The sequence below is a fragment of the Diplotaxodon limnothrissa genome, linkage group LG7 (assembly GCF_057381915.1).
Source record: "Diplotaxodon limnothrissa isolate DT_005_m linkage group LG7, D_limnothrissa_male_GT1.1, whole genome shotgun sequence".
NCBI classification, from domain to species: domain Eukaryota; kingdom Metazoa; phylum Chordata; class Actinopteri; order Cichliformes; family Cichlidae; genus Diplotaxodon; species Diplotaxodon limnothrissa.
The window spans coordinates 14,203,100-14,264,047 of record NC_140602.1 but is presented as its reverse complement, the minus strand read 5'-3'; the positions used below and the strand labels follow the sequence as shown (position 1 = coordinate 14,264,047).

At 41.7% G+C, this 60,948-nt stretch overlaps 1 protein-coding gene across 1 annotated transcript; it reads right to left on the bottom strand.

The window, feature by feature from the left end:
• Positions 1–16,549: 16,549 nt before the first annotated feature.
• smad6b (SMAD family member 6b) lies at positions 16,550–40,285 on the bottom strand. Its single transcript, XM_085359246.1, has 4 exons — positions 38,778–40,285; positions 35,825–35,881; positions 33,856–33,933; positions 16,550–17,251 (listed from the first exon to the last, which is right to left on the bottom strand). Exons 1-4 carry the CDS (start codon positions 39,565–39,567, stop codon positions 16,710–16,712), a joined length of 1,467 nt encoding a protein of 488 aa, XP_085215372.1. The 5' UTR covers positions 39,568–40,285; the 3' UTR covers positions 16,550–16,709.
• Between the last annotated feature and the right edge of the window lie 20,663 nt (positions 40,286–60,948).

The following is a 60,948-nucleotide window of genomic DNA, read 5'->3' as shown; positions in this document are numbered from 1 at the left end:
ATGGAAACAGCTGATTTCTTTGTGGTTAAATATATTTTTGCGTCAGTCTTTTAAAGGCCCTTCATAATGCCAGCTATTTAATTTACATGATTAGACACACATTCCTAAAACACAGATCTGGTTACTTTATTTAAATTCATCCTAACTAATCTTCCGGAAAAATAAATATTTCAAGATACACTCTGTTCCTCATAAACTCACATTCGGCACATGAGGTTAAGAACAGGAGACAGAGGGTGAAATTTGCACAGGGATTTTAGAGAGGTGAGTTTCTATAATTTTATATAATATTCTATACACGGTGGAGAATTATTACAGATACATTCCTGTGTACAAGTTTAGTTAAAGCTGCAGCACAGTATCACATCATCACAGATTAACTGGTAAATATTCCAACTTTCTGGTGACACAGTGTTAACTACACAAGAGTAATAATGTATAGTCATGCTGTTGTTAAAGAGTTATGGAATCCAAAGTATGCTGAAGTTGGCACGGAGCGTAGGTCAGCTGGCTACCCGTCTTCTGAGTTTGAGAAGGAGAGTGAGGTCAACTAGCTGCAGGACAGAGTGATACTGCAAACACAGACACAGAAAACATAAACAGGAGACTGACAGTTTTGCCTAAGGTAGGGGGGGAAAGTAAGTCTGAGTGTGTTCAGATGCGCTTTGTTTCTGAGGGTGGAGGAGTATGTGTGCATATGGCTGTGTTTAGGGCCTTAAGGCTTGTTTAGCTGACCTCAGTGAAAGCAAACCTCATGACAGAAGGTCTGGCATTGTCTGTGTGCCCGGGCTGCGCTGGAGCCAGACGGTCTGCCGGCCACCAGCTTTGCTTGCTTATAACGGCTGAGAACATCCGATCCCCTTGGGGAGGACAGGAGGGGAGGAGGGAGAGGAGGAGGTGGTGGTGGTGGAGGTGGGGGGGGGGGGGTCTACTGCACCACTCGCCACTTCGCTCTCTGTCTTTATCTTTGCTCTTTAGACAAGGAACAAGCATTAGCCAGGTCCTCAACGTTTATTATGCATGTGCGTGAGTGTGCGTGAGTGTGCGTGCATGTGTGTGCAGGAAAAAGAAAACAGTAAGGGATGTAGAGTGAAAGGAGGAGAAGTTGGGATATATGGAATGGAAAATTGTGTCCATGAGAATAGCACGCATACACACACAGTCAGAAAAACTAGCTGAATTTTCTTCAACTTGATTTGGCCTTTCGTAGAAAAAAGTTTCCAACACAGGCAATCACAGTGTCAAAGTATTTAACTGATGAGTGTGTGTATGTGTGTGTCCCCTTTTATCCTGTCCAATTCACTTCCATTAATTCATCAATCACACACAGAGAAGGCTGGAGCCTTGTTCCCTGACAGAAACAAATGGTCTCTAATCACCTCCAGACGCCCATGTCCAACCATGACAGAACACTTCCACTCCTCCTGAGCTGCGTATTCACAGTGCCCGTCCAGCAAAACTTTTTAACGGACTCCCCACGTGGACCTGTTCTTGAAAAGCCCATGAAATAAATATGGAACATTTTTAATGTTTATAGATTGCATAACTTCTGGGTGGAGTATTTTCCCCTCTTAAGCGTCTCAAAATAGTAAGATGTCATTCTCCGTGTGCGCGGCACGGTCAAAAGCAAACATTTTGGTGGAAGGGTAGACGAATGTTACCTCTGCTGCTTCAACTTTCTGTTCATAAGTCAGCGTGGGAACAGGCAGCCAGCTCAGTGACTCCATGGAAAACTGAGGCAAGAGGAGGACATACTCTTCCAGAGCACAGATCCGTGTGGTGGGAAACGCCAACCTGAAAATAATGAAGGAGGAGATATATAAAGCAGAAAGGCTTTGGCTCAGTGTGATATATATATCACCTATACACCCACAATCACTGTTGATGCAGTGAGGATTTTTATAATAATGCGTTCTTAATGAGTTGGGTGGATATACAGAAAAAGAACAAGCATAACAATGACTACAAACGTATTACACAATTAGAGATTAATTTCTTTTTGATGAGAACAGAATGTGAAAGGTCTACACGCTGTTGGTTATTTGGAAAACTGCAGACAAGCATGTCTGTGTTGGTTGCATACTCAAAATCCTTCACTCTGAATAGCTAAGACATACACAAACTGATACAAACACAATATCAGGAAATATGTTCTGCAAAGTAGTGCATACTTTTTTTTTTAAGTCGCTGGATTTACTTTCACTTGGTTATGTTTTCAAATGGGAAATATTTCCTCATTCTCCTGGTCCGTTTGTTGTAACAAAATGTTTTTAAACCCCTGACATTTTTAGAGCATTTCCCCATCGCCCAACTCCTTACAGCACGGTGGAACATATCCAATAATATTACAGTGTCTGTGCCCACATAAAAAATGGAAAGTTGTTACATTGTTGAGCTATTGTTTTTTCAGGGTGATAATAAATGTCTGTGAGCTCTACTTCAGATGTTAAGCAAACACCTGCGAGATAAGCGCGGCAAGCTCCACCACACTGAGGCCCATCGAAGAGGAGAATGACCTTGATGCTGCAGCTCTGAAGCAGCAGTCACCAGCTTTTTGCTAAAGCTATCACTCCAGGAGAATAACAAGCTTGTTGCTGGTTATTTCTGGAGGAAATTCTACTAGTATCTACATATTTTGCAATTAGGTAATGTAAGCATGTTTAAATGTAAATGCAGACGAGGCATATCCAAATATTGCTAACCAAATAATGCTGGTACTGGTATCAAATCAATACTAATATACGTGATAGGATTGATATCCTTAAAGGTCATTATGTAGCTCACTGAATTGTGTTACTTATTTTTCTTGTTTGTTCTTGTATGAACTTTTTCGTGTTCACTGTTGCGTCTATTTTATTTAAAGCCTATTATGTTTAAACAACAGAAGCTGACCCCAAAGTGCTTTTCAGACAGACACATTTACCTTCCAGGTCTCCAGAAACACAAGTGCTTTGCTGTCTTAACTAATCACAGTAATTTAGCTGTCATTAAAATGGGTCCAGATCTTGCAAATTGATGATGATTCATCTCATAAATCAAAACACACTTCTCTCCCGTAGATGAGCTACCTTTGTAGGTTAAAACTATGGATGTCAGTATTGGCATTGGCAGTACTGACCCTGTAGTTACTTGGTATGGGATTGATGCCAAAATTTGCAGTATTGACTGTCACAAATTTCCCCAACTCTTGTTGCTGTGTTACTTCTTTCTGTGTCACTAACTGAAGATTTCTCTTTCATATTGTTTTTGTTTTAAACCCTAAATACCCTGCAGCTTATCTGCACTGGAAACAGCGAGCAGTCATCTGCTGCCCAGATCTCAGTGTGTGTGTGTCCGGTAGCCGGCTCCTCACTACACAATTACACCACAGAACAAGGCCCAAACAACTGCACATCTGGGGCCCGAGCTGGCTTCCAGCCACGAGTTCTCTTTTCTCCCTCTCCCCCATGTGTACATTACAGCTCGCTGTAAACGAACATTTTCATTCTAGCAGCCTGAAATGCTGCTTATAAGGACATTCTTTGTAGACTGATGTCAAACAAAGTTTAGCATGTTGGAGCATTTTTCTTCGGGGCAAATGCTGGGTTTTTTTGTTTGTCTTTTTTGGGGGGAGTGTGCTTTAAGCAAGAAAAGCAAGAATATCCAGCACGTCTCTGTCACAGCTACCATGCTGCTTACATGAACACAAAAAGTCAATTCAGGGGTGACATCATTGACCTGGCGTTTTCCAGGTCAGTGATGCATAAATGCATAAATGCATCACAGATATTTTTCTTAAAGTTCCAGATCTAATGCTTGCCCTTTCATCTCTGCCATTTAAAACTGTGAAACAAACTGAATATTGTGTCTCCAATCAGCATGGCAATCTTTCTGATTTCAGATCTCACATCAACGGTACAATTGTAAGCAGGCAAATACTTTGGTTTGTCACGAGAGATGAGGGCATGACGTGTTTTCTTTTTTCCAGTGACGTTTTCAAGTGAATTCCTAACATTTATGATGATAGTGGCTGACTTTATCACGCCAACATTACATCTGTAGGGATACGGTGAAGATTACTATTTTGTGATTATATTGGACTGTAGTAGAGTAGCTTTGCATGATTCAAAATTTAAAATTACTTATTACTTAATTATTTTACCCTTTACTTATATTATACTTATTATCATTCAGCCTGTATATGAAAATAAGTTGTTCTAGCTCAGCTTTCATCTGATTAGCTGTCCTTTGCAAACAGATACAGGGAGTGCAGAATTATTAGGCAAATGAGTATTTTGTCCACATCATCCTCTTCATGCATGTTGTCTTACTCCAAGCTGTATAGGCTCGAAAGCCTACTACCAATTAAGCATATTAGGTGATGTGCATCTCTGTAATGAGAAGGGGTGTGGTCTAATGACATCAACACCCTATATCAGGTGTGCATAATTATTAGGCAACGTCCTTTCCTTTGGCAAAATGGGTCAAAAGAAGGACTTGACAGGCTCAGAAAAGTCAAAAATAGTGAGATATCTTGCAGAGGGATGCAGCAGTCTCAAAATTGCAAAGCTTCTGAAGCGTGATCATCGAACAATCAAGCGTTTCATTCAAAATAGTCAACAGGGTCGCAAGAAGCGTGTGGAAAAACCAAGGCGCAAAATAACTGCCCATGAACTGAGAAAAGTCAAGCGTGCAGCTGCCAAGATGCCACTTGCCACCAGTTTGGCCATATTTCAGAGCTGCAACATCACTGGAGTGCCCAAAAGCACAATGTGTGCAATACTCAGAGACATGGCCAAGGTAAGAAAGGCTGAAAGACGACCACCACTGAACAAGACACACAAGCTGAAACGTCAAGACTGGGCCAAGAAATATCTCAAGACTGGTTTTTCTAAGGTTTTATGGACTGATGAAATGAGAGTGAGTCTTGATGGGCCAGATGGATGGGCCCGTGGCTGGATTGGTAAAGGGCAGAGAGCTCCAGTCCGACTCAGACGCCAGCAAGGTGGAGGTGGAGTACTGGTTTGGGCTGGTATCATCAAAGATGAGCTTGTGGGGCCTTTTCGGGTTGAGGATGGAGTCAAGCTCAACTCCCAGTCCTACTGCCAGTTTCTGGAAGACACCTTCTTCAAGCAGTGGTACAGGAAGAAGTCTGCATCCTTCAAGAAAAACATGATTTTCATGCAGGACAATGCTCCATCACACACGTCCAAGTACTCCACAGCGTGGCTGGCAAGAAAGGGTATAAAAGAAGAAAAACTAATGACATGGCCACCTTGTTCACCTGATCTGAACCCCATTGAGAACCTGTGGTCCATCATCAAATGTGAGATTTACAAGGAGGGAAAACAGTACACCTCTCTGAACAATGTCTGGGAGGCTGTGGTTGCTGCTGCACGCAATGTTGATGGTGAACAGATCAAAACACTGACAGAATCCATGGATGGCAGGCTTTTGAGTGTCCTTGCAAAGAAAGGTGGCTATATTGGTCGCTGATTTGTTTTTGTTTTGTTTTTGAATGTCAGAAATGTATATTTGTGAATGTGGAGATGTTATATTGGTTTCACTGGTAAAAATAAATAATTGAAATGGGTATATATTTGTTTTTTGTTAAGTTGCCTAATAATTATGCACAGTAATAGTCACCTGCACACACAGATATCCCCCTAAAATAGCTAAAACTAAAAACAAACTAAAAACTACTTCCAAAAACATTCAGCTTTGATATTAATGAGTTTTTTGGGTTCATTGAGAACATGGTTGTTGTTCAATAATAAAATTATCCCTCAAAAATACAACTTGCCTAATAATTCTGCACTCCCTGTAGTTTGAACAGTCAGATTTAGCTTTTGTGCTACACTGTGCACATGAAATGATAATATTTGCATACCAGCTCCCACTGACATCACAAAGATTAAAGAGCAGAAAAACACTGACCTCATTGTCTTACATTTTAGCCGCGTTTAATATGTGCAACTATCATTGTAACAGTATGTATTTAATGGAATGAGTGTAGATAAAAGGCAAACTGTACGTGTGTTATTTTTTCCCCTGGCTGTGGTCGTGTTTCTATTTTCTGGCAAAGTCATAACAGTCTTCCCATTCTCCCACAGACAGAAACAGAGACACTGTTGTCCATGTTATATGATGATATTGAATATATGGGGAATCTGAAAAATGAATAGTGTTTTCATATCTACAGTATGTCTGTGCCTTCATAAACTGAAATTAAGTTATTTAGTTTCATACCCACTGCCAGACACCTAAATAATCTCTTTTGTATGTTGCAGAAGAGCCAATTCTGTCCCGGCCCCCTTCCCCCCGTCTCTTCATCTTCCTTTCGTACTGAACAAGGGTTGACAAGTTCTTGTCGTTCCTGGCCGGTTGGAGGGAGCCCCCAACAAAAGAGCCCTTGTTTGAGACTTACCCCTGTCAGACTGCACACTTTGATATTAAAAACTCTGCTGGGGGGGCTGTGAAGGGAAGATGAAAAGGATGAAAACAAACTCCTACTGCCTCCTCAGCCCGTGTCTGTAGGTGTAGCCTCATAATGGACTCACAAATATTTGTCCAGTCAAAACAAAATAAAACGGCTCTTTGACTCTTCGTGTAGTAAGCCTGATCAGCCTCCACCAGCGTGTCTCTAGCTGTAACAACCGACTGCCTATTCTGGTCTATTCTCACACAGTGATCACACTGACACAGGGGGCCTCTCTTTAGATCTGAACAGGCCTCTTAGGTTGGAGTGGAGCCATCGCCAGAGGGAAGAAATCCCCTGATACTGTACCTCACTGACTGAGGCTGTGCCAGGGACCTGAAGTGCAGTACTAGCAGTTGCCTGGTTGTGCCCAAAAATGAGCACGTGCCAGCAAAAATAAACCAACGCCGTGGACCAAAGTTACCTTGCTCTCAGTTTAAACCTACACTCTGGACTGAACGCTTGGCAGAAGAGCTCATGACCGAAGCTTGGATTCCTGGAGAAGAACTGAACTTTCACACCACAGCGCCGTGGGACATTTCATTACATCAATCTCACGCACATAACGTAGCCAGATTCAAGCCTCCTCTTTCGATTTAGAGCCCATTCAGGAATGAGGGGCAGTGATATAGATGAGTCTGTACACTTTGCGAGCTGAAATGGCAAGCCGCAGCATGTCGTCCGTTCAGGAAGAATGCAGGAGCAAGTGTAATGAGGATTTTCTTTTTCTTTCTGCTTGCGAGGCGCCTGCTATTATCATGATTTTGAGTAGCCCCGAGGGCAGTTATTATAGCATTTATATTAATTCCCCTGGATTGCTTCATTTTGTTCATACAGGCCAAAGAAAAAAAGACTCAAGCAATTAGAGGAATGCAGATGAGATGGGCTGAGTGATGGCGCAGGGACTGCACTGATCTGTGTGCTGCCTTATGCTAAGCATTGTTATCCTCCTAGCGACAGTCGCGGGTTGTCTGATGCATGAGATTCTAATGTACTGAAGATGACCCTGCCTGCGTAGCTGGAGGCTCATTCCTGTTAGCAATTGCTTGCTGTGTTAATAGCTGTAAGAACATCATCAGGCCCCTAGGCTCTGACAGGCTGCCGCCACTTGTACCTGCTGCCACAGGTGAGGGGATGGGCGTTCACATAAATCTGCCATGGAATCTGTGAGAACTACACCATCTTGCACAGCAACAAGCTGACAAGAGCGGCACAGATAGAGTAATTGTACCTAACGCGCTTTGCCTTAACAGGCACAAGTCAGGGAGATGACGGCACAGAGGGAAGAGTTATCAGAAAATGAGCGCATGCTGTACACTCAGGTATATACGATAAAGTGCGAAGAAAGAGAAAAAATATCCAAAAAAGGGGAGATGGAGGGGTAGCTACTGTAGCGATGACTACAGAAAAAGATGCACTGTTTGGAAAAAGGCCAAGACTTCAGTTTGTTACATTTGCTTTTAATTATTTCTTTCTTCATTTGTTTTTACATTTAACCCTCATCTGCTATTTAGTCTAAATGCAGATGGGAGGTGCTAAATAAGATGGACTGGACATATTTAATCCTAAATCTCAAAATATCAATATGAAAAAAAGACCTACTCAAGTCTTTGCATGAAAGAAAACTGCAGGGGAAAGCTAAAAATTGATTTAACCTGCCATACAGCCCACAATTCTCTCCCTATAAGTGCCTTATTCTATTTAGTTATTTATTTTGTTTTTCCTCAGAAATAGGAAAATCCTGAGCCCTCTTACCATGTAACTCAAGCTACCAGACACCAAGAACACAAATGTGTGTGAAAAAGTCTCATGGTAGTAAAACCTTGGCCTGAATAGCAAGAGGTTGAGGGTTGTGCTGATGGACATTTGGTAATTAGAAGCTTCTCTGCTCTATACCGTATTGAAAACACATACAGAACACAGAGATTTATACATATTTCATTCATAAGTTAAGATCCATTCACATAGTCATGTTAAGATCACCTCAGAAGAAAAATACATGGGCTTACATCATTTCCTGCAAGAGCAAGTAGTAGTTATATTTCAGACTAAGATTTCATTTAAACTCATTTAATTTAATTTAATTATTTGGCATTCTTTTTAGATTCATTTTTAAACTCCTGTTTTTGAAAATAGCAGCCAAATTACCTTCATACAACAGTATTCAGCATCTGTACTGAGACTGTAATCACAGAATTAAACTCAGAGGAAGCACATTATCGTAGGATGTCGTGCTTTTAAGAAGCGAGTAAGTAAGAAAATAGAAATTGTGTCTGAATACTTGCTCCACCACTGAGCAAATATTTTCTGCACTCCACTCTGCTTTCCTAAATCTTCCCCGTCTCTCTTCTGTCTGCTCCTCTGCCTCTCTCCACCTCTGCCCCCCTCTCTCTTACAGCAAGGTGCTGACAGAAGTTAGCATTCACAATCTTTCTGTTAAGGCTTTAACAGGAGCCAGATGAAAGACAGCAGCAGATTAAGATGTTAAACAGCCTCATATGGGATGGCACGGGACGAGTGAAGCAGTTGGGGCTGGAAATGGAGGCAAACAAAAGCCCAGGAATGTCAGATGGAGATCATGTTGCACAGCCCTCGAGGAATAAGACATGTTATTAACAGGGCCTGCTCTCGCTGGCTGTCCTCAGGGGATGGGGACACTTATGCTCTCAAGGGACCCCACAAAGCAGAGAGCTTAAGGACTGGACACCCATCTTTTGGTTTAGGTATTTATCTTTCGGGGAAGATTAATGCACGCTAACCATGAAAACAGAGATAAATCACTGCTTGGAGGGGGTGTGTTGCTAATCTATAGCATTGAGCAGATGAGCCAACAATTCCCAGCCAGAGGCATCCCCGTCTACTGTAGCTGGATTGGCAACGAGGAGAGTATTGAATGTAGTATTGAAGTGTACTCTAGTGGGGTTGCCAAGTCTGACATAAATTTAAAGCAGTACAGTCATCATGAGTACTGCTTTTAACATCCAAGACAATGTCATAGTCCATAAAACCTTTACACAAGGAGGAAAAGTTTAGGACACTTTAGCAGTTTTATTGTAGAAAAAAAGTGTCTGAATGTTTAAAAGTCCAGGAATCCAGAAACAACATCATCCAGTGAATACTGAATTTGTCTTGTAACTATATTTGCAACAAAGAAGGCATCATTTAAATCTAATTAGTGATTTACTTCCCCCTCATGTTACTCATACTGGCCCAGTTCAAAGACAGTGAAATAAACACTATTGTTAAAATAATGAAAACCATTGTGTGCGGCTGGGCTGGTATTCATATCCCTCCTCCCATGAAAATCACAACAGAATGACTGAACAATTACAAAGACGAGTCAGTTTTGTTTAGCGAGGCTTTTACATTAAAATAAAATGCTGCAGCGCAGCAGCCCAGTAGGCACCACGGGCAGTTAAAAGCTCCAGTGGTTTCTCCTCTCTGGATTCCCCTGTGCTTCAAGTGCACAGCTCTGCTGAAATGAGACGAGACTCCTACCCACCCTTGAGCTGAGCTGATTGTGAATGGCGTGTGTGGAGTAATGAGTGCTCGGCTTTGAATGGGTGGGCCAAATCCTCTCGACATCTGTGTGTTTTTACCCCGTATGAAAGATGAGAGAGAGAATAAAGCGGCTGTGTGTTTTGATGACTTTCTGTGTTCATGTTGGATGATGTTTATTAGAATGTAATATGTCCAATTCAACACATGTTCGAAAAAACTATCACATGTACGCACACTCACACACATACACAGATACACATGCACACACATTCCTGGCCCCTTGCTGGTACTCAAACACTCAGCAGGTATGTCAGTATGGAGACAGGCGGTGGTGTGTGCCCCAGGAATGCGAAATCTGACCTCTGGGCTGGAATTTGAACCTCCTCACTCATCTTCACTCTTCTCAGAGATACGCTCTTGGAGCTGGCCCCACACTGCCCAGCAGAGGACTTGAACAGTTACAGAAAGTCAAACAGCTAAAGGGTTCTTTGAGACTTTAGCAGTGGCTTTAATAGAAATCTCACAATGCCTTGAGGGCAAATGCCAATAAAGAAGCCTTCAGTGATCGCACGCTGTGTTACTGCTGCTAAAAAAAAAGTTATTTTTACACATATATTCTGTATAAATTAAACAAAAAAGATATAACAGGTTAAATTAAGTGGTTTCAGGGTACTTTTCCCTTGTTTGGTGAGAGGACACTATATATGAAAGATGAAAACAAAGACTGTGAGATCCTCTAGTTGTTTTTGATCTACCATTCAGGAAACTCGGCTTTGACATTTTGTCCAGGAAACCAGGCAAGGTGTGGATCTGACTGAAAAACCGAGGGACGCTACATGCCCATATGGGTGCAGCTTGTCAATCACAATTATAGCCACACCTTAAACCCACTTTATTGTCAGTTTTAATGTCAAGAGGACCATAATTTACAGAATAGATTTCATGCTGCATCAAGCAAGACTTGAAGCTAGCATTTGAGAGCATAAACCTATTAAGAAAATCTTATTGAGGTGTTAAATTGAGTGGCAACTGCTGTCATTTTAAAAAACATTCCAGGACAATGCTTTTTAGCAACCAGATGAGTCGTCACCTGCTACTCATTAGAGAGATAGTCGGTTTAAAGTGAAACTCATGCTAGTACATTTGCGTCTATGCAGAGTGAAGGATCTGTGGTAAGCAACCTAAGAAAATGTCCTTGTGCGAAGCCCTCCAAAGTCCAACAGCCTGATGGTGATGTGTCGTTAGAATGCTAATTGGTGGAAAAGTGGGCTTAAACGGGAAAAGGAGTGACAGTGGAAGTAAGCTGCAGGAAAGCGCCGACAGAACACTGTTAACACTCCGTTTCACTTCACTATTATCCTGTTTTCCTTGCTTTTCTGACTTGAAATCCAATCAATGGCATCCAATTTCTAAGGTAACCTAAATTCATTATAAGTTAAGGGACCAACAACAGCAAACACCCAAACAAAAGAAGCCCACAGACCAGTTGTTCCACATATTTTTGACACTGGTCTCTGGTGTTGGTATACATCTGCAGCATGTAGACAAAGCACAAAGTTGCTGGTCTATTAAGGTCCTTCCACAGGGGTTTTACTTTTCAGATCCAGGGTTACTTCCATCATTACCTTACAGTTTGTAGGAGAGATATCCAAACCAGTTGTTTTTCTTGTTTCCAACTTTCAACCTATGCTTAGCTAAACAGCTGCTGACTGTAGCTTTACCTTGCGGTGATATCAGCCTTTTTTTATAGCTAACTCTCACGCCTCAAAACGATTCCTTAGAGCATTTCTGCACGATAAACTACGATGATTAAGCTTGGAGAAAGTTGCAGTTGGTAAACAGAACGCAAGTGTTAGTCATTAGTGTTCAGTGTGTACATGAAGTGGGGTTTCTCTGCAGACAGAGCAACATAACAAAACAGAATCAGCAACGTGGACCTTGGCTCCTGAGGAGAGGAGGAAGAAAGCCCACATGGCTGAGCCTAACCACTTCGGCAGCTCCAGCCACCCAATCAGCCCTGGTCTACACAACCACCACCACTGCAGGCCAAACCTCAGACTGGAAGCTTGGAAGGTAAAGCAGTGTGACTGCATTTCCTGAGTCCACCCCATTTAAACTCACAATATGGAACATATTAGGAGGCCTGGAGAAAGAAAAAAAAAAAAAAAGGGGGGGGGGGGGGGGCTGCGTTCCTAGATCTTCTCTTTTACAGCCCCTTGGAAAAAAAAAACAGCCCTCAGTCAGACTTCTAAAAGGACAAAGTGGGCCTATGGAAAAAGTTGTTGAGCTCTTGGTGAGATCAATGAGCATGACATACTGTAATATATAGGATTACTCCTCCAAACAAGTGAGACTCAGAGTTAAGTGAATATATTTTGCAATTCTTAGAAAAAAAGTGCAAAGTGCTTTGTGACTGCTTCTCTCAAAGAGTCACATTTCCAAAAAAAGCCCACAGGCAGGCACAACCACAACCATGCAGGCATAAAAATATATATCTCAGCACTGCCCCAGCGCACTCATGTGTTATTGCCTCACAATTTAGGTAGAGGGGTCTGGAGAGATTTGATTATAGCCCATAAAGTAACTCTATTAAAGGCTGTTATTGCCTAAATTACAGAGGTTTCTGACATTATGTCACACAAAACACAGCAAACATTTTTTTCTCTGTTCATCAGTGAAACTTCCTGTACAGACAGAGACAAAACGTTTGAAGAAAAGTGAAATATTAAAGAAGGTAAACCCTGTAGTTTCTGTAGTGTTAGGGGGGTTAAATGAAAGAGGATTTCTGATTTAAAGGGGGAAAGAAATAGCAGTTTGCAGTAGAGAAAGCCCAGCAGTGTCACAGCTGAGCGCAAGTAAGAAAGAAGCGCCTGTATCCACTCAGGTTGACTGTGTTGCAGTAAAGATCCAGTGTGACATCATTCAGTTTGAATTCAAACAAGTGACAAAAGGATTTGCAGATATCATGAAGTTATATGCTTAGGTGTTAAACATACTAATTCCTGCTTAAAACATTAAAATATATCTTAAAAACATATTTAATATACCTAAATGCCACAATGAGGGCCATAGCTTTTATGATCTGAGTAGGACAGGCGGTTAATAAATGCTGTCGATATTGAGTCCAGGGTTGTGTGTGTTCATGTGCATGTCCGTGTGTGTGTGCGCTCACACTGTGGCATTCTTTTAACCTCTGTGGAAACTCACTAAAATAAATCCTTTTTCGTACGTCAGAGAGGCCCCTGTGCACCCTGTAATTACTGAAGGGAGGGTGGGTTCAGCAGAATAGCATCAGGACCAAGCTGCCTTTGGCTTCTGAAAAAAAACCCCGCCTAAATGCTTACTCAATGGTCTATTCCAGGCTCAGCTAGGGGCCCGCAGCACAGTAGCAGAATCATGGTTTGTCATTCAGGGGATGCAAACCATAAATGCCACTCTGGATGTGAGATTTAACAACAGAGCATATAGGAAGTATTAAAAAAAATATTCTTGTGATGGTGGTGGGGCAGGAATGCAAGCATCAGCCAGATAGTGCAGATATATTCAGGTGGAAAGGTACCAAAAGAATAAAAAATACTTCCTTTTGCATCTTGCTCTGCGTGCTAGCCCATAATCCCCTCTGAGAGCGTGGATCCCCTGTGCGCTTGCATGTATCAGCACGCCCAGGAAGTGGCGAGCATGGCAGCTGCGAGGAGCCGTAATTAACACCCTCAGCCAAGGTGAGAAGGCTTTCCGTGGGCCGCCGTTCATGAGAGACAGAGAGCAGGAAGTGTTTCAGGCACTCTGTGTAATCTCTCTTTGTTTCAAAAGGTGCTATTACCTCACTGAGCTTTTTACTGGGGCCAGATGTGCTGAACAGGGTCATCACTAGTAGCAAGCTGCTTTAGCTCTTCCTGGTTCAAATGACCTAACTTCTTAAAACTGACTTTTATGTCTTTTCTAAGTCTCTAATCTATTTTGAGAACAGCTAGAGATTAATCCTCTTTAACTCCGACTCAGTTTTCTCAGTTTTTGGAAGGTGAGCTTCAAAACTTTAGTGAGTCGATTGCAATTCCTTTTGCGAACAGGGAGAAAGCAACCTTAGGAGTCAAAAATCTACAGTTCAAGGAATGTACTGAGGCTTTGGCAGCATAGAAGCCATAATAACAGGGTTTCAAAATTCAGGGCTTTAAAAAGCAGCTTGTGCAGAAACACGAATGCACACATATGTAGCACTTCTACATCGAATACACGGTTTTGCCTTTGGGCTGACGTGAAAGGTAGCTACCAGGTTGCCTTCGTTCGAACAGCCGTTTATAATCAATGCAGAGCTGCAACTATGGCTCAGTGTATCATAACCAGTGGAACAAAATGGATGCCCTTTTTTTGGGGGGGGGGGGGGGGGGCAGAGCGATTGAGGGCCGCGGCCTGCTAATCAATACCATTCCTGAGCCCATAGAGCACACAAAGCTGCTTACATGGCTTTTCCCGTTCTCTCCTCCATCTTGCCCAGAGTTACAGTCCTCCTGCCACAACTATTCAAGCTCTGGAGTAGAGTAGAGCAGGCGCCTTCCCAGAGATGCAGTCACAGTAGATGTGTATTGTCGCTTGGCCTCTCCCCAGCCCTGTCTAATTAGGCCCCCTCTCATACGCTCTGTGGCGGCTTGTGTAATCTGCTCACTATGAGTCTTAGCTCCTCGCCACCCCATATAATTGTCTGCCAGTTCCTCTCCAGTGGTGATGTGGGCCCTTTTCCCATAACAGAGACACAAAGGAGCGGGATAATGGCCCCCAGTTGTAGGGAAGAGGCAGAGACAGAGGCGGAGTGGAGCCACTCCTCTCCGCTGTTTGAACTCTACACAGTCTTGGCTCCAGACAGACAGCAATCCTGGAGGAGGCTGTCTGAGCCTTTATGGAGGAGTGTGAAGGACAGAGATGCTGCACACGTACACTGCACAAGTATTTTTAAGAAAAAAAATGATAACCCTTCGTAAAAAATATCATCTTCTCTGGTTGTCACTGTTTAAAGCATGTTGTTCACAAACTTCAAAAATTCGGAGGTCTGGAAAACACACATATCCTTGTAACTGCACATTTCAGTGCTCATTAAACCAGAATCGGTGTCAGTGAATGTCTCTATTGCTGAATGCTGGCAGAGACCTCTGCAGCCCCCCCACCCCCCTCGCTACCATCACCGCCAACCTGACAACCCAATACCAGCAATTATGAAGGAAGCCAGCTAAACCACATCCAGCTTGGCTGCAGTTTTTAAGATTCCAGCAGGCTTGTAAAACTTCTTGGTTTCTCTGCATACATTCCAGTATCACTGTGGTGGTTTTCAGCGTGCTCCATCCCTGGTCACTTATAACAACGGCCATTGTGAGACAAGCTGGCTGCGGAGATGTGAGACCATCAGCCAACGATGATGTGCTGCAGTAGAAACACCTCTGAAAGGACGACCTAGCTGCTACCGAGCAGTTTCCTGATTTCCTCCTACACTGTCCTCTATGAAACCATCTCCTCCCAGTTCCCATTACCGGGGCTCCTTAGGACCTCAAGGACATCTGGTTCACTTGAGCTGGCTTGTCTAAAAATCCAGTGATGTACGTGGTACTGGAGACGCTACTGAAATATAAACATCATTTATCTGCTGAGATATTTAAATAACCCACAGTCAGAATAAACAGTGAATTGACAGCTTATTTTCTGCTTCTAAAAGCTGAGCACAGCAGAGATGTTTCTTCTTTTATATTAAGTGCTCCCAGACTGACTGCGAAATGTGTTTCTCAGCCTTCGGCCCATAAGGCTAAAGCCAAACAAAACCTTACACTACATCTTGGTATAACATATAATATTATCCATTACTTTATTATGATTTCTATTTTCTAAAAAAATAAGACTGAGAAATCTCAAGTGGTATTGGTATCAGTGTGCTTTTTAAAGAGGACCTATTATTCCCATTCCCAGCTCCAGTTTCAGTCTTGAACTCTGCTAGAGTAGCTTTGCTTGATTCACAGTTCATAAAAATAACTTTTCCTTATATTCGTCTTTGGTCCATCCCCTTGCTTCCTCTCTCTGAAACAAGCTTGTGCACATGCTGGTGTCTTTTTTTGAAATATAAGCCATGCTTAATATGCGTATCAACCAGTTTAACTATATATGTATGTATTATATATATATATAAATATATGTGTGTGTCTGTGTGTGCCCGGATAGGTCCTCTTTAGGATACAGTAAAAAATACATTATAGAGAATTAGTGATTATAAAGATCTAACAGACCAAGCACAGAGAATTATTATGCGAATACTTTATTATCAATGTGTGAATGGTGTTAGCTTTTTGTCTGGATATTAATAGTATATGAAAACTATACACCAAATCCAGGCTGCTGATCCTAATTTTGCTGTATAATTTCTCAAGTTGGTATTGAAAGATTCTTTTATATATATATGTATATATATATATATATATATATATATATATATATATATATATATATATATATATATATATATATATATATATATATATATATATATATATATATATATATATATATATATATATATATATATATATATATATATATGCCAAAGTGCATTTTCCGTTTTTTTCCACTTGTCCATATACACATTGCACCATACATAAATAGTTACATTGTAAAAATGACTCCGTATTTACAAGTATAATATATATTTCATATAATATATAAAACTTTATATTAAATCTAGGTAGATGATATTTGGGATAGTTTGTGGGGTCCATCTGTGTTATCTGTGGTTGTTGAGGAGGATCTCCAGCCAGCAGGGGCAGGAGGTGATGAACTGTCTTGAGTAGCAGGGGCCCCAGCCCTTAGCAAAGCTGATGCGCACACTGTTAGGGTCATAGGGTCCATCCAGGAGGTCAGCCTCTGTCGTGTGCCTCAGAAGGAACGAGCGCTCATAGTCAAACACCTTGATGGAGTAGCCTGGCATCACCTTCCGCACCACCAGAGTTCTGCTGTTGGGCACATCCAGAGTTGGGGAGTTGACAAATATAGGGTGCTCGCTGCGGTTATACGCCCAAACGCCATCAGGCTCTTTGCTGAGGAGTATGCCGTAGCCAATTTTGCCTCTTGTACGCTGAACAGTGCTGCTGCGATGTTCCAGGTTGAGCTGGCCCAGGCAGAAGCCGGTGCCCTGAGGTAGATCATAGAAGATGCTGACGGAGTGCTCATACACTGTGTAGAGGCGACCCACACGTGTCCGGTGCTCCCAGTATGCCACATTACACCAGTGGCTCTGCTTAGGGGCATCAGGTGACATACTGGCATCTAGAAGAGACAGAGAAATGTCCATTACACAAAACATAAACAAATGTAAACAGGGCTAATAAAAAGGATGGGTTGAGTTTTAAGGGATTAACTATCCCTTTTTATTGTTCAGAGCAGATGGCCACACTATAAATACTGAAGCAGGCACTGTATTGAAATTTAAGCCTTGTATAAATACCGCTGCTTGGACTTCTGTCACACACACATACACACAAACACACACACACCACCGCAACTATACATATCCTGGGGGTGGAGGGTGTAGCGAGGTCAGTGCAGCCAAAGACCTGCACTTCCACCCTCTACCTCAAGAGGGCACTGTAGGGATTAAACACTGACCACACTACAGAGCTGCTGGTCACACATGAACTTCCAAAACAAATTCTGTTTACTTAAATGAAATCCAGATTACACTCAAGTGTTCCCCTCTGAACGCCTTAAAACTATAAAATCTAGAGAGTGGAATAGAGGACTCGGTTATAACGTAGAAAAAATGTTTTGCACATTTTAATAACTTTTGAAAATTTCTTTTTAGCAATGGAAGCAAACCTGGCATCTTAAGACTAAACATCTCCGTCCACTAAATCAGCTTCTTAATTCAGTTTTCATGGCTGCAGTCTGTGAAATCTTTTCAGTGACAGACCTCAGCACTCCAAAGTGAATTACTGCTCCCAAGGTAGACTTCGATCTTCACCATACCGAAGAGAAACACACATACTCACTCACACACACACACACACACACTGCTGACTACTTTCAGAAGCTGCTCAAAGCTGTCTTACATTTATATTACTCATAAAATCTGTGGTACAAGGAGAGGACAGGGCTCGATGGATGAGAAAGAAAAAGAATGGAAGACAAACAGTTCCAGTTTTTCACATCCTGGAGACTTACTGTTCTCTTTGTCATAGCTAAAACGAGTCAAAGGTGACGTTATTAGTGCCATGCACTTTGGTTTCATTCTGATTATAACTTTATTTTTGTTGTAAGCATTTTTGTCACGAGCTGTGGCTGAGCTTGAGGCATGAATCTGTGTGCAGGTCCCTCACTACATATATACAGCCGTTATGTGACGGCAGAGAGTAACACCTGGTTTATGGTTGCAGTTGTCGCCCTCACAAACAACAGCGCAGATGCTGGTCTTTGGTGCTGTTTTGGCTTGTCCTGCCCACGCGATTTTTGTAACCTGGCGGACGTGGCTGGGTTGAACACCCAACTGTGCTTTACTTCCATTTCAATGATATATCAGTCGAGGAGTTTAGAGATTTCCAGATTACAGAGAACAAGATGCTGCAACAGCTTGAAAAAGATGAGACTCGGGGAAAAAAATCTAGACTGAATCAAGTCTGGTGCACTTCAAGCTGCAGTTAAAACAATGACAGGGTGACATCATAGTTGTCATGCAACATAATCAATGTGGTTTTAGACTGCTGCAACAGCTGGAGAAGATAAGACTTTCTGCAGAAAGCTAACCTCTCTGATCAGTGTTGACATACTCATTTCTATTTTCATAAAGCAGCAGTGCGTCTGAAGTGTAGGACAAGATTGCAGCGAGCCAAGTGCGCCTCAAGCACATGTATGAACATTTTTACATCTGTCCTGACGTCACAGTACGTGCAAGCAATGACCAATGTGTCAACCATAACCGTGGTTTTAAGGAGCCTCTTTCTCCTCTTCCCTCGTCTTCCTCACATTCCACAAGAGTGGGGGTGACGGTAGAGGGCCAGGCAGGGGGTCCCCCTCCCCCTCCAGCCAGCTCTTCCCCTGCTGTGGGCCCAGGGACGGCATTCAGCTCCCTGACAACTTAGCACAAGCCCGTGACCCGCTGACCCCCCAGCCTTCATGCTATCAGCTCCCATTAACTCACACACAGAGTGATGCCATTATTTTGCTTCAGAGAGTCTATTGGCACAGAGGATTTAAAGCCTGGGCCTGTGGCCCCATTCCTTTCAGTCTCTCTGCTCTCAGGACTTAATGACCGCCCGCCCCATTAACAAACGCCTTTAAGGTGGAGCATCACAGATCCACACCGCAACAAAATGCCTTGTTCACCTCCCACCCAACTAAATCTTTCTGCTGAGTGACCCATACTAGTAAAGTTTATACAAAGATTAGCAAAAACGTTGACCAGACTTGCACAGAGAAAACGCCTGCTGGTTCGAGGCTCTCTGTGTTATGGAGGGGGAAGAAAAGAGCGAGTGAGTGGGGAAGTGTGGAGGTGGGGGGAAGCTGCAGACAGGCTCTCTGTGTGTTTGCGCACACACTGATGGCTTAAATGACCCCCTCTCTTCAGGGGCCCCAACATGCATGTGCCATTAGTAAATTCCACACTCCAGCTCCTCCACTCTGAGCTCAACTTTTACTGCAGCACCGCTCGGCCACACAAAGAACTCAGCTCCAACTAGTTTACGGCCGTCCATTGTCTCAAATCAAATGGAACCCAGAAATCAAGGTAAACTCACTTTGAAACTGTGCACAGAAACACGAAAGACCAAATGGCTACTGTCTCCTTCTCTTTGGATGGAAAGAACAAAGCAAAAACAATCTGGTCAATGATATCTAGTTTTCGCACATAGCGTGGTGCAAAGATAGTCAGTTGGACTATGAGGACCAGGAAGAGGAATAAGCAGGACAAAGGTTAAAAATGTATTTAATGCTAAGCTTGAGCCTGACGGAAGACAGCAAGCACAGAAAGAGCTGTGCTTTTTCCTGTTGCTCTGTTGTGTCTACGTGTGCTTTTGCACACGTGCCTGTTTGGACTAGGGGAGAAAAAACAGCATACATGCTTATGTTTTTGTCCTAAATTTGCTTGTTACGGATAAACGAGCACGTCTGCCATAACCTGATTAAATTTTACGGTGCTTTTCTTGTGCAGAAACACTACTAGCCTGTTCTATCACACCCGTGCGATTTATTGAGTGTCATGACATTTTTACAAAGCTCCATTTTCCTCAAAACATGCTACAATGTCAAGATGGCATTTTCAGATTTACATGTTTGGATGTTCTGCAAATGTTTTTCTACAAAACTGATATAAGAGTAAGAAGGAGGATTTAATTAGTAGTATCTGGTCATAAAATTATGTAGATACATGCCAGACCAAGACTCAGACCAAACCTTAAAAATTCAGACATCAGAGAGGCAGTTCAGTGGAGGTGAAATGAATGGTTGTGCCTCCCTCCCCTTTAGCCACAGCATGGACACCCAACTCTCTCAGGCTCCATGTTGGCCTGCATGAGGTTCTGCTCTGGGTGGAGCCATGATGGCTGGGAGCAATTACAAGTGCTCTGCATCCATTTAACCCTGCCACCTTTTAACAGCTCCGTTTACCCATTAGAATAGTAGCTCATGTTATTATTGTTATTTTATTCTCAAAAGCCTCTCCTCTTAGTGTCAGTCTCAGAGTCAATAGATGCCGAAACAGCATGGACGCCACACTTCCTGTTCCTGCAGCCAGAGGCAATGAGCTAAGCATATGATGGAGCTGATCAATTTTAAAGTCTTACATAACCAGGCTCACATCAAAAAAAAAGTAGAGATCCATAAATCTGTGGTATTTGATCTCTAAACGTTTCCATGGCCAACAGGAAACACAGTATGTGGAATAAAGCATCTAGTCTGGTGTTGTAGAAATATGATAAGAACAGGCTGTGTTTGGTTTTCCTTTAGGCAAACAGATTTGAAATGTAGCAAACCAACTATCACATTTTAGGGAATTAAGTGTAGCTGAGGACACCTGTATCCACATATACTTCACTTAGAGGTACAGTGACACACAGTAAACAGCACTATCTAAGAACTGCTACTCCCACAGCCAGAATTCAGTGTGTTTGATTTCCATAACAAGATGTGATCTCCATGGAGACGATGAGGAAAATGTTGATTTTTCTGTTTCCCTGTGGCCTCTCCGATTGGACAAATTCCGAGTGTCAAATGCAGGGCATCAGATCTGTCAATAAACACGGACTTATATCAGTTCTTTTGAAGTTAGGAGGCTAAAAGTTACGCATGCTCATTTGAACGCAAAAAGAAGTGAAGTGTCAGCTACATGTTGTCCAAGCAAAATGTGTTTTTATTTCTTTGTGATGGAGAAAAGAATGGGAGAAGTAGTCAAACTGAAAAAATACAAAAGTATTAGCAAAATGTGCTAAAAGGCAACCAAACCTGCCGCTGTGGTTGTAACAATGCAGGTGACTATGATGGTGATAAGCAAACACAGCAAACATGGATGACATATTTATTATGTTATAACAGAAGACAAACATGCCATTGAAAAAGCCCTTAAGTACACCTGTGTTAAACATAATTTGCCCAAGCCTCTTCCACAGATTTACATCTGGAAAAAAAACAGGGGGCGAGCAGATCACCCTGCTTGCTACGAGTTCCCTGCACTCCAGGGCGAGTCTGGATAATTACTGTTAAGTACACAAAAATGAGGGCTTGAAAGTTTCAATGGCAATCCTTGATGATCATCCAGTAATGCTTTTAAAGACAGCATGAAAAGGGAAGGGAGAAAAAAAAAAGGGCAGAGGGAGCAGCAGAAAAGAGCTGCCCTGGGGTAAACACTGCTCCGCAGCCTTGGAGTGAGATGAATGGGAGGCCGAGTGTCAGGGACAGGCAGACAAACAACAGCTTCCCCTCCGCGCTAACATCTCCCCACCAAGCTCCAGGGCCACCCCCATTATACTTTATCTGTCCTAATCCGGAGCGGCTAGCAGAGATGCACTCATTCCTCTGCAACTTTGCTGAACAGGAAAAGAAAAACACTGTTGCCAGACTTTTTATGCAGCACAGTTGAAGGGAGGAGAGGAGCAAGCTCTCATTCTGTTCCAAGGATTAGATTCCCCTCCAGCTATTAGACTCTAGTGGTGAACTGATAGACTCTAGACTTGTGGTGGAAAGCAAGCACTGAGGACTGTGTGTGCATGTGTGAAAATTTACAATTCTTTCTTATTGTGCTTTCCTGCCCCATCACCCCACACATTTGTCTGATTTCTTTTATAACTAAACAACAAATTCATGGCTTTAATTCTGTGGGCAATAGCTTCCACGGGCTGACTATAACCCCGGAGCAGGCCACATTTAGGCTGGCGTCTGGGCTATCACTGCCATCAAAGTCGGCTTTATCAGACAGATATGCTAACTGGAGCTGCTCCTACATGTCTATGGATTTTTCTCCCTGAGGTCTGGCCTTTCTCTGCTGAGAGAGAACAAGTGATATAGACACAGCGATATATATGCTGGGGACACACACACACACACACACACACATGCTGTGGGAGCCCAGGAAACTGAATCCAATCACCAAACCTTTCTGGTCACAACGGGAATGCTTTACATTGTCATCCGCTTCCTCCTCACTTTCCCTCTGTTTCTGTTTTGGGATGACCCCACGAGGGAGGAAAAGTGCTGCACCCTTGATAGCAGATAACTAACAGAATCCATAAATTAAATCAATAAACAACAGTGGGTGTAGGAAGCTAAGGAGGCTAATACGAAGGAGCCATCTGGGCGCGTCAGTGAGGCTGCTGGTTTGAGAGAAAAAGGCTCCATTTTTTTTTTCAAGGGAAGAAAATGTGCTGCTCATTTCCTCCAAGTTTCCTCCAAAGCTCTGCAATGTGTCAGAGACATAGAGCACAAGCGATGGTGGTGATCCAAGTGAGGCCTTCAAGAGCCTTTCAGGGTTCGTAAAAGCTCTGTAAAAACTGTGGGGGATATTTGCGAATATGTCATATCTACAGGCAGCCTCAAAGGCCAGCCGAGTCCGAGTGAGCATCGAAAGCAAAGAGCTCAGCCAACATCCTGCTGGGTGGCTGCGCTCTTTCACCTCCCCATACAACCTATCTTTTTGTGTGTGTGTCTTGTTTGTGTGTGCACAAGTGTGAATGTGTTTGTTTGCTAGTGTGCGAGGGAGGTTCGAGCCAAGTAGGCTGGAGCGACTGAGTGGAGAAGACCCTGCACATTCCTGAACCCCCCCCCCTCGTTGTGCCTCCTAACTTGCTACTCTGGTTAGGAGTGAGGGGGGTGAGGAGCAGTGAGAAGGTGACTTTCATTTGGTTAATCCTCAGCAGTGACATCACGTGTGAAGTCAAAAAGTTTCGGGTGCGTGGCTTGAAACGTGCACAAACTTTCTTCTGGGAAAACCGAGATTCCATATCGGAGGGAGAAAAGCGACTTTAGCTAGGCTATGGAATCAAGCTATGATGAAGGCCTGGTTTCAAATGAGCAGTAACAAGGAGCTCTATTATTTCGAGTTATGTTAGTCTGACTAATTTAAGTCGAAAGGTAGGTATTTGGTTTCCACCGGGCCGGGAGGTGGAGCAGCTATGATGGACACGCTTGCCGTTCAAACAATGGTTTTCTATTGATTGACCCAGTGGATCAGAGTCTGTGAGGAGAATGTGTTCTGTCAGGATAATGTGGCACCAGAGTTTCTGTTTCAATCACAACACTTGCTTGGGTGTAACCCACACTGCTCCACCGCGGGCATCCAGACACCGGCTCCCAAAACAAAGACAACTGCCCCCCCCACCCCCACCCGACCTCATCTCCGATAAGTCAGCCCGTTCACAACAAGCAAGACATTCATTAAAAATGCAGGAGTGAACATTTCCAATAATTCACAAAGTCCTTCCCTGTCAACATCTGCAAAAAATCTTGAAACTAAAGGGAATGGCAGGATTTCATTAAGTAAATTATGTGTTGGCAGTCACAGAGAGGGGAAGAGGGGGAAGCTACAGCCAGACTTCTAATCTAAACCGTACCCTGAAATGCAACAGGCTGACTGCACGTACTGAGCCACACCGCCAAGGCTTTAGAAATGCACACAAATAAAAGATAAGTTAAACACACGACAAAAGTAAATACAGTTTTCCCCGGGGAACATAATAAATGAGAGTTTTCACATAAGCCTGTTTACAACTTGTAACAACTACTACTTGCAAAACTTGATCTCACAATACAATCTACTTTGTCAAGTTGTACTCAACAATAAAGGTTTTCTTGTCAGATATAAAACGGCATCAGTTTTCAGGAACAAGATGAAAGGCTCCAAATTATGTCTATCATACTTATGTATGATAGACATAATTAAGTATGTTAAGACAAGGTAATGGAATGAAGATATAGCTCCAGTAGACTCCAGTAGACCATGTTCAAGATAAGGAAAGAGGCCAAATAAAAGAAAAAATCCAAGCGCTCTATCTCAGTTTACATGCAGAGAGAAAATTAACCAGTTCCTTGAAGCACTAGGAGTTTACTGTTTAGCAATACACAATAAGCTATCTTTTCCCTCCAGCAGCAAGAGTCTCGTGTAGAGATGTCAACTGACATGGGCCCCTACAGTTAATCCACAGAGCATTCTCAAAGCTCAAAGAATGTGCTGGCTATTCTGAGTTTTAAAAATACTGACGGCTATAGGTTTAGGCACAACTGTCAATGCTCCTCTGGGGAGGACTGGGGGGGGTTAAATCTATTTTTGCTTGCAATCAGGCCACAGGCTGGCCTAAATCATAGCCGGCCTTGGCCTGTGTCTGGATTTATAATTGTGGGTGAAATGGTCAGAAAATAAAAACAGCATCCACAACTGGCACCTCCTTCGCTACTCTATGCCAGTTGTGGACGCAAGACTAGCTCATTTACGGAGCCCAGCTCGAATGGAAGTATTGTTCCCCCTCTCAGCTTTGAGGGGAGGCACACTAAAATGCTAAACTAACAGTTGGGCATTCCATACATTTTTAATGGCATTGCACACTCTTTATTTGTTGCTCTAACCCTTTGCCCCGAGCTGAATGAATGGCCCTATTGGTGGAGAGTGGTGCTGCGCTGCAGTGTGAAGGGAGTGAGGATGGCCTCCCTGTGCACATGTCAAGATTAGCTCACTCACTTTATTTGCTAAGGTAGAATATGGGGCAAAAAAGAAAATTATAGCACACCGAGCAAACCTCCTGTTATTTCTACTGACTGTACTTTCTGTGTGGTAAGGCCTAAAAAGAAACACAGTCCACTCTGTAAATCAAATGACAAGTACAGCACTGTGAGCCTAGAGGCTCGGTCAGGTACGAGGATATAGATTTATCTGGGAGTCCTTTAGTTAAGTTAATCAAACACCCAGCAGCAATGGCACCATACTGGCTTGCCAAACCGAGACAGTTAAATACTAAGCTCAGCAGGCTAGTTTCTGTTGACATGTAAGGGGTTTCAGGCCTCTCCAAGGACTGCTTTAGATTAGCAGGGCTTTCACTTTGCACGTAGAGGTCACATTACCTCACCGCATCTAGGGCCTGTGTTGGTAATACCAGAGGTGTGGACTCGAGTCACATGACTTGGACTCGAGTCAGACTCGAGTCATTAATTTTATGACTTTAGACTTGACTTGAAAAAATGTTCTAAGACTTGTGACTTGACTTGGACTTTTACACCAATGACCTGGGACTTGAATTGGACTTGAACCGGTTTACTTGAAAAGACTTGATATTTTACCCCAAATATAAAATTTAACATGCATATTATATAGAGATTGAAAATGTGACGTCATTCAAATTCAAATTTTATTTGTCACACACACACACAACCATACACAGTATGACACATTCACGGGTAGAACCGCAAAGGATTCTGGGAACTCGTGGCAAGTGGTACTAGCGCACGCAGGCTTTCAATTAAAATCAGTTACACAGCGATAAAAAGAAACACAAAAATGTCAAGAAGCCGTTGTATTATTAACTGCAATAGCCGGTCGCATGACAGCCACGGGAAGCCGACGGGTAAAGAGATCGGTTGTTATCGGATTACGTCGTTGAAGAGAAATTGTTCGAGCCATGTTTCCGAAGTAACAAAGACGCGACGGGTGGCCTGGATTGCAGCCATTCAAAGATCAAATATAACGTCCCATAACACTCCAGCTCACAGGTTAGTCTGCTCCAAGCATTTACACGAAGGTCAGTCTGCTGTTGTAGTTAATGCGTCATTTTTCTTAACATAATTGGTGATATAGGTTACAAGCAAGTCTGAACAGAAATTGTCGCTTCTTTGTTTATTGTGCATAAATAGTGAATTGTCCTGACACAATATTGCGTTTCGCTTCTGTTATTATGGTACATTGACAAAAACATATACTTTTATTCACAGGATAAAACAGTTGTTTTGTATCACTAATTGTCCAGTACGATTAAAGCATCCAATATTATTGTCACTGCTACATTTCTGTGATGCTACCAGAAATTATTTCCACTGCTAATTAATTACCATTGAGCTCAAAGGTCCTATTAATAAACTGTTAACGAATGTGTATTTATGACGACGATTTGTGAGACTGGTAAACTTATGATACGTACGATGGTCTATACTTTCTACACGGTGCATTTCAAGGTCCTGTACCCATCCGTCGGTAAACTGTACCTGGGCTTGTTGCAGTGACCTGAAGTTACTAAACTTCATGAGTGTATGCACTCACTCCAAGAACCGTATGATTATAAATATGCATATAAATATGCTATGATGAGATAGCTGACTTCATCTAACTAGCAAATGTTTTCCAGGCTACGTTGGTGATGCAGTTTTTTTTTTTTAAATGATATTTTTAAAAAAAAATCATTTATTTATGTATGATATTTTTGTCATGCGATTTTAAAGCCGGTCCTACAACCACATCCAAGAATAACATGCAGCTTATCTCAGAACTGTCGGTGAAAATTATTCTTGGAGCTAGGTTTAATTGAGCTGCATTTTATAGAGGTGCAATTTCACAATTTGTGTATATTTTCTAAGTTCACTATTTTATCATGTGTTGAGAAAAACACAGATTTAAAAATTACATGGTCTAATATTTACATTTAGCATAACTGCAACATTATTTTTTTTGTTTTTTTTTAAAAGACTCGAAAGGACTTGAAATTCAAAATTTCAGACTTGTGACTTGACTCGGACTTTTACACCAGTGACTTGAGAATCGACTCTGACTTGCCTGACATTACTTTAGACTTGACTTGAGACTTGAGGATAAAGACTTGAGACTTACTTGAGACTTGCAAAACAATGACTTGGTCCCACCTCTGGGTAATACTAACTGAAAATCAGCTCTCAAAACAAATGAGTATTTGAACAAAAGCTCAACAAAGAGTAAACTAATTTCTGAATTGCTGCGATAACTGAAGAAAATAAAAAGGTGCTTACTTCAAACTAGGGCTGCCACAAACGATTATTTTGATAGTCGACTAGTCACCGATTATTTATGCGATTAGTCGACTAATCAGATCATCATCCACTGGACGTAAAACTACAGCTTATTGCACCAGCAGCATCTGCTCTTATATAACTATCATTAGCTTACAGCTTTAAGTGTTTAAGGTCTGTGCTAACTAAAAATAAAGACAAGATGATAGTTTATTCAATTTTAATGAAATTTGCAGATTGTTTCGGTAAAGTTTAATAAACTCCTTGCTATCTAAAATATAACAGGACACCGGAGTATATTCTCCAGCATCTCACACTTCTGATAATCAGCTGTCTGCTTGACGTTTATTCAGCTGTGTAAAAACTATAACTTTAATCTCAGCCAAACCGATTTACTCAGGAACAAATAAAATACTAAAAAAAAGCCAAACAATAACATTTTTAATTTATCTAAGTGACTCATATATATTTAACCTGAGTCGCGAAAGACGGCGGTGGGTTTGAAAACAATTTGCCGGGAGTCCGGTGTTCTCACGGCGCTAGTGACCTAGCCCCCGGCTAGCTATCGAGCTAGTGGGTAACAGACGTCTCCGAAAACGTCGGAGCGCTTTTGAAAATATGTGGTGTCCTGATAAACTGAGCAGATATTTGAGGTTTACACAGCTACATTCTCGCCTGAAAATATGTTAAACGTTTATTTTGTGACCCAGAAAGAATAATAAGAGTAATATTAAAACTAACTAGCTACCGCCATTGTTGGAAACTAAGCTGGGCCGCGCTATGAATTCTGGGACACAGCTGCTTCTTCTTCTTCGGGGTTTAACGGCAGCTGGCATCCTTGTACATGCTGTGCTGCCATCTTCTGTTTCAGTCCGTTATTACACTCTTAAATCCTGCTATTATTCCTGCATCTTTTGCGATCTTACAAAGCTTCAAACGACACGTCGACTATTAAATCAGTCGTCGACGATTTTGATAGTCGACGTAATCGTGACTAGTCGATAAATCGTGGCAGCCCTACTTCAAACTCCTATTTCTTCTGCAGAACACAGTAAGCCTACACATGGAAGATTTCTTCCCTATAAACTGAAGTCTTCCTTTAAATGCCTCAAATAAGGTCAAAAAGGTCAAAAAGCTGTAAACGAAAAGGTAGAAACATTAGTATACAATTGCCAAAACAGTTTCTTTTGCACATAAGAGAAACAATAATATCATATGCACAATGACCCCTCTGGAAATGCAAAAACGTCTGTTGGACTCTACTGAGAATCCTCGCTGTCATGACTCAAGCCAGAAAAAGTTGAAAGCAAATTTCTGACACACCACGGTCTAACAATGCTGAGAAAGGGAAAATGAAAAATGGCCTTATCGCTCTTATCAATGGCTCTTTTTTTCTGTGTGTATGAGTGTTACGTAAGGGGAAACGGAAGCCAGCTTCCCAGGACAGGAACGGATACTTGAGACGAGGACTGTGGGTACAGGCCCTACACCGCTGCACAGAGAATAGAGCACCAGACCCTTCAGGATGTATAGCTATAACCCTGCTCCACCTCCCCCAAGCCTAAAATGGGACTCTGCAAACTGGACAAGACAAACGGGTGAGGAGAGCCCCCTCATGTCCCCTGAGATGCTGGCCTTCTCTTCAACATTCCTCAGTCTCTCCCCACTGTCAAAGGGGCAATTCACCGCCCTGCAGTGCTACAAAACCCAGGCAGCTTTTTAAAACAGGATGTTTGTATGAGGCCTCCTTCCCCTCAAATAAACAATCCGCAAAACCTGATTTCGGGAGGCAGGGTGGAAGCACTCGAGTCACATTATTTCCACATCCCGTATCCTGGAGCATTTGGGCTCCTGAGGGAGTGTGGGCGGCCAGGCGCTGGGAAGGCTCTGGGCTGCGGTGGAAACCTGAGGCCATGAGCCAGGCTGCAAGGGGAGATGAGCCGGAGCTGTATCAGTCTGGGGTCTTTAGGATGGAGGAAGGGGCTCATGCCTCGATGAGGGAGGGGGACATCGCTAACATGCTGATGCAGCAGACCATATGCCAGACCATACCTCTGTCAGGGTCCTGCTGCTACACCGAGAAGGCCAGATGTCTTATATACAGCGTGTGCAAATGATAGAGATGCAAGATGACAGTTATTTATATTCAAAAACAATAAGCCTATATGATGGCACTAGGGGTTACAATTAGGCTAGAGAGAGAAAAAAAGCCAATTCAAAGTTAACAGTGGGGACAAAATGGTTTGTGTCCTGTTAATTACCTCTTTTTACTTTGTTTGCCCTTTGTTTTTATTTTTTCCTTTCACTCGCCGGCTCGCTTTACGCACCAAATCTACTTGGTTAGGTTTTTTGCATAGTTGGCGAATTTTATACGATGATGAGATTGGAGTAATAAACTTGTCTAAATACTGCCATAAGCCCAGAGTGTCACAAGACAGACACCAAAGGATGCCAGCGGCTTTGACAAAATGGCAGTTTCCGACACCCTCTGATAAGAGCGGGCTGGTACAGTAGACATGCCTTTTAATTTATTTAATTTCTGTTTGATTAGATCCTAGCACAAGGGGAATCACATGCCTTCGAAGTCAGATCAACAGGAATGTGTCCAGTCTAATCTGCTCTAATCAAGAGATGCATCACATGCCTTGATTAGACTGTCTAATTATTCCACGCATTTCCACTGTCTGACGCAGACAGAGTGACTGGTTTGATGTTTAGCGCTCGCCTTCTCGTGAAACCAGCTCCGATAAGAACAATTTAATGCGCTTAGCTTATACATGTGAATGCAAAATAGATATCTGTTGCCTCATATCAGTGAGACAAAAGATATCTATCTACCAACTGCTTCGTTCCGCCAGAAAGAAATAGCAGAGTGGACCTGAGACAGCGATTGTCTGCAGACAAGACATCTAGACAGCACTGGTCTTTCCACCAGAGACAGGCTGGCAGACACAGAGGAGCAATCTATGATTATTGTGTGGGAACCGTGACTACTTGCTTATGCCCTCTTTCCTTCAGCAGCAACTTTCAGTCATTGCTTCCCTCCTCCTACTTCCCTTCACTCAAAAGGGAAGAAAAGAGAAAAATCATTTTTTAAAAAGGACCCTTCTCACTACACATGTCTTCTGGTCACTTAACCACTATAATCTGAGAGAGTCCAACCAGTCACACCAGTGATGTCGGCTCAGAGCAGCATGACCCTTTATAAATTGTCTTACATGGATAAATCCCGGTGGCTTAATTGAGGACACCCCTCCAGTGGCTGATGAATATAGGCAGACTGGAGCCATTGTCTTAAAACAGGCTCAAACAAAGGAAAGTTCTGCATCACTCCTTGTACATAAATAGTACAGATACTGTTATAACTACATGTAGTCACAATTACTCAGAAAAAAAGCCAACGGCCAAAATTAAAAAAAATGTATCCTTGGCGACTGAAATAAGTACCAGTGCAAAAATATCTCACATTTATGGCTGCTCAGAACAGCAATATAATGAAGCAGTGACAAGCATAAAGAGCCCCCAATGTCAGAGACAATGTGACTGACATAATAAAGTCGATGCGTAGAAACCCCCCCTCAGACAGTCATACAGGAAGCAATGAGATCTGCATCAAAGGGCTGTGTACCGATGTCCACACAACGAGGCCCAGGCAGTGAGGAAGCATGTGCAGGCAGAATGTGAGAGGCAGCACTACACACTCACAAAGCATTAAGCTACATTATCTACTAAAAAGCTGGACCCAGTCATGATGTGAACTGACATCACCGCCACTTTTAAATAAATCCTGCAAACAGTACAAATGTCTGTGCACATATAGGATCAGGAGGTATGAATATTACACACATTCTTCCTCCCCACACTCCCAACCGATCGTTGCAGATGGCTGCCCCTTCCTGAGCCTAGTTCTGCTGGTGGTTTCTTCCCGATGAAAGGGAGTTTTTCCTTCCCGCTGTCGCCAAAGTGCTTGCTCATATGGGGGTTCGTACGATTGTTGGGCTTTTCCCTGTTTCTGTATCATTGTAGTGTCTTTACCTTACAATATCAAGTGCCTTGAGGCAACTGTTGCTGTGATTTGGTGCTATATAAATAAAACTGACCTTGAATACAACATTGTGCACATGGAGAAGCTTTTGAAAAACATTTTAGCATAGTGCACAACTGCACAAACTAACCAAAGGGATCAGGTGAATGTATCTGAACTGTAACTGTAACTCTGCAACAGGAACTTTACGATATAGATCATACTGGTTTAATGGAATATTTACAAACACTAAATAATCTGAAGTAGAAGGAGTATACCTATTCAAATTGATCTGAATATATTCTGTAAAGTGGCAGAACAAGCTTATCTACCACACCAACCAGTTCCGATCTGTTTCTGTGCCATTGTGTGACGCAAAAGAATGCTCGGCGGGTATTTCTGTAGCCCAGGGCTGCAAACTCTAGTCGACTATTTGACTGCACCCCACCCAGCCAGTGCCCCCCAGACTTGCTTTTAAGAGGTTTACTTGTTCCTGCATGAGGGGTGGAGTCTGGATCCCACACAACTCTGGTTACACACAGACACTCTCTCTACCTAAGCTGGCGGGGGATTCACAAGGAAAGTCATCTCCAGGTCAGCAGCATGTTACACAGAGGATAACATGACAACATGCATTGCAGGTTTTATGTTAAATCAGACCTACTGTATGCAGGCTTTATATGGAGGCCTTCAAGCTTGTGGTGTTACGATGAAATAGAGCTTATTCACGATGGAGTTTCTATATCGTTGACAAGATGCTGATGTTTATTCTACATGGAAATGCTTTTGTATCTGAAACCTCTTAGTATAGAAAAACTCTCTGCTGGGCCCTGGTCATTCTCTTTCCTGAGTTCATTTTGCAAAGTTTATCACAGTCATTGCAGAATGATCTGGCCTGGCCTGCAAAAACAGTTGGAAGAAACCAAAGCCTAGCATGTCTAGATCCTCCCTCACCAGAGTCTCTGAGGAATTGTGGTGCGCGCTCTGACAAGCCCCTCATTTGTTGACTCAGGGAGTGTCGCCAGGCCATGCTGAGGTGGTGACAGCCTGTGCGCTGGGGAGGAGGGGGCCTTCGCTGACTGAATGCTTCAGTGCCAGGTAGCCATGTCAACTTCTCAGTGTCCTGGCCTCTGAGCCATGGCAGACCCCTTAACAGGAAATGCAATTCCCTGCAAGCCCCCAAAATCAGAGGTCTGACTCCCTGTCCACATGACACTGCGCATGCTGGCTAGAACCCTAGTACGAAAGGGGGAGGCATGCTCACTGTGGGCCATGAGAAAGGAGAGTTTCATTTCACATCAGAGGACAGGGCAGTTTCTGCTCGCCTCCTTTGGTGTGGCCCCATTCACAGGAGCAACTCCATTTCCGTGAACCCACCCCTCCCTGCAGCCCATTTACAGCCAGGCTGGAGGTTGGATAGGGTTGTATGTGTGTCTGTGCACATGCATGTGGACAACTACGTGTGCTTGTGTGTGTTTCTGAGCAAGCTTGGATCTTATTACAGTTTGATCCCACTCAAATATTTCTGAAAGAAAAACAGAGGAGGGGAGGCCAGCTCTGAAGCCAATGCACACGCCCCACTGAACCGCTGCACTGCTCACAATGAAACCTTTATCTTTAAAGCTTGGACTGTTTGAAATGGTCCTTAATGAGAAAGAATAAAATACACCATCAAAATGAAACCTCCCCCTCACACACTCAATTTTGTGCAGAGAACAGCACTGAATTGTCGTTAAAGTACACTCCAGACACATTTTTTCCAGCTAGACTCAATTTAACCATTTCAAAGCCATAAAAACAGGATGATGCCACACTCAAAGCTCCCCTGATTTATTACAGTGGAAATATTACAGTTTACCAATGCAAGTGTATGCATTTAGCTTCATATATTCAGATGCAGACAACTGTGCAAAAAACATGGGCAACCACAGGCAAACGCATCAGCATGAAAGACGCTCTTGTTTACAACTAAATGATGATCTTTATTACTCAAACTACCAATTTCAAATATAGTTCGGGGAAGAAAGCAAAGTGCCTAATCTATTTATAATTGATCTTTACCACACGGATCACTTCATCTAACAGAAAGTGTTAGAATCAATCAGAGTAATAAGTGCTAGTGAGAGCTGATGTGCCACTACTTCAAACAGCAGTTCACACATATATTAAGAAGTAAGTCAGGAAGGAAATATAGCTGAAATCACAACCTAAATCCATGTATGCACAAACATCCAGACAACTTCTGACCACCCATAATCAGCAACCGTATTTAACATCACACCAGTATTTACACACTGGCACTTCATGCATTTTAACTCTACTAATCAATTTGGGAAACTGGTAAAAAATAAAAAAAACATGTCAAAACTGCTCATTTGTCCACTGTAGGTAAAACAAAAACACGTACCTGAAAATTCTCCTGGTGTGATGTTTGGTGAGCTGGCTGCCTCGGTTTCAGTGTAAGACAATGTGGAGTCTGACAGATCTGTGGGGAATAAGGCAGAAATCAACCCCTGATCTACTAACAACGCAGGCAAGTAATCCATATTCTTACTTATCATCAGCCAGAGACACTCAGTGGTGTAGTCTCTGAGTAGTACATACAGTACAGCTGCAAACAGCATTGCTCAAACATTCATTTAGTAATACAAAAAAGAATTCTGAGAAGTCTTTCTTTTTAAATCTTGTTCATAATTAGCTAATAAGCTAATACAACAGCAGAAACCCTGCATTTGTAGACAGTCAGTTTCTCTGTATTACAGCATATTTGACTGATTTTGAGGAGAGCGCTGAGATTAACAGTAAAAAGCTCAGGACCGAAATTAGTCAGACCCCAAAGTCAGTGATTAGTAACATTATCCTTTGGCCTTTGTGCCCTCCAATAAGCATTAAAGGTAGTCTCACAATCTCCTGACAACTCTCTTTATGAATTTTATCCTGCATCTCATGTGCAAATGCTTCCAGCTCACTAATATTTGTTTTTCATGCTGCCACCGCTTTCTTTAAATCCCGCACAAAGCTTGATTTATAGGCCAGCGTGGAGTCTAAGACACAGTGGGCGATGTCATTGTTTGCATTTGTACTCGTGTGCTGGTATGTCTGCACTGTTCTGCCACTCAGAGATAATAAATATTTAACAACAATTACTTTAACTGAAATGAAGGTAAGAGAGAAGACATTAAAACTGATCAAGTTTATACACAGTTTGTCCGAGCTGTGAAAATGGCGAAACAGCACATGTAAACACTGGAAGAGTACTAGCTGTTGCATTAGTATTGTGAGCTGGATACAATTACAGCCTAGTACACTTTGTGTAACAGTTATTAACCATGTGCTAATCAATACACTGTGTTTACATGGCGCATTACTACTACGGGGCCTGCATCACCATGACACATAGTTATTTCTGTGTTAGGCCGTGGCGTAGGGTCTTATGACACTGAATGCAGTATTATAAATGAAATTTAAAACTGCAAATCAGATTTAAACTTAAAGACACTTAAAAAACACTCAAGCTTTAATTCCTTGGAAGTCCACTGCACTGAGTGAGGGACTCATCTCCATGTTGTATTTTCTATGTGTTGCCCTTCATACACCGAACATCGTACAGCCCCAGGTTAGTCTTCTGTTAAACCACTGCTTGCTTTAATAAAATGAAATAATTTATTCTTTCTCTTCGCAGGGAAGAGAGCTAAAGCACCTACATAGATATATTTGTGTCTGCTAATGAAACACTATGAGCGCGTTAAAATTGAATTACCAAAAGATTAACTGCATTTTGAACCAATTCAGTGGCGTTAAAGATTTGTTAAGTGATTCAAAAACAGCAATATTAGAGATGGGTTGAATCATTTTGACATGACCGTAATAAATAAGGCCAATGCGATTATATCATTCAATTCAATCAACTCATTCAAAGGAATTTGAAGCAATTCTTGATCATCAATAAAAAAAAAAAAAAAAAACAACCCATGCAAATACACACTGAGCAGGGTTGAATTATATGGGCCGGCCACACCTCTATCTGCCTGGCTCTAGCTGATATGCTGACATTATGCCACAAGCTGGCACAGGTCTCATCTCAAAGCTACCATGTAAATTGCCAGTCATGGTGCCCTGTTACAGCCATTACAATTCTCCGCATTACTCTATTTGTGCTTCTTCCTGTTAAAACAGCGACTGACCGTGCTATTTCCAATTTACAGGCTCCGATGGTCTTTAATTCGTATTATTTTTATTAATACAAAAATCATTAGACATCAGTCATAACGATTCTTCAGCACTCCCAAACAGAGAAAGTGCAAGTGCTAATAGCAGGATTCAGATGAAGATGAGGAACTGAGGCGCAACAGAGTTCAACTGTGTTTGTCACTCACCCAGTGGCTTGTGTTCTTCATTAGGGGAAAGCCTTGAATAAGGAGGTGGGGGTGACTCTGTAACACAAAACAGTAATGTCAATAACCTTATAAAGGGAAAAAAAAGGAAGGTAAAACATAAGGTTAAGTCAGTCGTGAGAAAATATGGATTTGTGGAGCTAGGTTTCAGAAGATCTAACATTTGCGACACAGCATTTGTATTTTAAGCACTAATTTGATGTAAGAAAGATGTTTTAGGGGGTGAAAACCTCTGACGCTGGTGAAAATGTTTAGAGGCCGGTAACTGTAAGGTTTTGCGTAGACTATACTTTACACAGGCATACACATATAATGATCTAGTATTTAGATAATGTTCTAGTATCAAAGATCTATCCAGACGTTATATTCTGTGTGAAGTCATGCTGCGCTTTTTGTTTTCAGTAAAAGCAAGAAACATAGCTCACATACACAGCTCAAGTCAAGCCACAAGAGAAGCTTCAACACACAACATTTCAGAGGAAACGGCAGATTGCACCTTGACTCTTACAGCTCTGTGTCTGCGCTACAAAATAAATTCATTTTCTTCAAACGCTAGTTAAAAAGCTAATAAACCAATGCGAAACACTCCCTTCATTTGTCTCTGTTACTTGAGGAGATATTATTAAAGCTGAGCAGTCTTTAATATGACCACAGACTAACCCTAACTTTTAGTTAGTGTTTTAATAAATACGAGTAAATCTCTTTTTAACTTAATTCTGTTCAACGCCTTGACTTTTTCTTTTTCCAATAAAAAGGTGAAACGAAGAAAGTAACTTGCACAAGAAGAAGGAAAGCACAAAGGAAAGAAAACTTTGCGAGCACACAGTGACCTCGCCTACAGGGAAAATGGGAAGGAGAAAAGCATAATAGCAGTGGGTCCTTTAAGAGTGGCGGCAGTAATTGCCAGGATCTGAACTCAGTCACTCAGATACACAGCTAGTCAGTCTGGCGCCAGTAGTATGCAAACTGTATATTATCACCACTCCTTCACCTAAATAGCATGAGGGGACCTCCTCAGGACAAAAGGGCTTTTAAAGCGCAACTTGAAACTGATCTCATTCGAAAAGTATAATGCCTGGCGAAATAAAAGGGAAAAGTTTTTTGTCCACTTCAATCTCAGCTCACTGCTTCACATTTTATAAAGTTTTATTCCTTAAAATCCCGTGTGTAAAACTTTGAACAGTATTATAGTTTTAGATAAATCTTAAGTAGGCTGAGCTACAGTTATGTTTTTAGCTTAGTTTTTACAAAAGGGCTGACTTCTTTTACACTAAAACCTGTTTGTTTTACTGAGTTTCATTCCTGTAAAAACCCTGTTTTTTACATTCCCGTCTACAAACACTGTCAAAACCCGGTGATTAAGGTCTTGATTCAAAGCCCCCCCCCACCCCCCACCCCTTGTGAATAGTGTGAAAGAAATACCAGCTCTATTGGGCCACGCATGAGCGCATGTGAGCTATGTCTACTACAAGCCTTAGTCCCAATTTGGGGTACGTGCCTCTTTCCCTCTTCTTATAATTCATCTTGGTAGTTTCAGTGGGGGCAAAAAAATAAGAAAGAAGAAAAATCCCACAGCACAGGCGGAACAAATATCACACTCTTGTCTATCAAACTGATCTTTTTCAAACCAATAAACAGTAAGGTTTGTCAGCAAACTTGAGGTTACATATATTGGTTCTGATTGATTTGGACAGCGTGTTAGGAAACCAGAGCCAAAATCCACATCAGTTTCCCCCATTTGCTCAATATGAATTCTGATATTGTTAAACTTGTGACTTTGAAGTGCTTGTCACAGCCAGCTGGCTCTAGTAAACATGGATGTTATGGAAAATCCTCCTCCTGTGCCAGTGAAGGGACAGAAATACTAATGCTTGCATCTTTACACATGATACCAGGCGTTGTCACTGGGTCAGCGGGGTCGAGTGGCCCTGCGTTTAAGGTTTTTCAAATCGTAGACCCCGTCCACTGCCAAAATCTAATGCGTTTAATAGAGGTCAGGGAGGTTCTGCCATAGATAACTGATTGATTGTGGAAATAAAGCTTAATCTCCAGCACACGCCACTTAAAGTGACATACAGCAGCGAGGCTGTACCTCTGAGTAACTCTAAACAGCCACATACATGTCATACACAAAAAGTCAAAACAGAGGTACTGGCAGTCACTCTGAAGGCACCGACTTGCTCAGACACACTACACAGTACACACAGTACTGTATACATGGACAGTGGAACAAACAAACAAACAAACTCCCCTTTATTGGAAACTTGATGTCACAGGCCACTGAAGTGAGCTCTGCAACAACAGAGCTGTTCAAATTTGACATTCTGGGTCAAAACTGACAGGCACAATAAACCGCTGAAAAATTTGTGCAGATCCTGGCGTGTTTTCAACACACGCTCTGCACAAATATAATAAAATTACCCAAGGTATCATCTAAGTAATCTGCCCCACATTTATGCTTTGTCAAATCTTCGTGCATGTCCCTTTGCTCACACTTATTATTATTGCTCACCTTGCAGTAAAGATGGCTTTGGTAATCATTAACTGTTTAATCAAATGGCCAACCTTTCTCTATCACAGGGTATGAAACCAAGCCAAACAACAGGACAAATAAGGCAGTGTGACAGAAAAATTTCCAAGGCCCTTTAATGCCCACCCCTAAATAATGCTGGTTTCTGCTTGTAACTCTAACACGATCTGCCTTTAAATCAAATGGAAAATGTTTGAAAGTTAAATGAAATTGTTGCAATTAAAGAAAAGACGCAATGTTGTGCAGTAAAGGTGTGTCAAAGTGAAAATACAGAGACAACTTTGAGGAACGTTTTCATGCAAAACAAGTGCAGATGCCCAAATGCTTAGTGCTTTGTTGTCATTTAAGCTATTGCAGGCCTTTGTGGTACAACATGCATGCAGTTTGTGTGGCAGACTCTTTTACCTGGCCCACAGAGTCGACTGTAGTGATAGGGGTTGCAGCATACTGTTGGACTGTCCGGGGCCCCAAAGCTCCTACACTCACAGAGCGGTTTGAGCTGGGCAGAGTGCTGGAGGTCAGACCAGCGGTACAGTTTACACACAAGCAGCTGAGGGGATGCCACATGGCCGCCGAATCTCAGCTCTGTCCGTGAAACCATAACACAGTCGCTCGGCATCCCTCCTCTGGACTCCACCGCTTCTAGTAAGGTATCCAGCGCTTTTTCCTTGAGCCGTTTTAAAAGAGCGTATGTGGCTGATTTCAGTTCTTGCTCTAATACCGTGCGTGGCATCGCCTCCTGCGCCTCCGGAGAGTCGCTCTCTCCTGGTCCAAGGTTCCTCAGCCCGAAGTGACACGACCCCGGACCCCTGGTGCCCTGAGCCGTCTCTGCACCCCTAAGCTCGGAGTGGTCCTGGTCTTTAAATAAGCAGCACGTCACCGTCCTGCATTCGCTGTCCTGTAGCGAGCGGGGGCTGCCCTGCTCCTGGGCACACGCGGCACCCCCATCCTGGTCCGATGTGACCCTCAAGTCGCTGCTCTCCACGGGGCACACACCCCCTATGTCCAAGACAAGAGACCCGCTAGGGGTCATCGGTCTGAACTCCGTTTTGGGAATTTTCTCTGGGTTGTAGCTGAACAGATCGTCCCTACAGCCCTCACCAGATTTGCCAATTCCATCTTCTCCTTCTTTATCTGGGATCAAACGGCTTCTCCACAGTCGCCGCACAAGACCTGAGCGTTTCGTCCTGAACATACGACAACTTGAAAATCTATAAGGATTTTTTTATTATTACTCTTGTACGGATATCCTAATATTAAAGACACTTCTCCGGTCGTTGCAAAACATTAATGACGGTGAAATGCCGTGCAGTGCATGCACAGCCAAGTGACGAGCATTGGTGGCAAAACCGCAACATTAGAATTAAGGAGATTTTGTTGCATCTACAACAGCAAAACCGAGCAACAAATGCACTGCAGCATTCCGATCAAAAGGCATGAATTCAGCCGATTATACTGTAAATAAACAAGCTATGAAACTGTGACTTATTCTCCTGGATCGCTGTGGAATGGACTGTTTACAGCCTTTTTTTTCTTACAAGCAAATAAAAAAATAATCTGAACACATGAAAACATATAGTGATATACTCTATAATATAATCCAAAGCCAACAGCCTCCAAAGCAAGACGACAACTCGCTGCCTCAAACAGTTCCCGACTTTTAGCGACCCCAGTTCTACTTTCTACACCGGCACGTAGAGCATGAGGTACTTCGATGCGTTTTAATCCAAAGAAAATGCAGCGCAAAGTCAGGATCCTTGCCCTCTTCTCGAGATGTCAGTGCACTTCTTCTCTTTTTAAAATCCAAACAAAACGTCCATGCGTGCTGAAATGAGCTTTACGAAGCCGATCGATCCGGGGCTGAGTAGAGCTCCTGCTTCTCTGCTCAGATCTAAACCAAACTGCAGCCCAGATCCCGTTCTTTCTCCGTTTCTCGCTCTTTTTCTTTCTGCCCCCCTCCTCTCTCTTCCTCACACACACACACACTCACACACACACATACACGGGGCCCCCGAGGAGAGCGGTGGAGCCATTGGCTGACTACCATCATGTGCTAGTCTAGACACTTTGGCGGCTGAGCTGCACTGATTGTTGCGCAAACAAGGTTTCAAGTTTCTTAACTCTTAAAGGCGAAACACCCATCTCTCTTTTTAAGTTAAAGTTACAAAAACTTATTCACACCCACTGCACTTAGTATGTAAAGTTTTTACAGAAAGCAAAAACAAACAATTGAGAAACTCATATGCACCAATATGTGCTTTTTATTTCTCCGCTGAAAAGTCTGATTATTTTCATTGTTTATTTTGTTTTCTACTTCATTTTTTTTTATTGAGCCACAAACATGGAATTTAACTAGAAATTTTTAGACAATAATCTAATAAAGTTTATGAGATTATGAAGAGTGAAGACAAAGCATCAACATAGCATAAAAGAAATAAGACAAAAATAATGATGCTGACACTCATCTTTCAGTCTGTCCTCACCTAAACAGACATGAGTAAATAATAAAACTACAAGAACATGGAAAGCCTGCAATTGCATTTACATAGGATGACAGATAGGACGATTTTGCATTAGATCTAATCTTTGACCCATTGACCTCATTAGGAATTTTTTCTTACTGAAAATACAGTTTTTCTGCAGTTTTGTGATGACATCACATGCATTGCCTTGCTGGGTGGGAATAAATGCAGTGCTGATCACAGTAAATTCACACATGATGAAGTTTTAGCTTTGATTCAAAGCACCAAAACGCTCCAAATTTAAACTAGTAGTTTAAGTATTTAAATATGTAAGAATTGTGTTAAGTTAGAAACATTATTACATATAGAAATTACACATTATATTGGGCTCAGGGCCATGTAGCTGGTTTTCTGGCTGCGTTGTGTTCAGATCAACACAACTTTAGGATATTTTTGGTCTTTAAGTATGCCTGAAGTCTAGAACCCACGGACCTCACCAAACACTGTGTGTCATGTCTTGAGATGCTCTGCCAGGACTTGATTGTGGGTCTTTATGCATTCAGTTTTGTCCCCAGTAAATGACAAAGACCAGGTGACTGAATTGGCCATTGAAGAGTATCCCATTTCTTTGCCTCAAGAAACTCTTGGGTTGCATTTGCAGTATGGTTTGGGTTGTTTTCTGACTTTCTGACCCAGTCTTCTTGATCTTTAGTGTAACCAGTGGTTTACACCTTGGTGTAAAAACTCTGGATATCCATTTATGAAGTTGTTTCTTGATTGTAGACTTTGACAGTGATACTCTCACCTCCTCAAGAGTGTTCTCACCTTAGATGTGTTAGATGTTATGAAGTTGTTTTCCTTAATCAAGAACATGGACACAGCAACAGGGTTTCGGTGTAGCCGAGATGGGCACTGCATACTTTCTTTTGAATACCTTACCCACCTTGTTGATTTGGATACTCCTAGAGTTTTTTCTGAGTCGCTGATAATCTTATTTCAGTTTTCAGGGTTCATTATCTTGCATTGGCATCTCTTTGGGCCTCATATTGAGAATTTCAGTGAAAAGCTACCAAATCCAGTTTCAGCACTTGGAATCAACTGCAGATCTTTTTATCTGCTTAATGTGTCATAGAATGAGGGTGCAGGCCTCACCTGTCTATGAAACTGCTTGTAGGTAAATTGTCCAGCTACTTTTGACGGTCTTCTGAAACTGTGTAAAATGGTGTAATTCCTAAACAGTATAGCAACACTTTTGCAATATTTTAACTAAGCATTTGAACTCTACACTGGTATCAGTTGGGGAAATGGGACTGCAATACCATACTGTGGGTACTTGGATGTCAGTTTCAGAAACCCCTGCTTTTTATGTACTAGTGAAGCAACACGCACTAATATGTTTTCGTAGTTATTTTAGAAAACCCTTCCTGCTTTTTAGACCTTGCAAAGCTCCTATAGCAGCTTGTTTTAGTAAACAGAAATGACACGTGTAGAGGCAGTGGCCTTCACATTGGCTGGAGACACAACAGGTGAACCCTTACGCACTGACCTCTCCGCGGTTCTGGCACCTCCTAATCTCAAGTTTCTTGTCTTGTCAAGACAGGCTGCAAATGACATGGATTTCCTGTTTCAATGTAGAGTTGTACCAACTACTTACCCTAATACCCATTTTGACTGAAGTCAGACATAATGTTACACTAATATACCCAGTATTCCCTAATCGCCCTTAACCATCCGTCATCAATTACTGGCACAAGTTTAATTTAAGTGAGTTATTACTTTGATTTGGCTTTGTAAGAATAAAAAAAAAAACATAATTAAAGACTTAAAAGTTTAGTAGTAAAAACTGCTGGTTGGCAATAGAAAGCTTAGTAACTAAAGTTAAACCCAATATTAAACTTGTCAGTAAAATGAAATTATACCATGCTCAAGTCAACCATCGGTATTGTGCTAAAATGTTAAATAAGACTTTTCAAATTTTTAACTCATATTAAGTGTACTTTAACCTGATAACTATCTTACTTATGTTTGAATGGAACATATGTAATCTAAGGCTTTAAATATAAAACTGTATCTCTTATATAAAGGGTTTCTTTATTTCAGTATTATAACAGGAACTATGGACACATTGACTTTTTAAAAAACTTCATAATAAACACATGCAGCTTTCACTTGAACACCTCTGAACCTCTCCAGGTTGCTCCAGTGGAGACTCCAAGCTTTGGCTGCAGCAGCATACTGTGCCGGTGTCTGAACTGGAATCAGATTTCCCTGGCAGGATCAGGGCTTTGGGGCAGAGGGAGGTTACTGAGGGTAGACGTGGAGGCCCTCATGCCTGCACTGTGTTAGAGGCACCTGTTGCAAATGCATTCCCTTTTGTAACTCAATCACATGTCAGACAAGGGAAAGAAAACTGTTATTACAGAGTACTGCTTCATTTGAATCATGCAATTTTCAATCAAGACAAAAGAAAACCCAGCTGGCTCATAAGTCAGTGAGGCTGTCTGCTCTGCCATGCTCGCTGCTGGAACAGATTCATGTGAAGCAAACCTCTGAAAGCATCAGGAGCATGCAGACATATTAGATGCTTTAAATTTGGTACAGCGTAAGTTACATACCGATGATCCAGTGACCCTGGGAGAGGGTCTTGACTCGGTCACTGTTACAGCGAGTTAGCTAATGAACCTGTGTGAATATCTTTAAATCAACAGGACACTAGGATATCATCAAGGCAGAGGTTGGATTTTCACGCTGAAATATTTTTTTTGTATTTGTGTTAAAAAAATGCGTACCAAAGCAACCAGTTTGTGGATTTCAGTTTTTTGTATATTTGAATGATATGTTTATATGACGTCATGCATTTTTTCAAACAATTGTTCACTTTGTTCACCAAAGACGACAGTGAACACTTCTGGAATAAGAAATGCCACTAATAAATTCAAAACTTGACAATCTGTTTTATTCAAGTATTATATATCAATGCTGTTATTTTATTCTATTTATGTACCAACATTTACTCTTGCAGTCATTGAGTATCATCATGCATTTGTCAATGGATAATTCTGGATCAATGGCAGACATCTGAAGCTACCAACAGTGACTCTTCATTAATAAATTAGACTGCCCATCTGTTTAAACACTGGTCGGTTGAAATGCCCCTGAACTTTGTAGTTTTACACTTCAATGCCAATAAAATCAGTTTGCAAACTGCACACTTAATTCATTTCAGGTATGGAGGACATATTTAATTTCAAAAGGAACGAAGAGAAGTTCTTCTTAAACATGTATTAAGAATGAAAAAACTCATAGCAGCACATATCATGCCAATGTGACCGGTAAAGGCAACCCAACAAGAGTAGGCCAATGCAAAAATGGTATTTACAGCTCCATGATGGACTGTAAGAGGTTCCTACATGGGAAACTGATTATCAGGCAGAGCGGATGTTTTTTCTTTTAAGTGACTTTTGTTGTGCATTTGATTATTTCAAGGTTTCAACAATAGACACAGAAATGTCAAGACAACAGCTGTTAAAAATAGGACTTGTTGCAATATGCATGTCCTCTTATAATGGCAATGTGCTACAGTAGAACAATGACTATATGATACATGCTGCCTGAAACAACCTGTGGCTTTTCACGTTTTTAAACATTCACAGGCAATACGTCTTATTCATTGATTTTTATTGAAACAACAGATTATTTAAAGTGCTATTTTAAAGCTACAAAACAAACAAACAAAACAACAACAAAAAACCCCAAGCAAACATGGACCTTACTTTAATTGAGAAATCAAAGTTCTGGCATTTGAACTTTTCATTGTGCAGTTGTGTCTGAGCCCTGCTCCACTAATGCATGCTGCATGTGTGAAAGCGTGTAAGGGAAGACTTCTTCAAAGAGTAAGAGGTAACTGAGTACGAGGATCTAAAACAGGGCACAGCTGTTCACACAGGCCTGTCCCCTGGCCTTCCCCTCTCCCTGTGAAGGCCCAGTCCCATGCACCCCTGGAGACCCCTGGGTAATACTGCAGTGGTCACACCAGCTCAACTCTGACTGCATTTCAGACAAAGTGGGCAAGTGACTCATATTATACACGGCAGAAAGACAGATTATACAAGTGATGCATCTGATGCAAGACAAATTTGTCAACTGAAGCATGCTCACAATGACTCCATATGTCACTGATAATTCAGGTGATGCTTAAGAAGCTTTATAACAACCACACAGAGTATCTCCTTGATGTGGTTGGAGAGTTGTTTCAAATATGGGCCTGATTCATTTGCAGTTTTACTTGAAGGTGAGCTCAGCTCAGTGGTTTCTTAATTGATCAAAGGTGTTAATGTATGCTTTGGAGAATACACCAGTGTTAGACTGCCTGACAACATTAGGTGGATCTTACTGCAACACAGTTTACCTGAAATGGGAAAAATCGCAATAATAATGTGACATAATCAAATATGGTGCTCAAAACCAGTTTAGCACAGGAAACTGTCAACTGAATATTTAAATATCTTTCATGTTATTTCAAATGTCAGTAGCAAGGCATGTATGACACTGTGTCAGAATAAATGGACAGTAAAACTACAGATTCTAATTAAAATAATGTGTTTATGTTTTTTTATGCACGTGAGTGTGATCTATAATTTGTATGTATTGATTTTAAGTCATCATTGAAATAAATAGTAAATCTTCCTTCAGAAAGAAGGTCACAAGTAGAAAATATTTATGGATGTAAATCATTACAGAAAAATGAAAAAAAAAAGGGTGAATCCTGACAAACAGCAGTTAGGGATCATGGCCGTGATTGCAACACCATCATAATTTACAAGAATTGAAGACAGTTAGGAAAGGTACAGTGAAAAAATAGCTATCTTGCTTCATATTGTACATAGAAACCAGAAAAACTGGTGGGTTATGAGCTTATACTTACGTAATTCTTTTGCCTATTTGTTACAGAACAAGGCTGCATTTTTAAAACACACAAAGATTTTGTTCCCCTTTCCTCATATAATTATCCAAGTTATACAACCATTTCTTTGCACAAAAATCAGGTAAACAGTTCCAAACATCACAAAGCTTACCTAGAGTCTGTTTTTTTTAATTCAGCAATGCCTTGAAAAGTGCTTTTGTTTCATGAAACTGGAGGGAGAAAAAACAAAACAGCCGAGGGCAAAGAAGTATAGTTAAATCTTTAATTTGAGGCAATTTGATTCATTTAGCTGTAGTGGAGACAAGGAGTCCGGGGAGACAGTGCCGGAGGTTTTGTTTTTGTCATCTTCTTTTTGTATCAGTCTCAGTAATTCTTGTCCCCAGGGTCCGGCTGTCAGTAGCAAGGCTCCATGAACACATTCCTTCTGATCCAGGCCATTATCGGCCCATTCAGCAGCACTGGAGCCTGCTTACGTGGGCCTCTCTCCGGGTTGACCTTCCGGGCCCTTGCATGGGCCTGACTCAACAGTCAAACTAATCCACACCTCAAAGGCTACAAACCCAAACTTAAAGTCTGGGAAAAGAGTACAACCATAAAACATAATCGGCGCACAACTCCGTCATCCCTGCCCACACACAAACACACACATACACATGCACTATCAAAAATAAAATAAATAAACAAAGGCTTCAGCTGTTTACAGCCAGGAAGTTGCGAGTTGGGAGTATCTTCTTTTTGGCGTGGTCTTAATAGTCATGGAACAGACATAAAATAATATGTATGGTGTGGATAGTTACCTCATTTAAAGGAAACCAAAAGGAAAAATCCAGCAGATCTTTAAAACACGCAGGAGACAAACATGAAGAATATTTTTGACAGTGAGATCTTTCATTTTTATTACTCTTTTCTAATGATTTCTGCGCAGAAAGACCACATTTTACACACCAGATTAAATCTTCTAGTGAGATTTTCTTTTAAATGCCAGATTCCTCACGGTTGGTAATAAAAAGCTTCTTTCAGAGCAAAGGTAACAAGCCCTTTGGTGTTGAAGCTGTAGCCTTTCATGGCTCAACACACCCCCTCTCTTCTTCCCCTTCTCTGTTTGATTGCACTTTTTTAAACATCAACATGCAACATAATTATTGACTGTCATATCCACATGGTACCACAGGTTTTCTTGTGTGGGTGCCATCTTGCCCCAGGGCCCCAAGCAATCCACAGGGGACTTTCCTGTTGCAAACTGCCTCCATCAAGCCCACACTTAACAGCACACTCATTGAAATGTATTAAAGCATAACTGATGCCATGTATCTAAAAAAAAAAAAGAAAAAAAAAAGATGCCATGTATTTTTAATATGTTTCTATAGTTTGCCTACAGTATAAGTTGACTGCAATTACAAAATTAAACTACTACAGACGCATAGTTATCTGCATATTTGCACTCAGCTAATTTGAAACATTTAAATGTTTCTTCATAAATTTTGCACCAGACTGCCCGTGGCCATCCATACGAGCAGCGTAAAAATGAAAACACTGTTCCACAGGATGAGGATTCGAGCCAAAAACTACTGGCAGTAAGTGGATTTTCACACTTCAGGAAGAAATCATAAACTCACACTAGCATAGCATTCACATGCAAATGGTCTCTGTCCACCTTACTTATAATTCAGTATTCCATGTTTAAACATGAAAAAAGTAAGCGCACTGCTTCGAGAACAACAAACTCCAGTCCTGCTAAATGCACTGTTTAATGGTTTGAGTTTATATTCTCTTTAAGGTTTTCTTTTATCTCTTTTCAGTGCTGCACACCAACAGTAGGAGTTTACAGCATGAAGTCGGGAGGGGGTGAGATGGGAAACACTACAGAGAGCACAGGCAGTTAGTGCGAACCACTGTACTTTTTAATGTTTCCCGAATGCTGGTAAATCTAACCCTTCTAAAATCCATGATAAAACATTATGCCAAGTATGACATCACCCGGCTACAGACACATTTTATTATTTTTAACCAGAAAAGGGCTGGGCAGGCCACAAAGTCCAGTTTAAACTTCAGCTGCCACACTGAACGGCAGAGACTAGTTTAGTGAGTTGAGTCATTTACTTCAGATCTATGTGGAAAACTCAGAGAACCCCAGATGTGGGAGGGAACAGCTGCCGTTTTTTCGCAATGTAGTTTGTTGATTACTGTCATTAATTTAATCAAAGAATGTAACAAAACCATTATATCATATCTGTGTTTTGCTCAAACCATCCATCCATTTTCCTCATCCAGCTTGGGGTCGCTGGGGTGTTTGAGCCGATCACATCAATCTGGGCGAGAGGCGGGGTACACCCTGCAAGGGACGCCACTCTATCATAAGGCTAACGCAGAAAGATAATTCATTCAGTCCACGATGACACACACACACACACAAACAAGATCTGGAAAGCTCAAAAAATGTTTTCCGTTCACACCTAATAATTGAGTTTAATTTGTTTTTTAAATATACTGATCGATTAATTGAGTTTCATAAATGCAAATGTCCGCATATTTCAAATACATTCAGTCCAGGTCTTTACAGAATTATAAAGAACTATTCCCTGAATCTGAAACGTACTGCAAGTTCTTCTGTGGTAGTTCACAGACTGTGAGGAAAGTTGTTTGAATCCCAAAGGCCCCTGTTCATCTTTGAACTTGACAAATGAATGACATTTTCTTCTAGATTGTGCACTTTACATAGTATTTCCTGTTCTGTCAGGACCATGGATAATAGTGTTATTATTGTGTTCCCCCTCCATTTCCCTGTTCAAGGATGCTCATTAGAAGACCAACCCGCTAATCTCGTGCCGGGGTCCTGATAACTGCCTCGCATGGCGTCACTCTAGTAAATTGCCGTGACTCCCTGTTAAAAGCCGGCAGTTGATAGCAGTATCAGGAGACAGGCTGCTTTGGGGAGACAAAGTGTCCGGCTCCAAATGACCTCCCAAAATAGACAAGTGCCTCAAGACCATGGGCCATGGGCATCTCCAGCTGAAGCAAAGGAGCTCAGACAGGGCCAGTTCAGGAAGAACATGTCATCAGAGCCATTGCTGTTAATGGCATGCAGATATTCAGCGGAGGCGGCAGACACTGCCTGACCCCTACCCTCTGAGTAGAGCCTTGTCACACCACAGACAGGTCAGACACGGAGCCGCCTGTACAGAGTGGGAGCCACTCACTACCACAGAGCTGATAATGATTATAACCATTTCACTATCATGAAACAGTGTAAGGCCTGCTCTGTCTCTCCGAGGGTGGTCGGAGGACTAGCATACCATGTAGACTTAATTGGAAAACCTTGGCCTTATATCTTCACAGTTCCAAAGGCATTAGGTTATCCACATGGAACTGAAGTTTGGTGGGCTTGTTAAAGAAAAACAGGCAATATTAAAGAGACAAAGTTTTTTTTAGGAAGCCTGTATTGTCTCTCTTTACCCAGAGATAGTTTGATTTAAGGCCTGCTGGTACAGCGGTCAACTCTGTGACCCTGTCTTTTCCTGCTGGTGCACAGAGGGCACTCTTTCTGCTCAATCCATCCGTTACTCCGACTCACAGTCTCCCTGTAAAATCACATTCAGGATTTACTTGTTTGGACGGAAAGCTCCGGTTTTACGCAGAAAGGCCACCGATTGTGTCCTGGCCTCATCAAGATTGAACCAATATTTTATTCAGAACATGGAAACATATTAAATGCACACAAATATGTATGTTCATGTTGAAATAGATCTCAGCAACATATGTGCAACATATTTAATAGTAAAGTGGTAAAAAGATACCGCTGGCAACAGTCCGGTAACATGACTGGGTATAAAAAGAGCATCTTGGAGACAGAGTTTATCAAAAGTTAAGATTGACAGACATTCATGAATGTGCAAAAAAAAAACCTACGTCTACAAATTATTAAGATATAATTGCAAAGACTTTGAATCTCTCATCTACAGTATTTTATTAAAAGATTCAGAGAATCTAGAGAAATCTCTGTGCGCAAGTGACAAGGCTGAACATCAGTACTGGATGTGCTTGATCATTTGGCCTTTAGAGAGCACTGCATTAAAAACAGACATGATGCTGTCATTTCAAATGGAATGAGACAAAGTGGAAAACTGTTCTGTGTTCAGATGATTACAAATTTAAAATTATCTTTGGAAAACATGGAGGGTGCCCCCTCTGAACTACAGATCCAACTTGTTATCAGCACTGAGTTCAAAAGCCTGCATCTTTGGTCGTATGGGGGTGCATTAGTGCCATAAAATTGGCAGCTTACAAATCTGGAAAGACACTATCAATGCTGAAAAGTATATACAGGTTTTAGTGCAGCATATGCTCCCAGTCAGATGACGACTTTTTGACCGGAGGCTTTGCATATTTCAGCAAGACAATACTAAATTGCATACAGCACCCATTGCTAATATTTTCTATTAAAATTATGCATTTTTTCATTTTAATATTAGACATGTTTTGTGTGATCTACTTAAACTATGGGTTTCTGGGAAAATCATTACATAGTGTTGTAATACTTTTGGGACTGGGATTGTAAAAGTAAAGTGCCTCTGTTGTATCTTTGTTGAACCTGTGCAGGTGTCAGAGTAAAGCAGGGAGAGAGGAGGTCAGTGAACATTTTTTGACTCCTTTAAGCCTGAGGAGAAGTACAATGAATAGCAACAAAAATGTAAAAATCCTGACTTACCGAGAGCTCAGCTACACATTACAGATAAGTTATATTTAATGTTCCATAACAAATGAGTAACTCTGTAGATTTACTAAGATTATACTGAGGACTTATTCCAACATAGTAAATCCAGCAACATAACATATGGAATTCATTCTTTCAGCTGTGGTCCTCTGATGAAAGAGAAAAGATTTATACCTAAACTCTGTCTCATTTGATGAAATGTACACAACAGAGGAAGTTAGCCTGGATTTTTGAGTTCAAAATCATTCTTCAAGATTACAAAGAAAGATGCCATCTGTACAGCTTGATCAGAAACTTGGTCTTTGCTAGAGATGGCACGATACCACTTTTTTATGTCCGATACCGATACCGATACCGATATCATAAATTTGGATATCTGCCGATACCGATATGAATCCGATATAGTGTTTTTTAATCAACAAAACTGTTTTTTAAATATCTTGCTGCATTTTGTATAAGTTCATACTCAAGTTTAAAACAACAACTACACTAAAGCTATTCTGTTATACCTGTATGCAAAAAAAAAAAATTTCATAGTTCAGCAATACTGATCAATCTAATAAACTTAAACCTACACCATCCTCCCTATTCTGGTATTTTAAAGAGTACTTAGCATAAATATTAAGCAACCTAACTAATAGGGTTCCAACTCCCAGCAACAACAAAAATAAATAAATAAAAAATAGGGAACCACCCCTCACGCGCCACCTCATGATGCTTAATCGACGTAATCAACCTTAATTTGATGCAGTGTGAAAAAAAAATGCACAGAAATCAATTATTTTTCAAGAAATATTAAATAGATTCAACATCTTTCTTCAACAAAATTGCAGACTGCACAGATGGTACCTTCCCAAAGGAAAAAGTACTATAGCTTACTAGGGTATATATATATTAGACTTAATAGTTACTATATCAGAATCAGAATCAGAATACTTTATTGATCCCTGGGGGAAATTATTTTTTGTTACAGTGCTCCATTTTAAACCAACATTAAGACAAGACAGACAATACACTAACTAAGAATAGTACAATATATACATATATATACATACATACATACATAAGTCACTCATAAATAAATAGTTGGAAAAGAAACATGTGTAGTTGTAGCAGCAAACAGTGTGTTAAGTGGATGCGTTGTACAGGGAGATGGCCACAGGCAGGAATGATTTCCTGTGTCGTTCAGTGGTGCTTTTCGGTAATCTCAGTCTCTCACTGAACGTGCTCCTGTGACTGACCAGCATGTCATGGAGTGGGTGGGAGGTGTTATCCAACATTGTCTTTATCTTGGACAGCATCCGCCTCTCCGACACCACCTTGAGGGAGTCCAGCTCCATCCCCACAACATTGCTGGCCTTACGGATTAGTTTATTAAGTCTGTATACAGTAATTGACTTCTATTCATTTTACATCAAATTAAAACTTTGGGTGTCAGATAATTATTTATTAAAAGCTAGACATTTTAAATGAGAATAAGAAAGAAAAGTATGTCTTTGTGCCCCCTTTTCCCTGTTATTGCCCTATCGGCCCCCCTGGCTAAACTTTGCTAGATCCGCCCCTGCACAGTTACCAGCGTCAGCTACGTAGAAAAAGATCCTCGAGAAGAAAGTAATATTAAATACATTCTAACAACAGCTGATCAAGCTTAAACGTGCTGCTGCAGCCGCTGGTTTCCTCTTTCTGGTGCAAAGTGGGCCAAAAGCAAACTAGAGACACGGACTCGCGACAGAAAAGCCGATCAGCTGATCGTTAAGCAGTTTCATGATTGAAGTAGCAGCAGGAGAGGCAGTCGCTTGTTAAGCTTAACGCAGGAATGCTTTACAAACATTCAGAGATGGACTTACACACTTGCTTTACTTCTCTCGGGATAACTTTGTCGGAGATGAAATGCCGGGTTGCTAGCGAAGCTCCAAATGCTATCCAGACCACCGACAGGTCCCGCATGCCACAGCCGCTCTATCACGTGATGCATACTGCTCCGACGTGCTAACGTTCTGAGGTGAGTTACAGCGTGTTGCAAGTTTTGTGAGGTGCTTTCGTGATATTTAATGGATCGGATTACATTTTTTATTTTTCTCCGATATCCGATCCAGTAATTTAGGTCAGTATCGGACCGATACCGATACGTAATATCGGATCGGTCCATCTCTAGTCTTTGCACCTGTCGCTGACAGTCAGGTAACATCATACGTGCACAAATCCTGTGGTAAATAAGGCTAAAATTCTTGTAAGTGATGATGCACTGCGCAGATTTTGATCACATTTTCAAACGAGTGCAATGAAATGCATGTAATTATGCAACAAGGATAGTTTGTTTGGTAATAGCACACCACTGGAATCTGGACTTAATGGGTTCAGTGAGTGACACCTGAGTTCCAGCACGCTTGCTCTTAAGTGGTTACTTGGAAGAAAGGCAAATTCCTTTTTGTTACCCTGACTGAACCATGACAATTGATTTTTAAGAGTATGAGGAATCTGCTCAGCATATGATGCAGTCTGTAAGTCAAATAAGTTGTTGTGATCAAATATTTGAGATTATCCATCTTAAGAAATTTAGATCTGCAGATCTGAGGGTGACTCTGTAGTTTGTGCTGATCAGTGGCACGGATCTACAGGGAGTGCAGAATTATTAGGCAAGTTGTATTTTTGAGGAATAATTTTATTATTGAACAACAACCATGTTCTCAATGAACCCAAAAAACTCATTAATATCAAAGCTGAATGTTTTTGGAAGTAGTTTTTAGTTTGTTTTTAGTTTTAGCTATTTTAGGGGGATATCTGTGTGTGCAGGTGACTATTACTGTGCATAATTATTAGGCAACTTAACAAAAAACAAATATATACCCATTTCAATCATTTATTTTTTACCAGTGAAACCAATATAACATCTCCACATTCACAAATATACATTTCTGACATTCAAAAACAAAACAAAAACAAATCAGCGACCAATATAGCCACCTTTCTTTGCAAGGACACTCAAAAGCCTGCCATCCATGGATTCTGTCAGTGTTTTGATCTGTTCACCATCAACATTGCGTGCAGCAGCAACCACAGCCTCCCAGACACTGTTCAGAGAGGTGTACTGTTTTCCCTCCTTGTAAATCTCACATTTGATGATGGACCACAGGTTCTCAATGGGGTTCAGATCAGGTGAACAAGGAGGCCATGTCATTCGTTTTTCTTCTTTTATACCCTTTCTTGCCAGCCACGCTGTGGAGTACTTGGACGCGTGTGATGGAGCATTGTCCTGCATGAAAATCATGTTTTTCTTGAAGGATGCAGACTTCTTCCTGTACCACTGCTTGAAGAAGGTGTCTTCCAGAAACTGGCAGTAGGACTGGGAGTTGAGCTTGACTCCATCCTCAACCCGAAAAGGCCCCACAAGCTCATCTTTGATGATACCAGCCCAAACCAGTACTCCACCTCCACCTTGCTGGCGTCTGAGTCGGACTGGAGCTCTCTGCCCTTTACCAATCCAGCCACGGGCCCATCCATCTGGCCCATCAAGACTCACTCTCATTTCATCAGTCCATAAAACCTTAGAAAAACCAGTCTTGAGATATTTCTTGGCCCAGTCTTGACGTTTCAGCTTGTGTGTCTTGTTCAGTGGTGGTCGTCTTTCAGCCTTTCTTACCTTGGCCATGTCTCTGAGTATTGCACACCTTGTGCTTTTGGGCACTCCAGTGATGTTGCAGCTCTGAAATATGGCCAAACTGGTGGCAAGTGGCATCTTGGCAGCTGCACGCTTGACTTTTCTCAGTTCATGGGCAGTTATTTTGCGCCTTGGTTTTTCCACACGCTTCTTGCGACCCTGTTGACTATTTTGAATGAAACGCTTGATTGTTCGATGATCACGCGTCAGAAGCTTTGCAATTTTGAGACTGCTGCATCCCTCTGCAAGATATCTCACTATTTTTGACTTTTCTGAGCCTGTCAAGTCCTTCTTTTGACCCATTTTGCCAAAGGAAAGGACGTTGCCTAATAATTATGCACACCTGATATAGGGTGTTGATGTGATTAGACCACACCCCTTCTCATTACAGAGTTGCACATCACCTAATATGCTTAATTGGTAGTAGGCTTTCAAGCCTATACAGCTTGGAGTAAGACAACATGCATGAAGAGGATGATGTGGACAAAATACTCATTTGCCTAATAATTCTGCACTCCCTGTATAAGGAGATGGCTACAATGTGCAAATGAGAATAATAAATGTCAGGTGGGTTTTTAAAGGTGTCCTAGTAGGTGTAATGCTCAACAACTTGCACAACATCAAAGATGTTTCTGTTGTTCGAGCAACAGCAAATCGGTCTCGATCAGATAGTTGTCATTATAGTCTTGTCATCACTAGTGCTTAGGGAGATGAATCTCCATGTGTCCATTCAAACAGGCTCCCCTGACGCTGCCAACGAATTAAAATCAATTGGTTTGTCTCTTGTCTTTATAGCCCACGGCAGCCTGTGAAAAATGGATCCTCTTAAGAGGTAACACAGTATCCATGTGGGGCAAAAGTCCAGGGCATGACTAATGGAGCTCCAGTCTATATGCTAATGCTACATAACACAACACTAATACTGGCTGCATTAAGTTAGCCATGATACCAGGATGATATCATGTTTGCTGAAAGGAGAGCCAGTCGATGAAAAATGGATGATAGCACAAAATACCATCCTCATAATGCTCCACATCGCAGACATAGCCGTGTGGTGGGGGGAAGGAGCAGTGGTCATTAGGACTCTTAAAGGGTAACGGCTCCTAACTCTGATTTACTTGATCTCCTATCTTGGAGGAAACCATGGATCGCCTGCCAGTCTGGCGCTCACAGGCTCCCCGTGTGACCTCAGCTAGTGAGCCAGCTCACAATAGGTGGCCCACTGTGGCCCATGTCCCTGGTGCTTCAGTAGATTTGGGCCTAGACATGGGAAGGAAATCCTGGTAGAGAGTATGGCCGGAAATAGGGTGGTCGTTTCAGTTTGCAGGTCTATCCTTAGAGGTCAAACAGAGCCTTTTCCCTCCATGGGCCTCCACCCCCTGCACCCCCCACACACCCCCAAAGAAATTCCTTTCTCTAAACTTTTCCTCCACAATGATCCATCAAATCCATCAACATCTCTATGTGTGGCCTTTTACTTAGTTATTGAGTTATCACGGAGCTAGGATATGCATGATAGCCAGTGTTTTTGCAAAAAACTGAGACAAACAGGAAGAAAAACTGTTGTTTGAACTCTCCCAAGATGAATATTCCCTGAGAGGATGTCCTTTGAGAGAAGCATGAAAATAAATTTGCTATGGTGAAAATATATGTTTCCAGTCACAGTCGGGCAAAGGAATATTTTGTGGAAAGCCAAGGATCGGAAGCCAAGCTGGTGTAACTAGAGCAAGGCGAAAAGGCCAGGGCAAAAAATTAGGCATGGTGCATTATCATCAGGATATACATGCAAGGCAGGACACGCAGTGTAAGACACTTTTCAGCAAGGAGAAGCAACAAACTTCTCCTTGCAATGTTCTCCTTGAGGCCAATGCTGGAGCCACAAACCAAGGGATTTCCCAATGTGTCACCCACTCTAGGGGTATTAGTATTTGTGTTACAGTGTCTCTCTGTCCTATAAACAATGTGTCTCTTGTGACAGTGAATCAGACACGGCCTGTCGGCTAGCCTCTCCGGCATCAGGCCTGCTTGCCAGAGATTGGTCGGGGGACTGCTGCAGAGCCATGCCATTTGTCATGCTGTATATTTACAGGCTGTGTCAGCACAGGGCGGGTGGAGCGAGACGTCTCCACTCAGTGCCTGACTCCACGGACGCCAGGCTCAGAACCTCCCCTCATTCATCTGTTTACTTTCTAAATAGGCCTCTGTTTGGACTTACATCAGGGGGAAAGAATATCTAAGAAAACGAGGAAGGAAATCTGTGGAAAACAAAGGAAAGGGAAAGAAACTCTCTGTGATAGAGACTGCCCCTCACTGTTCCTGATTACGGCAGAGTTGCAGAGTGCTTGGCGCCATCAGAATCAGCCATCCAGGCAGCCGGGTAGGCCAGACAAGGGAGAGGAAGACTGGTAGTGACGCTTGAAAATACCAAGCAGAGGACTGTTAGGCACCTCTTTCAGTGTTTATGTATTTTAGATGGCTGTTTTTGATTTTGTAAAGCAGGAGATGAAAAATAGACACTTCCCACACTTACTAAACCAGTTTGTGCACAATTTGTGCAATATCATTTTTTGTGTAATGCATGGATTTAAAATATATTTTCTTAATGTATACAATGTTTTAGTTTAAAGAGTCACACCAAGCAAGAGGTTGCTCCACATACCAGTGTTTTTCCAGGATATGAACATGTTTTGTGGCTCCACCAAAGAGACTTTTGCCTTCCTGTCAAATATCCAGGATTATAATAAGAACATCTTTAACCACTTTTATTAAGTAGTATTTTTTTTTTTACCAGCTTAAGTCTAAATTACAGTTTTAATTGTCAAGTTTATTATTTATTTATCCAGCTTACACTTCTGTTAGGTAAGGTAACATTGCCAACTGCAAACATTAATTGTATCAATACAATTTTCAGTTTGTGAAACTAACACGTGTAGCATGCCAGCCTGGTTTATACCCAAGGTGCACATTCACTAATGGACACTATATAACTCATACATGTATACAGCCAGAACTGTCAGCTGCATCCTGCATACTTTTCAGATCTCCTCTTAGAGGATGCAGTAAGTGTCAACTAAACAATTTTTATTATTTAAGTCCAGAGATCATTCACAATTTTCTCAGACTGGTTTTAATTTATAGGTCACTGATAGCTACATAATTTGCACAAGACTTCAGGTTTAGCACAACACTCAAAACCTGAGAGGAGCTGTAATGTGAGATGTAAAGTGGCCTAAAACACATAAAATCCTTTATTCCAGTCATGTATTTGTGTATGTGCGTGTGCATGTTTCTGTTCGCATTCACTTTCGTTTTTCTACTCTGCTGTGTCCTGTAAACCCCTAAAATTATGCAATTTGTCTGAGTATTGTCTGTATTGAAAGTAACTAATTACAGCACTAACAATGAAACATGGCAGCTAATACTACATTGAAAGAGAAGAACCACAAAACCAAGACGGTATCACAAACCATCTTGGTTTTGTGTTGATGCACCAAACCAAAGAAGCATATATTAAGCTTTACCATAGCTGTTTATAAGGTATGCATTTAAAAGAGGCAAAAAATAAGAAGGGATCAATTAACAAATCAGATTCTGAACAGGTCTGTTTAAAGGTGAGTGCTAATATTACAAAGTAAACTTGGCTACTTGGAGTTGCTGCTCCCTTACTCACAAGAGGTCACCACAGCGGGTAGCTCCACATGTTTGATTTGGCAGATTTTTCACTCTGGATGCCTTTCCTGACACAACCCCCCAAAAGTGATTTGTGTAAATATTATGGACTAAACTATCCATTATAATTGCCTTTTATTATATATGCTGGGGAGATTTTTCATGATGAATCGAGACCAACTTTATGTGTTTTAGTCAGGTGTGTAAAACAGGTTTACAGTGTAACAGAAAACTGTAATTAACATTTATTACCATTTCCAAAAATAACAGAGTCAAACTGAAGATGTTTAACCCCTCGAATGTGATACACCACAGACCGTTCTTAAGGAGTCAAAATAAGTAAACAGCAGGTTCATGACTAAAATTATAAAAAAGCCTTTAAGAAATTGATTGGTTGTTTAAAAACAAATGGATTATTTTAATTATTAATGCTGAGTCTCTGTGTACTGATATTGGATTATAGGTTTTAGAAATGGCGTGGACAGATGGATCTCTGATTTTCTTATCTCTGCACATGCTTGTGTAAAAATCATAACTGGTATTGAGGGCCTTTATTCTCACAATATTTCACAAATATATGTCCGAAGAGTCAGAACAGAACTAGTAAAAAGATTTTAAATATGCCGTCCCTTGTTCCTGGATTTATAGAAATAGTTACCATAGAAGAGTTTATGTCAGTTTTAACGGGTTGAGAAAATAATTTCTTAGTCAGTGGAATTGCTGATGTTGTACTGAAATCCATTTGCACCTGTACAATAAACCCATAATCTGGAGGTTTTACTGTATGTCGGTTGCATTTGTGTCATTGTTACAACTTCACTTCAAGCACCTTCAGAAAAAAGCAGGAAATTGCATGTAACTTGTTTTCTAAGACTTCTTTTTTCCACTGTGGAGTCTTATGCAACGGAGCAGGCATCTCTAAAGCAGAACACACACTTTTTTTTGGTTCAAATTTTAACATGTAATTTAATCACAGACATTTTAGGATTAAGCACAATTAGGACATTCTTTAAAAGCCCCGAACAGGCTATTATTTCGTGATAAGCACAAAATATTAGCTCACATCCAAACCAGCTATGCTTCTGTCTCTTATGTCGCCAGAGCAGCTCTATCTAATCTCCACTGAAAAGAACAAGAACACCAAAAAACAACAGGACTGGCTGGGGCTGAGGCAACAGTGAAGAGAAAATCAGCAGTAAAGATTTGAAACAGGAAGAGTGTGGCGTCAGTACAGGCGGGAGATAAGAGCACTGCGCTCCATACACAAACACAGGGTTTCTGTGGCTGAGTGACTCCCGGCTCTCCGGGCGCCCTCACAGTAGCTGTCCTCTTCCCCCTGGCTGGCTCCGGACTAGAGCCCGTCACCAGCCCTGCATAGAACAGATCCAGGGGCCTGATACATCCTCAGTGACTCCAGGGGGTTTTAAGGGGATTTGTGACTTACGGGCCCTTCAAACAGGCAACCCTAGCAAAAACAAAAACAAAAAAACCGAGGAGACTCAGATTCCATGCTGGATTTCAGAAAGCCCCCTTGATTTTCTATGTCTTTCATTATGTTCTCCTACTGTGTCAAGCTGACGGAGGATTTCTTTTTTTTTTAATGCTTACAAGTCCAGGTTGTTCTGTGAAACTTCTCCTTTCTTCATGAAGGAGTCCAAACTCAAACAAGTCAATTCCGGCTTGGTTTGCTGTTCAAACCATAAAAAAAAGAATGAAATCATCTTAATAGCAGCGACAGGAATACAGTTTAACACTGCTGTCATAAACGACTGCTGTATTTACATACAGAAGCAGGATCACGTATTCCTTTCCTTCACCACAAAACCACTATCTGTTGCAAGCATGCTTCAAATCCTATTATCGGAAAATCCTGAGTCAAATATCCTCCCCTGTGAATCTCGCAGGGCCATCATTCAGCGGGCTTGTGCGTGTTATGACAGAGAGGTAGAGAGAGAAAAGACAAACAGCAAGAGCAGCCGACGGAGCTTCTGCATGAGACAGAAAGTGCCAGGAGTGTAGCGCTAAAACCCGATCTTGTGCAACAGTATCGTTCTCAATTAACTGTGCTTGTGAAAAGCTCTTTGCTAATTTTCTCACAGTCAGGAGACAGGGGAGAGTCTCCAGTGCCTACAGAGCTACGCTCAAACTGGTAAAGGTTCCAGACTCGATATGACGAAGACTTTAGGAACAGGGTTAAAGGCTGGGAACACTAGCTGGGTTAATAAAAGTAGCCCGTGGGGCACTGTTTTTCCAGGCGCTCTCTGTGATGTTTGAATGTGAACTCAAACAAGCCTTCATTATGTGGCCACAGCCCTGGAGCCCCTGGTGCTGGGAGAGAGGCCCTGCCACTGACAGCCACGGACTGCTGGCAGATGCAGACTCCTTCCCTTCTGCTATGTCTCTTTTTCTCTTTTCACTCCCCCGCCTCTGATCCCTTTCTTCACACTGCTCTTAGCCTCTAATCCTGCACTCCCCCTCTCTTTCTTCTCCAGAGAAATCCTTCCACCTCAATCCTTTTACCTCTTCCCCTCGCCACCCCACTCGTTTTCCGCCTTCACCGCTGGTTCTCTGATTTTTTCCCTTTCCACCCTTTCCCCCCCAGTCATCCTCCATGCAGGAGAGCTTTTAACCATATCCTTGTAGGACCTGGAAGCCTCTAATCCGCCATCTTTGTCTGTGGGTTTAGTTTGGCATGAATGTAACTTTTTTACCATACAGTTACAGCTGCCAGACATGTGTGGGTATATGCCGCTGGAGGCACTTTGACATATCTGGTGGTCCACACAATGCTGACCATCGCTTGAACAACAGCAACTTATTTTTCATAACATACACTCAGCTATCACAGTTAACAACGGTACATCGCAATCACAGATTGACACGTATAAAAACAGGCATTATCGCTTAAACACAACATTATTATTGGCCTGGTGTGCTGCTGCAGATGTTGTTTCATGAGAGCTGCACAGGACCCGCCACCCTCTTTACTTCTGTTATTCAGTTTTCCAAGCATTAATGTCAGGCACAACACCCTTTAAAAGTGTCCCTTTTGCTCTATACTTAAAAATATGCCATGTGCAATTTTAAACGGAGAACATTCCAGCTTATTGATTAGGGGGGTGGATGAAAATACAGAAAGCAGAATGGTAGAC

Excerpts from the sequence above, each read along its gene's own strand:
- smad6b (XM_085359246.1), bottom strand. The coding sequence starts at position 39,567 with ATGTTCAGGACGAAACGCTCAGGTCTTGTGCGGCGACTGTGGAGAAGC. Across the intron at positions 35,882-38,777 it reads CAGTCGACTCTGTGGGCCAG|AGTCACCCCCACCTCCTTAT; the intron begins GTAAAAGAGTCT and ends TTTGTGTTACAG. Across the intron at positions 33,934-35,824 it reads TGAAGAACACAAGCCACTGG|ATCTGTCAGACTCCACATTG; the intron begins GTGAGTGACAAA and ends TATTCCCCACAG.